Source organism: Brachionichthys hirsutus, chromosome 2 (assembly GCF_040956055.1).
Source record: "Brachionichthys hirsutus isolate HB-005 chromosome 2, CSIRO-AGI_Bhir_v1, whole genome shotgun sequence".
Taxonomy (NCBI): Eukaryota; Metazoa; Chordata; class Actinopteri; order Lophiiformes; family Brachionichthyidae; genus Brachionichthys; species Brachionichthys hirsutus.
The window spans coordinates 7,640,053-7,709,773 of NC_090898.1; the positions used below are offsets into that span (position 1 = coordinate 7,640,053).

Genomic DNA, 69,721 nt, shown 5'->3' on the forward strand with positions numbered 1-69,721 from the left:
GTAAAGAGAAAGTGCTCAGCTCTGTCTACCTCTATGGCGTTCTGATTCCCATCTGCAATAACTATAACCGGACAGAAAAACATGGAATTACAAACTCATTTTTGAGACTTCTCCCTTGGTGTCTGATTGATTCATTCTTGGTCTTGAAAAACAAAAGGCTTAAGAGTGAGCAATAAATCAGTGCAGACCTTGTCTCCCTTGGGCTATTCAGCCACTTGGGGTGTAAAACGCTCAAAGGCAATGAGCACTTGAAAGTCTGGAGCTGCTGACGTATTCTGGCCAGCAATTATCCTGTCTGCGTGCCTCCTAAACACTGCATACCAGATTTGTTTGGGCCTCTTCACCAGTAGCCCCAGTTATGGAGACACAGATGCTAATGACACCGTATTTTCAGAGCTGTAGAGACAGAGGGCCTCTGGCCATCAGCTCTCAAACACATGCCACACAGCCTGCACAACCCACACCACACAGACATGTTATTGATGAGCTCTCTCCTTCACTTGAGTCAGGGTGGACGCCATAGGCAACGGAGCAAAAAATACATCTTGTCTAGGTAATGTAACATACTCATAACTGTTTTTCCAGTTACCTTCACTTGTCTTGTTATTGACGACAGAAATCCCATGATGTCTCCATACGATGTTGACGTTTGTTCTCTTAGTGGGGCTGTTTAAGACTTTGCATTTCCTCTTTGGGTGCAGCGAGGAGCAGACTGACAAGCGCCTGTCACGTGGATTAATGTGTCCAGCTGGTGAGCAAGAGCAGGAGCAACGCACATCAAACCTGATGGCCAAAAACGAGAAGGGTGTGATGGAACCCCACGCAGAAGGTTTTTGAAGGTGATAGAACGATGAGGTAAGATGGAGGGGAGGAAGAGAAAGAGGGGTGGATCACTGAGGGAGAAGGTGACAGGAAGTGACTCTATAGCTTGGATACCTTCAAGGTGACTCAGCAAGACAGAACATTCCTAGGATGGATAGAGAGAAAGAGGCAGAGAGGGGGGGGGGGGAGAGAGAGAGAATTTCAAGGTGCAAAAGCTCTTTGCAGATGTGCAAATACACAGTAAATCACTCTGAGGACCTGAGGGTGCTTAAATGCTTTTTGACTGAATCTGTCTCCCAGCCCAGCGGCTGCAGAATGACTAAACCATTAACAGGAGTCTTAAGGGTGGTGGCAGCAGCCCACCCATCCCCCACTAGAGCCTGCACAACCCCAGGACTGTGCAAACATACAGCCAAACCAAAATGGCTTCCATTCAGACGGTATCCAAATGCATGTTTTGCTTGAAACCAAGCAAATGCTTGACCGGAGAATGGGTTTGTGTCACAAACTATCTATTTAGTTGTGTGTCCCCATTCCCATTGGTCATAAAGCTGCGAGTGGTATTTGAGCAGAGAGGAGTTACAGGTGTTCTTTTTAACACAGTCGCTTGAAGAAGGGAAAAAAAAGGTTTATGACTTTGCTTCTATGGCGGGTTGAGGAAACAGAAGCGACATCGGGCTTAAAAACAAGTTTAAACTTAGGATGTAATCACCTTTATAGTACAATGATAAACCAGAGACCTACACCAGCAAGCTATGCAAGCAGACTTCTGCAGACTTCAACATATCTTTCTCTAAACACCCACCGAGCAAAAGCAGCAAATCTTCAATTACAACGACAGCCAAAGTGCCGAAGAAGCAAATTGCTTGTCACTGAAAGCAAACAGCAATATTGAAATGCATCATTTTCTATCTGCAAATAGAAACATAAAAAAAAGTATTTCATTATAACAATATGTTGCACTATAAATATTAATAATGAATAAATTAAGATGCTTTTGAAACGTCATCATTGGTAGTCTGGTTTATGTTGTGATTTTAATCTCCCTGGTTTAGAATAACGTAAAAAATATATATATTTAGTGAATGTTAAGTAAGAGGTTTACTGCAGCACTATTATTCAAATGTGCAGTAATATTAATATATCCATTTCTTACCGCTCATAAATGGGCCGGGTAGTGAAATGAGAAGTAGTGAAATGAATGAAATTCTTGCAACAGTTTTATGGCTCCAAAATTACAACTCCACATTTGAATTAATTGAACTGTAACTGTTAAGCTTACTTTGGAGACTGAATAAATGTTCTTTTTATGTACGTTGTTTAAACTTTTTGAGCAGTTTAACATTAAAATGTTATAGTCTTAACATGTAGTGCTTTTTTTTCTCCTGAGACATTATCCTGAAGACAACACAATCTTCACTCCATCCCTCATTTTGCCTCCCCTGACCTTCAAATGGGAAACGACTAGCATGATTTAATGCAAATGAAGTGAACATTAATAGAGGATATAAACCAGTGGGTGCTTATAATTACGGCAGAACTTAAATCCGTGACTTTAAATGATTCATATGCATTTAGTAGTAATAATCCCAAAATGTATTCGGAAAACATTAAAAAGTTGCTTAATTTGCAACTTTTAATGTATTTTTCTGACAGAGGGGAAGAAACAGCAGGATCAGCTCAAAGGGAGACATGGAGGCTCTGCAGAGGCAGGACCGTCTGAGGCTTTCTGTTGCCTTGATTTGTGTGCTTGACTGCCCCCTGGCAGATGCAGCTGTCACTGCACTAATATTTCATCAGCTATAAGAACCACTCCCTACAACTGATACCACAGAAAATATCAGCAATATCTTTCGAATTTGTCTTATTCATCCACTAATCTTTACCGCCTGCAGAATTTGGTAGCTAATATGAAACCTTGTAAGAGGTTCTACAATTGTCAGTGAAGGATATGTGCCATCTAAAAACTCCTAGAGTCTTAGAACTTCTTCAAAAGTAGCCATAAGAATAAGCTCCTTTTCGTGCACTTTATAAAGCAAAGATCACAAATACCTACAGAACTGCTTCAGTCTGAACAAGGAACATTTGTGTTTAAATTGTGCACTGGGAAAAACATGTTCTTGAATAACTTCAGTATTAAAGCAACGGTCGGCCAGTACAAAGGATAAAGAATTACAAATGAAGGATCTAACTTGAACAATGATTTTAAGAAATACACTGCAGTATACGGGTATAAAGCAGAGTGCAGATTTTCCCGTTTCTTTCTGAATATTACCTCGCTCACAGCTGAACAGTATGTTGCATGGTATTTCTCTGTACCGGGTTGTTCTACATAAAGCCTTCCTGTTCACGTGGTATGCTAGCTGTAATTCAGCTGTGTGACTGAACTGCAGAGCAGCCCACAAAGCCCCAAGCTGCAGGGCAGGATACTGCATTACAGTACCTTGGTGTAACTAAGGGTGGCAGCAGAGCCCCTGACACAAGCCGCAGCTGACTGATCACTGCCAGACATCATCTTTAATATCCATACATAAACCAGGACCACAGAGAAGGATTTACTGGCTGACCAGCAACTTTAGCAAAGGAAGTGGGTGTGGTGGCAGACCTACGTGAACATTCTAACTTCATTAGAACCAGAATTGTTTGCTTTGTAAAAAATAAATCCATAGCCTGGCCTGCACATTTGTTGCCTTCTTTTAGGGGAAAATACACCTGTTTTCACTTTTCACTCTGTAAAAACAGTTTTGTGATCAGTAACACTTAACATTGACAAATGGATGCAGGGTAAAAAAGTACTGGCGGTGGAGGGGGGGGCAGTGCAGACGAACATGCATCATCCATTTTGCAGTGCTTAAAGTCTACTCCGTGCAGGATGACGTCACTCAACCGAGATCAGCGGTGCAGAATCAGAGCCTGTAAGGCTGTTCAAATTAATTAGCAAATGACCTTAGATTAAAAGGCGAGTCGCAGATCAGACAATGAAGTCATTCATCAATTCAATAGACAAGGGTGCCCTCGCATAATGCTGTTATGTCTATGTTCTGAGTCCACACTACCTACTATTGTACTACACTTGAGTTCATATACACAAAAGATCCTTGTGTTAATATGCATTTGGCATTAATCCATCAATGGGTATTTTTTTTTATTCATTTGGAGAGAAAATGTCCGCCATCAAGAAATCGTGTCCCAGAGATGTCTGACAGAGTGTGAGACATCCTGCATTTTAGAGGGCCTTTCTTTTTTATTTAAAAAACAAGCTATATCTGAACCATCTCAGAGAAACAAGTCAATCTCATGGTTCCACTAATATAGTCGCATGGACAGGGGATAAATCCCTGGCAGGCAACAAAAAGCAGATCAATACAGAAACCATGTAAACAAACCACAGTGGAAATGAAGTTGAGATGGACGAAGAGTAAGGTGGAGCTGGTGACCAGCGGTGTTTCAAATAAAGCACATGGCCAGGGACTGAAATAAGAATAAAGGGCAAAAAGACAGGGGGGGGCTGTAAGTGTGAGGAGCAGTGGGGGTGCAAATGAGGAGCGGGAGATGCATGACCATGAAGGAGAGAAACTAAGAGCATGTGAGGGGAAATGGGGGAAGTGAGAAAATGAGGGCGAGAGAAAAAAACGGTATAGTACAGAAGTGATTTATGCTAGTTGTATAATTTTCTACAACACTGCTCCCACCCCCTCTTCCTCTACAACTCTCAATTCCTCCTCAGTATCCAGCCCTCCCACTAGGGTGTGCTCCTCCTCACCATCACGCCAAGGAACAGTCCCTGGCCACACCAGCAAGTGATTAAGATTCCGCCGTGATGCGACTGCAGCACTTCGCAAATGGAAGACTGGGCATAATTTCCCTAAAATGCTGTTTTTTATCACCTATTTCCCCTTCATCAGCTTGCCGCACACGATTGATAGCTGATGGCACCTCTGACAACTTAACATTTTTATGGCTAGATTTATGGGCTATCTGCTCCTCTCCTTTTACAGCTCAAACTCTGTAAAAATGCTTATTTCTCAGATAAGGAGAGGGAGGGTATGTGTCTGCGTATGGAATGGGATCACACCCAGCTACATGTATGTGAGAGAAGGGCTCGTCCCACTGCATTGCAGTCCGGATCAGTGCTGCGCTTATAGGGCCTTAGGTTTACCTCTGCATAGCACCAAGTATCAAATGATGCGTCTCACTTCTTCGCATACTTCCAGGCTCTCGCCATGGCCTCATCCCTCCGATACATACAGTGCACTCAAGCATCATTAATTAGTTCCTCCTCTGGTACAATTTAAATGTCTGCTTTTCGATTCTGTCGAAAGCAGTAAATATCCTGCAGGATAACTAATTATCATTCTCAGGTGAAGACAAGTTGCTTTGGCGGTGAACACCTGAACGCCCGAGAACAAATTGCCTTGTTGAGTATTTGTCTGCACATGTTGATGCAAGTAGGATGCTTTCAGCACACTAGGGGGCTGTTGGGCTTACTGGGCTGCAGTGGAAGTGTGGCCACTGCAGGTTACCCCTCCCACCCTGCTCAGATTTACAGCCAGTCCCAGTTAGCATCTCCTCTCTGCTGCTGATGAGCCTGGCAGATCCCAGACAGATGCCCTGGGGGACTGGAGTGTGACAGAGGACGGGGGAGGGGAGCAATGAGAGGAAAAGAACAGGGGGGGAGAGAGAGATCTGATGAGATCAGTGATTCATATACACCCAGGAGGACACACCCTGGAAGGGGGTAATACTAAACATGTTTTAACTGGGCTGGCCCATAATTTATGAGGGTTGCCAAGGCTACAAGGAGCACCTTATCTCTGCATGTGGTTAGATCCAATCCATATATGAGAGGAGGGATTAATATTCAAGGCTACTGCGTGTTCACATTTAGTGGAGACCAATCTGTTGAGTAGTCAAAACCAGCACAGCGGATGCCTACATATTTCCACACTAATTCACAGGTTGCTCTAATTTTAACCACATGTAATTTTCCAAGGTGCCGTTTCTACGCTTCATGGTGTCAAAAGGAATTTATATGCAACTGGAAAACATGCCGTTCTAATGCACGTAAATGCTGCTGTCGTCCAGGCAATAAACCCAGTATGTACACAGCCTCTTCCAAAAAAAAAATCTTTCACATTCCAAGTTCCATTGTGCTTTGTTCCATCTGGAGTTTTTTTTTAATGCAACCACTGTGCCCTATAAGAGCAGATAGGTCCTTACCAGCATACAGAAGAGAATGAACATGTACTATATATGTGTATGGCCCTTCTGACAATTTTACCTTATTATTTCACCACACACATGCATTAACTGCCTCAACATGATATGTTCTTCATCCATTAATACAAAGCATTTCAAACTTGCTGTCTCATCCCAATGTGGTATTTTACACCTGATTTAATGTATTGTCTTTCCCTATGTTTTCCATCTTGAATCTGTTGATTTATGCTGTAGGCTGAAATGTTAGCATGTTTGCTGACTTGACAAAAATAAAAGTGGTAAAGTTGGTATTTGTTAATTGCCCTGATGTGTGTTACTTTTGTACCTTTTAACATTTAAGGTTGGAAGCTGTCATGTCTCTTGAGCCGATAAAAGTGAAGATTATACAGTTCTGCAAAACTAATAAATTAGGATTGAACAATGATGGGGGGGTGACACTTTGCAACATATAGTGTATTGTAGAATGAACGGAATATAGGAAACGCAAGCAGCATGAAATTCACGGTCAGATACAAAGTAAGTTTATCCTCTCCCGACAAAACAAATCCCTTCCTTCTATTTCTACTCCTGTTGGTTACCCCAGCAGCAAAGAAGTTGTATTTTTGAGTTAATTTGGTTTTAAAAAAAAGCTTGTTCTGCAATGTGACCATTGCACATTGTCAACTCTCTGACAATACTGTTTATATTGTGCAGCCCTTCCAATCTTTGTTAACACACATATTAAAACCTTGGATTTCCTGATCTAAGGTCACAATAACATTCATTGGAGGTCTTTTCCCTGGCACCCAAAACAGAACTCTGATTACTGTACATAATATGTGTTGCTTTCTTGTCTTGAGTTTAGCAGGGCTGCGTTTAACTGGCATGGTTTAAATTCTTCATCTGGAACGCAGGCACAGATCAGATTTGGAGCGCTTCTGCATCACACCATCTTTCATGTCTCATTTCAATTTTCTAAATACAAGCCCGTATTATTACAGGGGACCAGAGGATGATGACTGTGATAGAGGCCATTACAGCCTCTCAGCAACTGGGAGGCGCGCTATGATTATGGTGCGCAGAGGTTTTTCATTACCTTGTTCTCTTAAAAAGCCCCAGACTGTTGACATTAGACTGAGAAATGCTGGACGTATGTGAAGTATTCAAACAAATGTAGAGCTATCAAATTACAACATGGCCTCAGTGCAGTAGCAAAGTCCTCCTCATCTGAACACAGTTTAATAGAAGCCTATCAATCACATGATATAAAACATGGTCACTTCTAAAGAAAAAAAAGCCACAAACTGGGTTATCAATTGAAAAATGATCTCCATCTGATTAGGCGATTCCACTGGAAGCACAGGCAGCCCAATTTCAATAAATCACTTCAAACATACATGGCGTTTGATTAAAACCCATTAGCAATGAGCAACAGTGTGCATGCTGTGCATGTGGGTAGGCATGTATACATGTGGTGAGTATAAGCGTCTCCTCTCAGATTTTCCATGGTCGGCTCCGTAGGATGTTCTTCATTAGTGTGAATATTAATGTGACCAGAAAGGGGGGAAGAGGGGGGAAGAAAAATGTAGAAGGAATTTGGAAGAGCTTTTTAAAGGGGCCATTTCATCAGAATCGTTATTTTTTGCGGTTCTCTGAAGGCTCGTAACTGGCGCTCTATGAAGAGAGACATGCCGCAGTGGGGGCTTAATTTAAAACCCGAAAGGTCACTGTGCTAAGAAAGGTCTTCAGCTCAGCCAAAAATATAAAATGAGAAAGAGAAAGAGAAAGCAGTGGGGGAGGAGGAGTGGGCCAAGAAAGAAAGCAGAATGAACGGAGATCAGAGGATGCCGATTGGAAAGGGCCGACCCAGGCGGGACGAAACACGTTGAAGAAATTTAGAAAGACAGCATTATGGGAGGGGATAAAAAGCAACATGGAAAAATACTGATGGAATGAGCAGAACTGAGAGGGTAATGAACAGAATTACAATTGAACTGGAGCCGACCAAACATAAAAACAGATACAAGAGGATTTTTGTTTACTTTAATGAGGTTCTTGCAAGTCATTTGTTATACTGGCCGACATTTTCGGGGAAAAACTCTGCATCGAAACAGAGTGAAGGATAGCCAATCTGTCCGACAATCTGTGTTGGCAGAAGCACAGCCCTCCCTCCCCAAGCCCTTACTGAATTAAGCTTCCTGTGCTTGGTGCTGGACCAGAGTGCTAATGGTCAGATGGGAAATTAACTTTGCCATATGCAACTCGACACACACAATGTAGCCATTTGAGAGAAAAAACAACAACAATTTCTCCCCAGATCAGTTTTGTTTACAAGAGATGCTGACATTTGATTTGGCCGAAATGTCCATGTCATTTTGTTGGACGTTGGCCTTGTTAACAAAATTAAACTGTCAGGCAATGAATTCCCCCCCCCCCCCCCCCCACACACACACACACACACACACACACACACCCCAAAGTCTAGCAAACATTCCACAAACTAACATCCCAACGTTTCAATCACTTGTTTGTGTATCGACTCGCTTTAATTGTCCGCCGGGTTTTTGACTGCACCACATTACATAAAACGTGCACAGGAGCCTCATGACAATATCATGACAGCCTCTGATGTAAAGCTGCACGCTTTGCACAGATAAGACAAGTTCGATTTTAATGTTGCTAGCACACCAGGACGCACCAGGCGCACTTGTAAAAGAGAATGCCCTCTTTGCTTGTAAATGCAGCCGTCCAAAGGAAAGGAACGGGATGGGGGGTTGGGCCGCTGAATAAAAAGGAGAGGAATTCCACTTGTCCGTCTCTCGCAATCCATCTAGTGGATCAATTTCTTCTCCCATATTCCCAACCCATTCCCAATCTCTTCTGAAAACTAATACCTAATTCCAATCACAAGTGCAGTAAAGCATATCTTGTAAAAGGTCATCGTGTGACCTCGGAGTTCTCTAAATTGGATGCTGCTTGCCCCACTTTTCTTTGAAATACTGCGCAGCCTGGAATAAAAACAGCCCCTGTACACAATCACACCACCAGTGGGACCTGCACATCATTTTGATGTGCAGTATCACAACACAGAGTTTAACAGGATATTGGTTGTGTGTTGAGGGAAACAAACAGGAACCAGAATTCAACCCTAAAATAGAGTGTGGGTGCCCAGGAAGGCTTTTGAGATAGCTATATATACCCATTTGTGTGCGAATGTGCTTGCAATAATCAGCATGCCGGCATATAGTAGAGCATCTCTCCTGCAGCCAGACAAGGAAACTGATCAGATGGACGATCAAACACTAATCATTCCCTCACGGCCCATACCGAGTAAAGCTGTCATTAATTTTGTGGAATTACATCAAATCCGAGACATTCTTTATGTGGCCCACGGCCTGTAGACAGTTATACGACAAGGACTGCTGCGCTAAGCAGATGGGGCAGCTTGGCCGTGCATACTAAATACCCCCCCCCCCCCCCCAGTTCTCTATCTCCTCCCTCCTTCCAGGCTCTCTGTATCCGCTCCCCCTTTCTTTGTTTTCTACCCTTCTAATGCCTTTCCTTGAAGATGTGGTCAGACGACCGTCCATCATTACATCACTCAAACCACAGCTTTTCTTTCAATAAAAAAAAAATGCTTCTTATAATGCTTCAAGAAATTATTCATCCCCGAAAGAAAAATCATGCGTTGCATTTCTAAAAGCTTAAGTCTCTCGAGACACATCACGCCTTAATTTACTATGATGAGAAAATAAATTGTTTGCCGATATAAATCCTTAATGTTTGTATCTTAGATGTTGACAACGCTAACAGTTTATTTGCCTATACACAACAGCAGGTCATAATCTCATTTGAGGTTTCCTTGGCAACTGATTACAGCTGAAGGCAAGTTACAATTTATGACTAATGTGACACGTACCTGCCATTCCCTTTGAATGAGACATGTGGTACGCTATATTCAGACAGACCACCTCAGGTAATAAAACTGCAGCAGCACTCGGGGGGCTATACCATTTTCTTACATTGAGAGGAATTCCAAGCCAAGGCAGCTAGAATTTAGCAGACGACAGGGATTAAATTTGTGTGGAATAATACTACGAGGGTTTTCAGACAGAGCAGTTGGTCAATTTTTTCTATCTAATGCTCAAAAATATTGATGTTAGCAAAGTCAGTTGACACTTATCAAACGCATGAGATTAAATTAATATGATATGTATGTGTCGTGTTTAAGAGGGAGGGTTATTGACAAAATGGGTCAGCCATAATGGTTTCTGAAATAGCAGTGTCACCAAAGACAAAACAATTACTAAAACAGGTTGAAACCAATAAGAGTGCGAGTATACGATAAAATGTCTTTCCAAATCTTGCTTTTCATCCTGATCAGCTGAAACTCTTATCATAGCCCTCTGAGGTCAGACATGCAGGCACAATTTCACGATGGAAATCACCAAGTATAGGCAAAGTGGTTAGTGCTGTTATCTCACTGCAAGATGGTCACAGGTTCAAATCCAACGTGTGGCCTTTCTGTGAGGAGTTTGCATGTTCTCCCTGTGTCTTAAGTCCTTAGGTGTGAGTTTTTGCGTGAATGATTGCCTATGAACTGGCGGCTTGTCCAGGGTGTACCCCTCCCTCTCACAAGTAGACTGCTGGGATAGGCTCCAGTAGATCCCGTGATGCAGATTTTGGATTAAGTGGTTAAGAATGGATGAATTAAATCACCAAGTATTCACATTCACTGCAGTCTTTTATTGAGGCACATCAAATAGATTTAAACAATTAAAGTTTTAAAACAGCAGACATAAACCGCTTGACTAAACACGTCTGCTGTGCAGAATACAAATATTTGATTTTGCATATCAATGGTTATGAAGTTTCTTTGACACAATTGTCTGTGCATGAGTAAAGCTTCAGGGTATGTTAACAGTATTTGCCTAATAGTGAGGTTTACTTCCAAAGCCGGATCAATTTGAATGGATATGATTTGGCCTTTCACTATTTTGTCATAGTGTTCTGTAATTGTATGTATTCATGCGAGCATGATTTTCTACTGAACATATGATTGCTCTAAATCTCTGTACTAGTGTAGAGTTCTGAAATGGGAAAGATTTGGCGGTGAACAGGAAACAAGAGAAGCAGTCAGAGCCCGAGGCGTGAAGTGTTGAATGTGGGGGGTGCAACGGAAAGAGAGAGAAATGGAAAGAACATTTTTCTCTCAATGAATTTGGTCGTAATAATGTAGTTATTTCTTAAGTTTCAGTGTCCTAGCTTAAATGTCTCAGCTGCCAGGACCCGTCACAAACAGAACTTCTGCAGCAGCCGCTTTTTCTGTCTGCCAATAAACCTTTGGCTTGAAAGAGAAAATGCAGTGATGCTCTTTTTTCATTTGCACACACACACATTAGACATTCATGTCTAATATGGTGTCAGACCTATTTGTTTAAAATTTAAGAAAGAACAGTGGCAAACAATTTTAAACAAAAAGTCCAGAAAATATAATTTTAGATATCTCTTATAGATTCATGGACTATTTTATTTAACTGCATCTATGAACCCAAGACTTGGTCAAATTAATTTCAAGGACCAAAAGAATTGATGATGAACGTATGTCCAACTTTTCAGGGTTTTAAGGGAAATTACTGTCTATTTTAGCAAATACCTCTCGGACGAGCCGGGCTGTGAGTTTCCAGAGTGTTCAAATTATGCAGTAAAGTTTTATATAAAACATTTAATTGAGCATTATGGTGTAAGCAAATGCATAGAAAATGGGAATTTCAGAAAATGCACAAAGGGAAGACATGCATATATAAAATTCTCATCTTCATTAATTTTTAAAATGCAACAGTTGCACCAAATTAAAATTAAGGACTCTTTTTTGCACCTTAATTTCCCTGTCCTAAAACAAACATGTAAACAATGCCAACTGAATAAGCCAGTCATTGCAGTACAACCTATTTAATTATCCAACTGTATAGAGCCACTATTGCATGCAGCATCACTTTGCTCACACAAGCTCAGCACACTATTAATCCACTTAACACAATTTATAGGGTCTCAACATTGACTGTCTGTTGGCATAAAATTACATGAAGCATCCTTATAGTGTCTCCAACAAACTAAATTAGCCGAACTGGACTTACTAATTGAGGAGGAAGTAAAGCACTGTGTGACTGTACTGACTCGTCAATGAGCAGAGATAAATAAGCAGGCGATGGTTAGACCATCAATAACTATAATTACACAGTATGAGCATTATTGAGGCTGCAGTTGCTATGGAATGATAACCATAAATCGTAAACACTAACTTTAATTTACATGATTACACAATGATGCTTGTTTTTTTAACTCCTTAAATCAGTATAGTCGATTTAGAGCCGAACTGCCATTTAATTACAAAGTCAACATTCAAATTTATTTATTTTTAAAAGTCACAAACTGCTTTTTATGTCCAATCTAACACATTGCTCCCAGTCAATGACTGATATTTCCCTCATCCTAATGTTAACCCTTTAATTGGCCGGTCACATCCTGCGCTGTTCTGCTGTAATAACAATGAAAATCCTCACTGCACCAAGTTTAATTAATGCAAAGATAAGATGTCGGCGTTAAGCTTGTCCGAATTTCAATTTAGGCTCTCGTGCAGGACCTTAATAAAACAGTATTTTAATCTCATCTAATGCTTCTGCTGTTTTATGAAAAATGAACAACAATGTGGTCAAAAATGTATCGACTACGTAGATTCTGGTAAAATCTCAAGAGGAAGAAGGTGCATGCACTGTTTGTTACACAGGATATAAAAGAATAGTCCGCATTTGACAGGCAGTGTTTTCAGATGGTATACTGCCATCTGCTGTCCGGTTTAGGAACGTAATCATGTTGCGTCATTTGTAGACCACATATTTACTCATGTTTTGTACTTTGCATAATAAGGTACTTGTACTACATTTTACTCCATTATAAAGCTACTCAATCACACTTTCTAATTCAACATTGTATTTCCAATACATACCATTTGATTTGACAGCTTTAGTTACCGCTACTTTGCATTTATTATAGAAAATATAATGTAATCAATATATTATGCAAGGTTAATGATTATTACACTCCGTAATTTGTGTATTTCATACTTATCCATCTAAACTCTCGTGGGGGGTTTCCTCACCAACAACGGCATAGTTGGTAGCATTGTTGACTTGTTCAAAACAGGCACTGGTCTCAAATCCCAATCCGGGAGTGAGATGGAGCAGGAAGAGCAGGGCAGACCCGGGTAGGTGAGGCCCTAGGCCCGGCCCGCTACCCTGCTCCACGCAGCTCCCAGCTGGACTCGAACCCAGCGCCGCCGAACACAGTGAAGGCTATATTGCTACCGACTATACCAGCGTGTTGGTGAGGTATTACGGCAGCTGTATTGGATCAGCTGATTGAGCCAGCCGGTATAAGATGTGCACTCTCCAGTCGTTCTTCACCTCTGCTCTTTGTGATATTGAAGGAGAGAGACTGATTTTGGGTGTGAGAGGTATTGCGTGTGTGACACTGGATTTTGATTCATGGGTTAATGTGGCTGCCAGTTTGTGTGTGTTTCTAGTTCACTCGATTCATCTCACTGTGTGTAGTTTATGGTAAGAAGTAGTGATGGTGAGATGAAGCCTCAGGAGGCATTGAACCACTCGAGCCGGGTTCATTTCTCGAAGCTTCATGTGCTCACGAAACCACCTACTGGACAAGTGTATAATGGCAGGTAGCTGTATCTGCCATAATGTGCGATGCATTGAATTTTTGTGTCTTTTGGGAATGACTATGAATGACAAAAATCAGCACTGGACAGCTCCATATATAGCCGCCTACCTATGGAGCTGTCCAATGCTGAAGTTCACTTTCAGGATCAGCACTGGACAGCTCCATAGGTAGCTGACTACATATGGAGCTGTCCAGTGCTGATCCTGAGCGTCATATGTCTCCGGGGTCAACATGTCAGCACATGCTGGAAAAAACAAAAAGTTCAAATAACTTTCAATAGTCACCTCCAGCAGATTATTAACTTCCTGACTGCAGCGTGTTGCTATTGTTAGTGCCATGTTGCTGAATCTTTCCGTTTGATCAGTTCACTACTTAAGTTACAAACATTGCATATTCAATTGTATAGTTGTAGAAATATATGGATAGATTATTGGTTATTATAACATAAATCCTTTCAATTGATCAAAACCACACTACTCCATCGATCAATAATCAAACTTATTCAAGTAAATATGAAATAATAAAGAAAGAAAATTACCATCCAACACAAGTTATGGCATTAACTTTGTTCAAAACTAATATGAGTCACAAATGGTAAAACGTTCACATATATTTTACCGTTGTTTTGAGAAATCTAATTGAATAAATGACGTTTTTTGTACCATAATAATTCATCTTAATTATAATATTCTCTTACAAGCTTATCAAAACAATGCTATTTACTGCTTTCTTTCTTTTATAAATAAAGAAATACAATTAATATTATGCAGAATTGAGTTCAGCCTTTCGGCCCGGCCCTCCAGAATATTTTCTATTTCTCATGTGGCCCCATGGAATAAATAATTGCCCACCCATGATTTCGCCAGAGGTCTATCTAATCGTTGATTTTCTCCACGCACAACCAGATCTGCATTTCTATTGGTCAATCTCCACAGCTCGACCGGTCACAGCCAATGGCCTTCAAGTGCCGTCACACTCTCAGGGGGAAGATAACATCGGCAACAATGTAGCGTCAGATTTCCTCTTGTACCTAAACGTGGTGCTTTGGGGGTTGTAGTTTTCTCCGCCTTTGATCGGCGTTGTTACGTCGGCGCAATGAACTACAACCCCCATAATTCCGCTGCGGCTGCGAGACTGTCACATTTGTGTTTTGCTTTGTTTTGTTTTTTTTGTTACGGTTTTGTGTTTGTGTGGAGCAACTGATCCCGAGGAGGAGAAGATCTTAACGCGCGTGATTCTGTAGGGTTTTTTTTTTTACGCACGGACTTGTGACTGCGATCTGACAGAAACGCGAGGGCGATCAAGGTAGGACAGGACGACGGAGACGGAGGACAGACATTGTGTGCGCAGATGTCGTTTAGTATAGTTAACAAAGCCTGTTATTGTCTCCTCTGACGCGCACTGTCCACCGTCCACGTTAACTGCGTGGACGGATGATGAATAAGGAATTAAAAGGCTCGGATCTGCTTCTTAGAACTTTGAGAGAACGATTGCCTGCATCGACCTGCGCGGTTTTCTTAACGTGCGACTTTTGGGGCCTCCAGCCTTGAAGCGGTGTAACGTGAACCCGAAAGGCTTCGGTGCGCACTTTCCAGGATCCTCTGAGGAATCTGCACCATTTCTATTTTGTATTTACGCTTCAAACGTTTAACCCTTAATCTTAAGTTCCGAAGGGTGTTTCACAAAATAGAGAACTCCTCTTCCCAGCAATTACATTGGATAATACCGGTTCCATGGCGATTCATATTTAACTATTGCATGCTGTCGTGCTGGGAGAGTTCATTGGACTTGTGAATGTTCTAGCACTACAGGACACATCTGTCCTACAGTGTTGTCAGCAGCCAACCCGATGTTAAATAAATCATGCTTCCTGTAAGGCAGTGGTCCCCAAACACCGGGCCGTGGCCCGGTACCGGTCCGTGAGGCATTTGTTACCGGGCCGCACAGAATGTGCGAATTTTTTTATTTATTATTATTGATTATCAGTCTGAAGACGTTTTATTTTGAAAAGTGACTTCTGTGCGTAATGACGCAGAGACGGTCTCGGTCACGTGATAGGTTAGTTTGTGCAGATCGAAGAGTTTGAGCCGTACTTCCCGACCACCTAAGATCGACGGACTTCAAAGGAATGGATCCGCGACCCATTTGTGAACAAACCTGGTGAATCGAGCCTGTCCTGCTTCCATTTCTAACTTCCTGTCTTTATGAAGCGGGATTCCCTGCAGTGAACGTAACAACGTTCCCTCTAAGGTGCCCTCGTGCGTAATTACGCACAGCTGATACGGTCTTCACGCAGCGAAAATCTACGTTGCGCACACGAAAAAAAATCCAACCTAAATTGAAAATAACAAACACGTAAACATTCATTCCGTGCTATTTCCCACTGAGTCAGTGAGTGGCCGGTGACTGGCTGCTCCGGCTAATGATGAGATTCATGTTTTTACGCATCTAATAGACGCCATTGTGATCGGAGTTCCAGAACTCTCTCGGGACCACAGTACACACATCCTTTGTGTGTTCATTTTACCTGTTTTATTTGTTGATTTGTATCACTTGTTTTTATGTTATTTATTTTTATACTATTGTGCATATTAAGCAGAATTGAGTTCAGCCTTTTGGCCCGGCCCTCCAGAATATTTTCTGTTTCTCACGTTGCCCTGTGGAAAAAAAAATATTGCCCACCCCTGTATAAGAGAGTACATCTAAATGTGTCAAACCTGTCCAGTGGAGGGCCGAGACACTCCAGGTTTTCTTTCCAACCATCTCTCCAGCAGCTGATCTCGCTAATGAGTTCCTTCTCTCCAATCGGAGGCGTTGATAATTACAATCACCTGCTTTAATAGCCCGCTGGAAGGAAAACCTGGAGTGTCTCGGCCCTCCACTGGACAGGTTTGACACCAACCTGAGCCCAATGTCAATAAAAGATCATCATATTCTAATCTTAAAATATGGTTGGCAATGCCTGAAATAGCCCTGGGGACAAACGTGTGTCAGTGTTCATGTTGCTCAGAGGTCATGCCCCCCCCCCAAGGTTTAGTTCTGGTGTCTTCTCAGTGTTAATAATATAATGGACACACTCAAGTTTGAATGCTGTGATATTTTACCTGTAGGTGCAAATACAATAAAGAGAGGCTGCGTTCCTGAGTTCCTGCAGTGTTGGCCATGGAGAAGACTTGGACGGTGGAGTTTAGAAACGTGGGCTGCAACTACTTCCCTCAGAGCAGAGTCGATTGCCACTACACATTGAGCTCGCAGAACAACTGGGCCAGCAACGACTGGATAGGGCTCTTCAAGGTACCGTCGTTAACCCGATAACTGTTACAGAGATCAATACAGAGTATGCCACTGCAAAAATAACAGTTTGTGCACGTTGCCTTCCCCAGGAGGGATGGTCGTCGGTGAAGGACTACCACACGTTTGTCTGGGCACTAGCCCCAGCTGACTATCACCAGGGCGTGGATGTGAACTGCTGCGTGCACTTCCACGGTACTCATGTCATTGTGTTTGAACTCATTTATCCCCATCATTGGCCATAATCCACACGAGTAAAGTGATGAAATCTGCACACACACACACACACACACACACGGAAAAAAAACCTTCCCGAGGAGATCCCTGTTTCTGTCTAATAAAGTGCATTCCTGAATCCAAAGAGGTTTTTTTTTCAACCTGAAACAAGTAAAGGCTAATATTTATTCCTAAATTAAAAGTATAATTTACTCAGATTACTCTGCAGAAGATGTACAGTATATCTTAGCTTGGTTTCTGACTAGAACCCCCCCCCCCCCCAGTCTCTGCTGTCATGACAACACATTTATGTTGAGTGCAGGTGAGTCAGCGGCCCCAGAGCCTGCTCTGACTCCTCATTCGTTTCTAGCAATGTTTCATTTCATTTTGTCCTGTCAGCAGCAAGTATAAGGGTGATGCAGTGTGAGGGCTGCAGGTGTGGCACTGACCTCTAATGTAGTGACTTATTAGTGACTTAAACATGTTGTCAATGTCATTCTTTGTTTAGAGAAGAGCAAAGGAAGGAAAGTGTAAAGGAACCGCTGATGGGTTTTTGATTTAAAAAGAAGGTTGCCTGCTCGGTGACCCCAGCTGGTGCTGGAAGTTACAGTGCAGCTCATAAACTTTGCTGTATGTCATTCTTGCTCTGCCTGCCCCATCTGACCCCTTTAGTGTGTGTGTTGAGAAACAGGAATTCCAGGTAAATCATTCTTAACCTAAAGCTCTAGCCTGTGTGAGATAAGGATTATATTAGATTACCTTACTTTATGGGCCGGATGAAATCAGCAGCTGCAGCTGCTCTCTGGTAAAAATGAGAAGCAGGAGGCCAAACAGCATCAGGTCCTTTACTGTAGGTTTAAGGGTGGATAAAATGAAAAAAAAAAAAGAACATATGCATATATAGAATATGTTTAATTGAAATTAAATTTAAAGTAAAGTCACTTTAACGATCATTTTGTCACATTGTCCATGCTAATGAATGTAAGGAAACCATAATAGGATGCTGGTATTTGTATATAATGTAACATTTGAGAATTCATTTTTCATAAGTTTATTTAACGTTACCCTCTTAGCTATGTTGTGAGTTTAGCCCAGCAAAAAGCAGTTGAGGCAGCTGCAGAACAGTTTTATTAAGATATAGAATGTGTTTAACTTATACAGCAGGTTGCTAAAAGCTTAACACGCCTTTAGTTTGCTCTTGTCAGAGAAATGCAGATGATGTCCGTTAGCGATTCCCGATATAAAACAGCCCCCCCCACTCTACTCATCATTAATCGAGATGCAATGGATTGGTGGATAGATCACTTTTAAAGGAAGTAGTAAGTTCGAATGATGCACATTTTGAGCCTTCGGAAGATTAGATATTTAAACTTCAGTTTAATGCGACGGTGCACCTGCTTCTGATCCCACCCGAACAGACGGGACAGAACTCGATTTTTTTGTTCGTCCCAGAGTAAGACTTTATTTGTTTTGAGCATCACGGGAGCTCGTAAAGCTTCTGCATCATACAGGATGATTGTGATGGCCTTCCTTACCACGACTGCTAGACAGTATTACAATGTTAAATTCTATATGCAAATAAAATCCTGATTTAATTTTAACAGTGATGTACAAAGTAAAACAATATTTGAGCTCCAATTTAAATTCTTACTTTTGCCTGAATCCCGGCTGCAGGTGTAAACTGTTCATGTTTCATGTTCTTTGAGACAAATTCAGAAATATAACAAAAGTCCGTCTGTTTTCTGATCATTTGTAGCTTCCTACCTCCCTAAAACTGGTTCCCAAGAGTATGAGTTTGTCTACATTGATGCCAAAGGGGAAGTGCGCTCCCGGAGCTCCAAATTCACTTTCTGCACTTCAAGGCCACTCGAAGATCTTGTGACTCTTGAGGAGGAGCCTCATGGTGAGGAAGGTGGCAACGGCATGTTGGTGGTGGTGCCCAGGGCTGAACTGCTGCAGGTAAGTTTGACAGACACAGACCGACTGGATAAGGTAGTAGAGGGAAAAAAACACCAGGGACACCATGACACTTCCCCCTGTCTCGTCAGACTCGGCTGCAGGAATGCTTACAAGAGCGTGCTGAGCTACTGCAGATGCAGGAGGCGGCAAACAGGCAAAGACAGAAAGAAAAGTTGGAGTACAAGAAGGCAAGGGAGGCCTGGGACAGGCGAGCAAAACAGCTAGAAAGTGATATCGCCAGGCTGCAGGATGATCAGAAGCAGAGTCGGGAGAAGATCAAGATGATGGAGAGGAAGCAGAAGGTGATGTGTGGATCGAGGCTGTGGGCGGGGCATGACTTTGATTGAGGACCGTTTATTATCATTTCCATACTTTTCTCTGCTATATCTTTGTCCTCGTCGTGTCTTTTAAATAAAAAAAATCTGTGTAGTAATTCAATAAAACGTCTGGCTTGTTTTATTAAAATGTGAAATATTTATACGTGGGTAACCGTTTCTAATGTCATGATAAATCAGAAATCCTCTTAAAATTAAAAATGTATCTGGCCTCTTAGGAGGAGCAGGCGTTGGGAGAATTACTAGCCCAGGAGAAAAGCACTTTATTGGAGGCGAGAGCGGAGAGCAAAGAGCATATCCAGGAGCTGGAGGATGATATCAAAGCCCTGACTCTGAGAATTGTTGAAAAAGAGACAGAGTTGGAAAGGTATGACATTTTCCTCTTTTTTACTTTTATGCATCCATCGATTGCGAGTGACATTCTCTCTATGCAGGATGAAGGAAAGGGCAAAGAGGGCCGGTGCTCAGAGAAAAGACGACGAAGGCGACAGGAAGCACCTGCAGGTATAGTTATTACACAGAACGTGCCGGAGATCACATCCCGGTATCTCTGTTTCTCGTTCCTGCCACACGTCCTTCTGTCTCACGATCCGTGTCATTCGTTCACGGCTTTAAGACAAAGCTCGAACAGACGGAGCGCGAACTCCGAAGTCTGTCGAAGGAGTTCCAGGGCCTGAGGAACTCGCTGGCCCAGAGAGACACGAGTGTCCTGCTGCTCCAGAGCACCATCACCGCTCTCACGCAGAAACTCACCGCCGCCCACCGGAAAGAGGTCAGGAGTTTTGCTTAGAATATGCTACTCAAGCTAAATCCCGAGATGCAGCATGTTTGGGTTTTAAATACGTTTCAGCAAGACTTGCCTTACGAAATAACTTTGGCATTTCAAATTCAACGTCAATTACTTTTCAGGAGTGATATTTTGCACCAAAATCACAATTACATAAATGTAGCCAGCATGTGGGATTTTTACTCCCCCCCCCCCCCCCCCCCCTTGTATGATCAGGCGGAAGGCGAGGAAACTCTGAGGGAGATGCGTAGCCTGCGGGAGCGGCTGAACGCCAGTGAGCGCGCTGCAGAGGGCTTAAAGAGCGATCTCGGTGCCACGGTCACCCAGAGGGATCACCGGCAGGCCGAACTGCACCAGGCCCGTCTGCAGGCGGCTCAGCTCACCCTTCAGCTGGCAGACAGCAGCCTGACCCTGCGAGAGGGAAGAGCCCGGTGGGCCCAAGAGAGGCAGCGCCTGCAGCGTACTGCTGAGGTGACGTATCATCACAACTTGTACAAGCTGTAATGCATTTTGAAGTCTAATGTGCACCCCGCCTCTCGCGCAGTGTTTGCTGCGTTACGCTCCCACAGCTCTCCCGAGTCGATGCGTGAGGCACGTGTGTCAATGTCATTATGTGTGTGTCATCATCGTGGCAGAAGGACCACGAGCACCTGGAGACACTCGACGCAGAGATGCAGGGGATGGAGGACAGGCTGCAGGAAGAGACGACGGAGAGAGTGAAGCTGGAGGTGGAGCTTGGTAGAGAAAAGGATTGCAACCGGGTAAGAAGACTACCAGGGGATTACTACAGTCAGCGTTTCCTGTGATGAGGAATTTCAGCAGCTAAATATACATTTATATATATGTTCAAATACACATCATGTTAATGTTTTGCTCTAGATCTTCTTATGTACAAATGAGAATATTGGCATTACTCCAACATGCATTATGTACGTAGAAAAGGTACAACTATTCCTTTATGCTCCCCGTGACCTCCTCTGTGTTCGACCCAGTTGCCACGTTCTACTCACTGAGATGGTTCTGATGCAGGTTCAGCTGTGTGAAACCCGCCGGGAGCTGCAGGAGCTCAAGGCCAGTCTGAGGGTCGCGCAGAAGGAGAAGGAGCAGCTCCTCGCTGAGAAACAGGTTGGAACCACGTTTGAGTCGTCAGAGGGGACATTTAGTATCTGTGTTGAGGACGTGTGAAGGCTCCCGGAACGGCTTGCATGGATTAATTAAATTGCCACCGTTTAATCCTCATCAGCTCACAGCTACTTCAATTATCTTGTAAATTGTAGTAGAAATGTATTTTACGACCTCTTCCTCTCTGAAGCTCCTGATTGCCTGTGAGTGATGGTTGCTTTTCTAACTCTCTATACCACGGGTGTCAATCTCAAGGCCCAGGGGGCCAAATGTGGCCCTCCAAGTCATTTTTTGTGTGGCCCACGAGAGCTGTGTGCAGACATTTGTTTTTGTAAAATGCTGCATCTATCACATGTTCTTAACAGCCCACATTTGTTGGTTGTACTGCAGTTCTGCACCTCTCAACTGTGACAAAAGAGTTTTGAACAAAGTTAATGCCATAACTTGTGTTGGATGATATTTTTCTTTATTATTTAATATTATTTGATCAAACGGAAAAATTCAGCTGTCCAGTGCTGATCCTGAAGGCGAACGTCAGCACTGGACAGCTCCATATATTTCCGACTACCTACGGAGCTGTCCACTGCTGATCCTGAAAGTGACGTCTTTGTTCTTTATCTTGCCCACTTCGGTTGGTTTTTTTGGTTTGCGCATGTCCATGACAAGACAAGGTGGTGGCTTTTTGGTTTTACTTTGATTTTGTATCGATTATCTTTGTTCCTGCGTGATGTTTGCATTTGAATGGAACTTTTCCACATTATTGTGTTAATTTATTCCCATCACAAACTTTGGTTCGTACTTATGATTTTTCTCATTTACAGTATGGCTTTATCTCTAACAATTTTTAAGTTACAGCCTTTTAAAAAAAGTGATATCAAAACTGAATATTTTATTGTAATTACTGTGGCGGCTAAAGAATTAAATAAAACAAATAATAGTTATTTAACAGCATGTTAAGGAGTAGTTACATTTATTTTACATTAAATTACATTACATTCTTTTACTGTTACGGCTTACATTTGGCCTTTGGAGGGCAAACATGATGCTAATGTGGCCCTTGGAGAAAATGAGTTTAACACCCCTGCTCTATACTGATAAAGTACATTCATGGAAGCCTGCTGAGCAAACAAATACCCAAGTGCAACTTTGCGAGTGTTCCAGGTGTTGGAAATGTTCCCGTGTTGTCTTTTTTTTTTTAGTAGTAGTAGTTATTGTGCAATATAATTTGTTTATAGTGTAATATAAATCAGCGGATTTCAGGGCGGTCGGCGCTGCCGCTGTTAAACTGCCTGCAGAGCTTTTGTTGGCCAAACACTGGCGCATTCGCCCGGTGCTCGTTTGAGTAGATGATCGATGTTTTAAAAAGATCAGTGCGCGCCTTCATTTTAACATCTGCAATAGGAGATGCAGAGCAGCATGTCCGAGGCACATCATGAATTAGACAAATGCTTAAATGCTTACTGAGCAGCAATAACAATGCGCGTGGACTAGCAAACGGCGTGCATTTGCTTTATAACCACTTTCTGTGCTCTGAAGGAGTCTTGACGTTGCGAGGCGGTTGCTGCCCTGCCCTGACGTTTGACCTGATGGCTGTATTTTCCCCTGCAGGAGTTGGTGGAGTGCGTCTGTCAGCTGGAGCAGAACCTGGGAACAGTGTCCGGAGTCAAGTGGAGCTCTGCCCCTCTTGTCTCTACAGGTGAATGGAGACGCACATTAATCTGCTGTACGCCCCGGAGACGGGAACGATAAGACCCCCAACTATCAGCTAGCGGAAACACTAAATATTGTTCAGTGGCCTACGCCGCGGTGACGGGAGCAGTGCTCCGAGGAAAAGTGGCCGCTTCTCCTTTGCTTAATGTCGCTGTCTGACAGGGCTGTCTGGCAACACGTCATCCGACTCCGAGGATGAAAGTCCAGAGGCTCTGCAGGCATTCCGTCAACCAAGACCTCTGGGACACTACAGCCTGTGTGAGCAGGGCGAGCCTGATTCCTCGCTCCTCGTCACTCCTCCTCCCTCCCCAAGGGAGGTGGAAAGGGGCACGGTGGTCATTAACCAGCCAGCCCCGCTCTGTTCGCCACGCCAAGCTGGCACCGACGCTCAGTCGCACAGCTCCGATTCGGTGAGACTTGCCGTTTATCTCTCAGCATCGCCGTTAAAGTGACAATGAGCTGGTCGCCGCACAGACCAGATAGACACAAGCAGAGGGTCGTTTGATACAGACAGTATCTCCCAGAAGCAATTAGGCTGCTAATCGGCAAGTTATTAGACTATAATGGCTGCTGGACAGTGGGTTAATTGTGTGTGTGTGTGTGTGCGTGTCTTTAGGAGGAGGAATCTGATTCACTTCAGTGTGGAAGGCAAAGCTTTGAAGAGGAAATGGCACTTCTGCTTCCAGAGAACATGGATACTGTTCTCAGGTAGAAACCTCCTCCACATACACACATGATCAGACACGGAACATGTAAACACGCATGATCAGACACGGAACATGTAAACACGCATGAACAGATACGGAACATGTAAACACGCATGATCAGACACGGAACATGTAAACACGCATGATCAGACACGGAACATGTAAACACACTTTCACTTTGGAAAAACATTTTACATTTTCCCTCCGTTTCTATTCATGGAGGCATTTCAGATCAGGATTTCTACAAACTTCAAGGTGGTATTCTATTCACTCCGCAGAAGGCTAAGGATGAGGAGATTTCGCCCTGGCCCGTTCTAAACTCCAGCAACGTGTCACATTTTAAGAGCTTGCCATGACTTCATACTCGGAGCAATGTGAGAATCATCTGAAAATAGAAGAATGAAGTATTTTCTCTCGTACTGAAGTGCAGTACTTGGAGGAGTCTACTTTCTGGTGTCACTTGGAAAATGTTTTCAAAGTGTACAGCAAGAATTAAAAGGTTGCTAATGCTGCACAGACACATGCAGCCAGTTATTTATGGTGACAGGGTGAGTATGGCTGGAAGATTGAAGTTTTGAATAGGTGCTCATAAAAGAAGTTGAGCCAGGGTGAGGCGGCAGGAAGGGGGGGGTGGGTGGGGTCTGTGTGAGACAGAGCCGGGGCAAGATGGGAGGACAAGAGGACAGATAAGTTGACAGCAGGCTGTAGCAATGATTTACCTGAGGGGTGTACCACAGTCACGGGCCAATTTTCAGCATCATTAAAGCCCCCCTCTCTCTCCCACTCATCTACTCCCTCAGTCTAACCTCTTCTGTCAGCCAGAATGTGTGTTTCTTCCACTTTTACACACACACACACACACACACACACACTCTTCTTTGTGTCCTCCAGTGATCTGACAGACACCTCATTGTGGTAGCGGTGGACGTCCAGCCATGGAGCGCGATCCAAAGGAAAGGAGAAGGAGGAGGGTGGGGACGTCCTCGGAGTTAATATGGCTCCACGTTACAGCTCACTCACTACAATGGCAAAATGTTAATATGCAATTTACATCCTTTCAGGCGGTTTTTGTTGTTAGCACTGTCAAAAGTTCTTCGGGTGGCAGGTCAACAGCGTCTTTAAGACTTGTTGCACAGTCGACATTTGAGGGTTTGCAGACAGGCGGGAGGATTCCTGTTGAATCGCAGTTTTATTTCACGATGCTTTACGACGGAGGCTTTCTTGTTTTTTACGACATTAGTGATTAGGATTCACGGCAGGCATTGTAATTATGATTTATTTATTGCATTTGGGGGTTTTTTTGCAGTCGGCCCACCTCTGTTGGAAATCACAGCAAAACAACCTTCCAGCATTAAATTCTCCAGACCGTCTTCAAACATCTACTCATGACAGCGTGGAGTAATGATAGAGCGCCACGCTGAAATTACACTGCAGCAGTGGAGGGAACACGGCGGGGATGTTTCTCCTCCATTTGCTCTGAGCTAAGATTTGATGTGCACTTTCTCGCACGCATTAGCGGCCGATTGTTGTCATGCGGCTGCTGTTAAGGAGATTTAGCGATGCAGATACGCTTTGAGACAGGCAGGCATTTAAGTAGAACTTTTATTGAACGGCTTGTGCATAAAGTCTATTAAGATAGATGCCAGGTGTAAACGTTCTACCTTAATAACTTCACATCATCGTTATTGTTGAATTAATGCTTGTAGCCTTTTCCCACTGTAGATCAGCTGCAGTTTGTGGCTGGCTAATGATCCTGGATTTTACTTTTCATAGCTGGTGAGATGAAATTTACCAGCAATTCTATTTCACATCCATGCATTTCTAAATTTGTGTATAAAGTAATGAAACGCTTTAGGATCCTGACATTATGACACCAAACCCACGACACTATACTGCTGAGTAAAACTCGCTTCATACCTTTTCACCATTACTGTGTGCGTTTTTCATTTAGAATTAACTTGAGTTACGTTGCGATGAAACGGTATTGAGGTTTAGTTTGAAAAAATATATATATTTTTTTTTTTGCACAACTGCTTATTGCAACGAGTGACAAAACTTCCCAGGCTTGGCTAAGATTTGCGAGACGCTTTTCGAAGCTTGATTTCATCTGACGTTTCTGCACCCTATTTTTTTTTTTTTTGCCGAAAATGTTGGAACTATGAATACGTAGCAATATGTAATTTATGTCCTTTCATCTTAATTATCATCCGAGTGTCGTGTTTATTCGTTTTGTATTTGTTTATCTGCTTTCAAATACTCAGTTTGACGTTTGACTTGTATTGCTGCAAGACTTTATTACTAAGAAATGGTAATTATACCAGTGTGTTGAGTTTAAGCCAGAGCTGGAAATCTACAAATAAACCGATTTTAATGAATGAAAGGAGTAAATGTCCATCCCGTCTTCCGCCTCGTGTCCGCCGGTATTCAGGTGGGATACGTGTTGATGCTATGTACTAGAATGAATGTTTTTGTGGAGCCTGGCATTCTTTCCCAGAAGACAGACAGACAGACAGATTCTGGTCTCCGTCGTCTTGGTTTGTGCTTGTAAACTGACTTTAATGTCTTTGGATGTTGCAGTTGTTCCACAGAGAGCTTGAATACGAGTTACTCCTCGTCAGGACAGTCTCCCATTGCAATAAAGCTCTGGTGGTTATGGTTTGTTTTGAAGTTTTGTGTGTGATAGTTATGCGCACCCTGATGTATTTTCTTATCAGTCATGTAACAGGGTTCGGGGTGGGGTTCTGCACAATAAAAACGCTTTATGTATCCATTATTGAGTCTGGTGTGTGTTTTTCTGGCCAAAGATCACAGTAATATTTTGATCCTCGCATGACATTTCACTGGTAATTAACTACACCGTTTCTTTTTCACACGGCTGTATAAGCTATATTCCCTCTTGGCTCATTGCCTACTTCAGATACGTTTGGATTTTCTCTCCAGCCACCTTTGCCTCTCGCAGTCTGCTCAGGTCTCACCCTCTCATCATCATCATCCTCCTCATCCTCGTGCCCCCCCCCCCCCCCCACGCCTCCAGGCGCTCTGCCCTTCCCTCTTCTAAGCACTCCCTCCATCTTGAAAGTCTGGGGTGACGATAGCTAATTATAAAATCAATGATGCTGGGCTGCCTAGTTTACAGCCCCCTCTAAAACCTTAACTGGGAAATCACTGAGGGATTGATGACTCCCTCACTCTTTATCTCTTTTAATTAGAAATGTAAAAGATATGAAGACCCACAGGCCAGAACACATCTCCTAGTTTTTATGACTCGGACGCCCGCCTTTCCCCAGCTCTCTCTCTCCCCTTCTTCTTGTTTATTTCATCTGCCTCCCTGCTGGCACACCTTCCATTCTTACTCTTGTCACAGATACCTTTAGTCGTTTCTGCATCACTTTCTCTATTACCCACGTCCCTCCCTCCCCCCTCGCACAGGGGCAAGGTGTTAAATTTATGGTCTTTGCCCTTAAAAACATTTCTCGCCTTCCTCTCACCTCTCTCCTCTTCTCTTGACTGATTCCCAGCACTCCGTGGATTTGAGTTTTATCCTCCTGCACCCTCAGAGGAGCCGGCGTCTCTTCCTGCATGATGAAAAGAATAAGGTGCTGCTGCAGTTTGATTACGTTCAACCCAGAAGATGCGCCACTCCGGCATTTCCAAATATTCAAATGGTTTTCTCTTGCATTCCGCACTCATGACCTACTTTTATGGCTTCGTTCCTATCTGTTATGAATAATTTATTCTTTGCAGCAAGAATATTAAAAAGGAGATTTTAGCTCTTTATTAATTCAGTGTAAAGTTATGCACCCCCCCCAGCGGCTGTGCATTGCAGAGCTCTATCATTTCTTGCTTCACATTCCAAGTAATGGTCTAATCAAGCACTGCTGATGTGGAAGGATGAGTACCGTATATAGAAAAGTTGCCTGGCTCCTTTAAATTCCCCCCCAAGCACACCCAAACCCTCCCACATGTTTCCATGGTAACATCTTCCCAGGATCGGTATATGAGGCCATTTAATTGTAGCTTGTAAAATAGTGTATAATGTATGGGTCTTATTTCAAATCCAGTCTGGTTCTATTGATCTGTCTTTAATGATTAAAGCAATCCTATAATTGATAGAATCTCATCTCTGTTTATCACCCACTCCTGATTTGTCTTTCCCAAGGTTAATCATTAGTATCACTAAAAAAAAAGAGGTGCTTACAATGAGTAGGCCCTTTACTAAGAGAATTCCCCTTTATCGGGAGATCAAGAGTGATCAGTGACAGCGATGCTGCTCGATGTCTGTGATCGACGCATAACTCTTAATTCTATGATGTGACAAATCTGAACAAGTTCAAGGCTATCACAGGCTTTCATTTCACTCTTCTCTAATGTCGTTCCCAGTGCACTCGTCGAGTTTGTGAGAAGTTCTGACAGTGTTTACGTTTCAGTTTTCAAAGACCATTTAATAAAACTAAGGATCAAAGATGGGCTCATCAACATCTTTCTGTTCCCTTGGGCTAAAACAAGAAAAGAGTAAAAAATTCAATGCTTAATTGTTCTATTTATGAAAACATGAAAAGCATTTTAGAAAATCACAACTTTGCAGAGACAAATTAGATTTAGATGTTTTGATGAACATCACTTACTATGTTTAATGTAATGTATTAAAATGATAAAAACATTTAACTAAACAATTCATAAAACAGATTTTCAATCACTCTAGTCTGACTGATTTTTCTGCACATTATCACAGACACCAGAGTGAAAAATGCTTTGCAGAGCTTTACCTGGTGTCCTTATTCGCCACGTGGCTGTGATTTATTAGCCCCTGCAGACCCCACGCAGGGGCAACGCTTCTGCTGTTGCGGCTCACGAGCTCCCTCTGCTGACACGTGCCGTGAAAAGAAAGAACCGTCCAATCCTCTCACAAAAGTACTTTATTGTGCCTCTTATTGTTTATATGGCTTTTCTTTGTATGACAACATTAAACATAAACAGAGGGTGGACAAAACCCTGGCCTTGTTGACAAACAAAACATAAAACAACATAATCTCAATGGTCTGGCTGCGCTGCCGTCATTTACATCGTGACAGCCCTGCAGATAAAGGGGACCAGGTCACCACACAAGCGTTTTTGTATGATAGCACCATGCCAAGTACATTCACCCAATGACTGAAAATATGTTAAAGAACACACACGTGACTGTGCACGTAAACAGACAACGCAAAATGAGAAGGCCTGCCCATCCTCAGAAGATGGGACCTCTACACCGCTACAGAGTGTTCATATTGCTTCAACGACAGACCGTAGAAAAACCTCTGTCCCGTAGAACGCCAACAGAGACATTTTGGCAATGAAGAATCGATACATGAAAACATCCCCCCCCCCCCATGGCCCCTTTAAGGAGATGTGGGGATATACACAAAGACAAAATGATATAACGATTTTTGGATGAAAAGGCAGTTTGCTGCATGGATGCCAGCACAAGGGCAGGGCAGCGAGGACGATGGGTATGGTGATGAAGATGAACTGCCCCCCCCTCTTTAGGAGTCAAACTGGCATCCACGCTGTTTTTCAGACTTGTCACCCTATATGTACACTCAGAGGGGCTGAGCTCATCAAAACGGAGTAAAGAATACACACATAAATATTGCCTGTTTCTAGCTTGCCTGAGAGCAGCTAGGATTTGGTCCTTACTGAAAAGCCCTGAGTCTGATTCAAAATGTCTTCCATGAGGATTCCTGCTTTTGATTTGCATATGTCTTTGATCCTTCCGTTGATGCGTAGCGTTGCTACTGGGCGTGGATGTTTTTGTGCCTGCTGAAGGAGTGTTTGTCTGCTGACATCATTGGAGTGCTCTCGTGACTGATGATTGGATTCTGATGTCATGCCGTTTGAACACGCCAACAAAGATACAAGCTCAGACGGTAAACTCGACTCTCAGAGGCCGGATGTGCCGTTCTTGATTTAAGTGCTACATATACAGTGGAAAGTGTAAAATGTCGGCCCGGGCACTTAATGCCAGGTTGGCACATCCGCTACAGCTGAGGTTAAACTGAATGGCGTGTGTGTGTGTGTGTGTGTGTGTGTATACTGTGTTTAGGATTAGCTGTGCGAGCACTCTGCTGTGAGGTCCGCTGGAGCTCGACTGGCGTCCCTGCCAGTTGAACTCAAACTCCAAACATGACTTCTCCTACCTTTGGCACAAAGATACTTATTTTCCACATTGACAGCATTAGTTGGCTGCAACAAGAACAAAATAGGATAATGCCAATCCCTGATAACAGAAACGGATTAAGTCACTGCAACGTAATAGTCTTCTGGGTTGATTATCATTGACATCCACAGTGAGCCAAAGTGCCCAGAAAGCCCCAGCTACGTAGCTGCTAAGGAAGACCCCGCCAGTTCTGAATACCCTCCTCTCCCTCTGAATATCTTCTCAGGAAAGCTCTTCAAAAAAAGAAAAAGAAAGCAACACACACATCTACAGAATTCATATATAAAACCAGAATAACAAATAAAAGAAAAAAATATAATCGTATATATAGATATGTATGGACTTAATAAAATGGAAAAAAAAGTTACATTGAAAACAATACTCAAAAGCAACAACGACAACAACAAAAGATAAGCATACTCGATTTGGTTTTGACCTGTTTGTTTCTTTTTGTGATGCATCAGAATCATCTACTCGGTTCTGGTGTCTGGTTTGGCCGATCCGCTATTTTGATACAATAAAAAAAAAAAAAAAACAGTAGGGGGGGGGGGGGGGGGGGAAGACATTTTGCTTTCTCAAAGAGGTTATATTCTTTTTTGTCGTGTGAACTGTCCCCTTGGCGGTGCCGCGTATGTTTTTACCGTCATCTCTCCTTTATTTTTCTGTAATTCGCTTTTCATGGACCTTTTGGCCTGAGATAGAAAGTGTCTGTACACATAAGGCTCCGCTGTGGAGGACACAGCCATTCGCAGGAAGGAGAGAGGGAGGGATGGCCAGCATTTTCTTGAAGAGGAGGTGATTTTTGGTTGTGTGTCTGTGTGTGTCTGTGTGTGCTTGTGTAGTTATGAAATGCTGTGTTCACTGTGCCCTCCCCGCAAGGCCTTTCCTCGACCCATCTACACCATCCAGAGCCCCCCAGGGCTCCCCTTCGCTGTCCGAACCCCTGTCTCGCTCTTCATCCCCTCCATCGTCGTCGTCGTCTTCGTCCTCCTCCTCCGGCGATGGCTCACTGCCGTTTTCCGCGGCCCAACTGTCCTCCTCATCCTCAGCCTCCTGCTTCACAACCAGGGTCGGTGGTGGGGGTGGGGGTGGTGGAGGAGGCGGCGGGCTGTCATTGCTTTCTGTTTGATCCTCGAAGGCCTCTGGGTTCTCCAGCATCTCCCTGATCAATGGAGGCATTGGCCCTGGGATTTCCAGCTTCAGAGTTATGGCTCTCTCTGCACCTGGAGACAAGAAAAATTGTGATTTATATAATTAGTACTTATGGATTATAAGACATTGTCTAAATCCAGGGTATCAAAAAAAAAGAGCTTATTTTAGGACAGGATATTTGTGACAGCAGTCAGGCTTTTAAAGAAAAAAAAGAAATGAATCCAAATCCTAACCTTTAGTGCTGATGCCCCTGAGGTCAGTGATCTTCATCAGCATGCGGGGGAACATGTGAGGCTTGTTGGGGCGACGGCGGCGGGCATATATCTTCAGAGCCTCAAGTAGAGGCTCTTGCAGCTTATCCACTTTCTGGGGCTCCTCCAGATCCATACGATCTAACAAAGAAAGCAGGTAGTAAATAATTAACTTTATTATTCAGCAGAAGTTTTATTGCTTAAAATCAATGTCCTTATCAAAACTCAGTATCTAGCTCTTTCACTTTGTATCACTAAGAAGTTACACAGTTGCTAAGATGTGAAAGCTGCAGTACCTCCACAGATGAGGCAGATGGCGCTGAGGAGACCAGTTTCTGTGTCGTCCATCTCCAGGGGCAGAAGCTGACCGGCAAATGCGAACACCAGGTCTGTGAGTGGTCCGAAGCCGGCGTTATGCATCTGAGTCCGGTTCAAAGTTAAGCCATCTGAGAATGTCATAGTGTCCTGTTCTGGGGTGTAGCGCGTGCAGATCCTCAGCATCTGTGAGCAAAAAAAGAGGTGGAAATATTGTAAATACTGAGTAACATATTGTGCAAATGTGATAAGGCAAAACTTTCTACATCACCAACATAACCGCAGTGACTTATTATACCTGCTCAAAGGGCTATTTTACTTTTTTAGTATAATTTGAACAAATCCAAACGTATTACCACCTTTCACCAACAGATGTCAGTATTCCCTCATGCGTCATTTGCATTATTTGTAAGAAAATGGCTCTGCTGTGAGGAGAAGCGAACAAAATCATTGGTTTCCTCACCAGTATGTCCAGGCAGGCTGACTTCAGTAGAGTGATCTGGTCAGCGATGGTGAGGGTGGTGAAACCTGGCAGCCGCTTGGCAAACTCCACAATCTTGATGATACATTTGGTAGAGAGCTCACTGAACTTGTCCCATAAGCCCAAATCCAGCTGGACGCGGTGGTCTGAGCTGGAGTTCTGAGGACACAAAGAAATACGCAATCAGTGTGTTTTTACAGAAGTGGTGTAAGATCCTGTTTGCGTCAATGGTGAGCACGTCGGAGCCTCGCAACGCATTTACATTTTACATCCATCAAGAGGGGGGAAAAAAAAATCTATTTACATGTTGCATCAATCATTCTCAGAGGCCACACAGAGGCCTTAATGGGGAACTGAATTAGTTAAACCACCCCAATGTTGAGAAAGCTACGGTGAATTTACGTCTTCACGCAATTTGAGCCCTCAGTGATGACATAGGCTGTTGCCATGCATAGTATGAATGAACCGTATTGTAGGTTGTGTGTGTGTGCGCGCGCGTCTTACGGTGGTGTATTTGCCCAATTGGCAAAGTGACGGGAACGTTTCTTGATGGGCTTTGCTGACTTTGTTGACCAACTCCTCGAGCTCCCCACTGAGCTCGTAGTTCTCTGGAAGCACCACCTCCTCCTTCACATCCTTCTTTTTCTTGTTTCGGTCATTACGCACAGCTACGTGGAGAAAGATGAGAAAACAACACCGTTAGAAAAGGGATTTCTGCACGCAAAATCTGTGTTCATGCTGTGTGAGAAGTCAGGCAGTGAATGTTCTACTTCTGTCTGTGAATTATCTTTATCCATCACGTGCAGAAACATTGCTAGCACCCACGCTCCAAGTCTATCACCAACAAGGAAATCCATGCTTGAAAACTTTTGAGGTACTTCTACGCAGTACTTCTTTTATCATGGCACAGACATCGACTGTCACTGTCTTATCACCTGCTCTCTCCCTTGCCCATCTCTCTATCCAATTGACCCAGTGTGCATAAGCCAGTCCTCCACTCTTTCCCTCTGCATCTCCTCTCCCTCCTCCTCCTCCCTTACTTTCCTTCCTCTCAGGATATCCAGTAATAGCAGAGGCACAATGCGATCCCGGTCTTAAAACACATCCTATACAAACATTATACTCGCATACATATCCCACAGCCTCTTTGACAAGCAGGGGCACCAAACTGTGTCTTTGATTCAGCTAACAGCGTAAATTACTGCAATTACAGATTTTTTTGTTAACACTCAAAATGTAATTTTACGCTGAGCTGCTTGATGAATGAAAGCAGTGTCTGTACAGGCCAGAGGGTTGAGCATTTTGCGGTGAAACAGGAAGTCAGGACCATTTTATAAAGCTGTTAGTCATATGATTGGTCCAGTTCCCAGCCTCACCCTGATCACCATCCCTGGTATGCTCATCTACACTCTCTCTGCTGCACAGTTTCCCAGAGTCTCTGAGTGAGGTTTGAACAATCAATAAGTACGTACTGTGTGATGCAGGTCAGATACTAGGCATCAACTCTTATCAACTGATTCTCAAGGTCTTTAAACCAGGTTATATCATGCAGTGCGCCTTGATCCATGGTGCAGTCTTGCATTTGTGTGTTGATATATGTATTAGTAAGCGTATGAGAGTTAATCTCCTTCCTCTGGAACGGTCCAGGCCCGGGACGCTCACCTTCCTTGGACATGCCGACCTCAAAGCACTTCTGCAGCCTGCAGTACTGACATCGGTTGCGTGTGACCTTGTTAATCTGGCAGTTCTTGTCTCTGTGGCAGGTGTACACCATATTCTTCTGGATACTACGTCGGAAGAAACCCTGAAGCAACAACATGAGAATAGTAAGACACAAAATGAAGAGGCGAAGAGAGGGAGATGATTCAGTGTCAAAACACAAAATCAATGACGGTTTTTTTTTGTTTTGCTTGAGAAAGGAATTCTTGCATTTTTTTTAGGCCCCCTCCTCTAATTTAATCAAAATAATTTTAATATGCATGCTAACATTATCTGATCTTCATGGAAGGGCAATTCGCAAACAATTCCTGGAACTGAAAGTCTGTCATAAATCCAGACAAACCACAGCTCAAAAGCATCTGGCAGGTTCTCCTCACCTTGCAGCCCTCACATGAACTGACACCATAGTGGTATCCTGAGGACTTGTCCTGGCACACAAAGCATGGTTTGTAGACACGAGGCGGGGGTGGTGGAGATGGAGAACTGGGTACCATCTCCTCTGAGCTGGTGCTCTGAGTCTCCACCGCTATAGACAACAAAAAAACAAAACAAAAAAAACAGCACATGAGCAGATGCTTTGTTATAGATCATGGTACAACAGCTACTTTGAGTCTAATGCGACAGATGTAGATGGTGGAGTGCGTTTCGTCCAGTACAGCGTAGTGTGCCGACAGTACTTCTGTTACCATTTGACTTGCAACGATGTGTGACGGTTCAGTTAGGTAGCATTTCAACTGCAGGTGGACTGAGATATATTTTCATGTATTTTTTTTTTAGTATGACTTTCTGTGGGATTAAGTGGGTAAGGTAAGTTGACAGGAAGAAACACAACCCTCTCAACTTACCCACCCTAAGGGACAACACTTGAAAGTTGTAATTGTTTCATGTGAACACTCAGAAATGACAAAAGGACAAATACCTGACTGCAGTCGGAACCTTTTTTTTTTTTTTTTTTTACAGTTGGTAAGAAAGCACATTGTTGAATGACAGCTTCTCTGATAAAGCCAGGCAACGGTAAGCTGTTGCAGCGTCAAGGCTGGCTCTTCCTCATTCCACAGACTGTCAACAGCCCATGATGACAAACAGAATAGATGCATCTCAAACTCGCATGCACGTAATCTTGATGTGAAGTTCTCTTTGTTTGTTTGTTTGCATTAAATATTCCAGAACAGATTTGGGCTTTTGTTTTGTTCGCATCATATGGATTCTGTACTCAGAAACAAAGGCTGCTGCCACACATGGTAGCCTGCAGAAACTCAGACACACATGCTGATAAGGTGAAGTATGGAATCCATATGCTGCGCATACACTTAGCCAACAGAATCATAACTTTCACCCTTGGTTACCCTCAAACTTCAAACCCCCAACTCTGCATCCCACAACCCCCCCCAACAAAAAACCCTATTTTCTCTTGTTTCCTGGCCCTAAATTCCACAGCACAGCCCTGCCAGGTTTTAATAGAGGCCTAGGCTCGTAAGGCGGCCTATAAAGGCGGTCCCATGGCTGGATGGAGGCCCCAGCTCGGCTGGCCGAAACTTTATTGGGACTCGGTCACCTTGGGCAGCTATTCACACCACCAGCTGTAGCTCCCAGCCCATAAAAAAAGCCAATCATAAAATAAAAAACAGGGAGGCTCTAAAATTCAAACTTTTACTGCCCCCAGCACCTTCAATGGAAAGCATAGAGGCCAGGCCTAAACTTAACCTACAGGCCCCCCTCCCCTTCTCTCACACCCAGGGCTGGGGGGGGGGGTACCCCACCAGCTTGGCTTTTTACAAGAGAAGGGAGACTTCAAAAAGAAGAAAAAAAAGAGCATAAAAAAAGGAATTTGAGAACGGGGCAGATGGGGGGAGAGGGGAGAGTTGCTCCTGAGGGCAAGTCTTGTTCAAGACCAAGCTGACCATTACTGCCTGCTACAGCTGACTGGCCAGCTACTACCTCATTAATGATAGTACCAGAAATATGCCAGACATTTTCATTTGCTTCCTGCTGCTCAGACATCTGCTTTTCATGTGTGTGTTTTTTATATTTGGTAATTCAGAATCCACATTCAAAGTTTTCGTTTTGGCCTTGTACTTTTGCTGGATGAAAGTATGTTTTCCGTTTGTTTTTAGAGTGAACCCCAAGCCAAATGTGCAAATCCATCTAAGACCCGAAGTTTATTCCTGCTTGAATGTTTCTACAGCAGTTCACGCATCTCCGTGGCCAGACTGTAACAAAGCAGCAGGGTGAGTGAATGGGAGAACAGAAACCCTCTGGACGTGCCATGAACCTCTGTGTTTATGCCATAATAACAACCAGCAAATGAGGCTTCAGACCAAGCGCTGACAACCCTTCAGAAAAGGACAAACCATATGTGGCGTCAAGTAACGAGCACTGACTGACGCCGTCTAAAGAAAGCGAGCCAAACAGGAAAAGGCCATCCTGGAGAAACCTCAAACAGCGGTGAGAGGGAAGATACACCAGCCTCCGTCGTCACGTTGAACCTGGTCCCTGCTGGAGAACATGATCCCCCCCCCCCCCCCCCCCCGCGCCTTGTTCAAATCTACTGCACCACTTACCCTAGGGTGCCACCGTGGGAGAGGGTCCATTCAGACAGCCACCCTGAGCCCCCTTTACCCAACTCAGCTCATCACTGTTTAGAAAACAAAGCCCTGTGAAATGAGAGGCCCTCCTTATCAGTGCTCCGAGGCCTGGGGGCCATTTGCATGACAATCGCCACGCAAAAGCCTGCGAGCTGATGACGGACGTTTGAGATGAGATGAGCAGGATAGGTGGCTGGCTGCTGTTGTTGGGGGAGGAGAGGAGGGTAAAGAGAAGCAAGATGGAGGGATAGTTAAATTAGTGGAGGCCACTGTTAGTTTCCTGGTCAATATCAGTTTACACCCTAATCCCCTCTCTCCACGCACAAGTGGCCCCAGCTGCACTGACGAGGCCTAATCCCCAGGTCACGCACAGAAGAGACTATTCCAATGGCTACAATATACGCGTAGGGACACAGGAGGATAATATTCACTACCTAAAAGCAACATACAATAATCCGCACTCCCACCACATTTCACTGAAGTGCTTCAGCCGGAGAGGAAAGCAGTGTTCATCATTCTCCACAACCTCATTTTGATGTGAAATGTAACAACGCATGACAGAAGAAATAGCTGAGGTTTTCTTCAACTAGGTCAATTATATTTGAATTCTAGGTCAAGTCAGTTGGGCCAGCCTTACGCCCCTTTAGATGTGGCAGATTATGACTGAAAAAGTGATTTGATCATGTTATACCAGTAAGGAAACTGGTAACCGAAGACGCCCGTTGCTCACTTAAGTGGAATGGGGAAAGTTTCTAACGTATGTGAGCAACGGCATGACTGTGCTGCTTGTGTGTTATGTTGCAACACACTTCTTTTAGAGGAGCAGCATATGACATTCTGGCAGCGTAACAACTGCTCTTTCACAATCGGCCTGCAGATTTGGTCTACGTGACTTGTTGGTATGATTGAATCTCAAATAAGACGCTGTTCCAGAAGTCTAGAATTTGCGTGCTGCATTTACTCGAATGCTTCTTCACCATGGGTGGTGCCCACTACTATACACACACACACAGTATATTTTCCACTGTTCCCCTGTCATATAATGTCATGTGTCTTTTATTGTACTTGTACTAACTGCAAGCACAGAGTTCTAGGATCTCTAACTTCACAATATATCCTGCAAAGTTTGTTCTTGTCAAAGATATTCAGAGCGTGTAAGACTCTGATGCAGGGTGTGAGAGGGTGATCACAGTATGGCCCACTGTGAAAAGACGGGGCAGATAGCGGTGGCAGAAGGGGAGCAGATTGAGAGAGGATGGTGAGCAGTGGGCTAGAAGACTTGTTGGCACCCTCTGTGTGTGCCATTGAGGGCATCCATTGGCCTTCTATCCAAAAGCACCACAGAGTGCTCACTGAAGATTTCCATGGAGAACTGGTCTTTATGAAAGAGGAAAAGAAAGTACCACACCCTTGTCATTGGTGCCAGCGTGTTTCACTCTCCTTCTCTGTTTCTCTGCCCACATCTTCCCGCCATCCCTCGGAGGCTTCTGCTACAAGGTCCCACACAGCAGGCCTGTTTCCTTCCTCTTGTCAGTATCGGTCTTTCCAGAGGATCTCCGTCACTGCTTTTGGAGCCACTTCTGTGTCCCTTTTTGTTTTACCCTCTTACATGTGCTCTCGTTTTCCCACAGATTGAAATATACTGCTGCTGTGTTCAAGCTCTGCTGCACACAGTTGAGTCGCCTGCGAGCTCTTAGGTGGGAGGTCTATCAAGTCTCCATTGTGTGAGTTACACAAGCGCCACCTGACTGTAATTGAGAAAGAAACTGTATATTGTAGAGAAGTCAAAAGCTGGGGGGAGGGAGGGGCCCAGGAATGCGCATGTGTTGACAAGGAAGGGGAGGGGGGTACACCTTCATTAAGGGTCTTGAGCGGTGGCAAAGTCTTTCAACAGCTGTCAGAAAGCTCATTACCTGGGCTCCACAGACAAACACATTCACACACACACATGCCTGTAAAGAGGCCCCGCTGGCACTTTTAAATCAGGATCTACGATAAAACTAGGCTGCCGACCAGGAGACGACTCAGGTATGAGCGGTGAAAAAGCACCAAGCTGGCGGGAAATTGTACGAAACCAGACTTTAACACACAAACGCCACCCTCCAGGAATTTACACCCTTCTGTCAGAAACAGCAGAAACTCCTGACGCACAGAGAGACGGACACATGTGAGTGCACATTATGAATATTCATAATCTGAGAACAGATGTACCATATATATGTGGACTAAAAGCTTTGGGCATGTCTTTATAGATTCCAGTGTGTTTTAATGCCACATCCTGGACTTCTGAGTGGGACGCAATGTCTCCCCCGCACGTACTCTTCACACCCCTTTACATAGAGCGTAGAAGCAGAGCAGAACAGGAAAGGCAGCAGGTGGGATATATGCCTGTATCCTCGGGGCACATTTTAAAAAGTGGAATTACCCTTGCAGTCTGGTGCTGCTCTCAAAACACCCTTTCTTCTTTACAGCACCTCATAAAGGGCCTTTTGATATTTTCTTGATGGAGTCGGCCAAGCCAACATTTGGCAGGCAGCCCCCCCCCCCCCTTCCTGCACAACACAACCTTGTCGAGAAACACACAATTTGCTTCAAACAAACTTGCCCACTAAGCTGTCTGTCCTCCATGAACCCAGCAAAGAAGTTTCCTCCAAATATGCATTTACAAAAGCTGATGACAGAGGCATTAAAGAGGGAGGGTAAACTCAAGGAAACATATTTTCAATGAAAGGATTCTAGTCAGTGAGCTTTAACGGTTTGAGCAGGAAAAGGCGAACAGTCAAGTCCAAATCTGCGGAAAAAATGTGCGCCTTATCCCCGTGGCGAGCTCCAACAGACTCTTCATCTGTCCACCATGACTGGAGAGTGAACCCAAACCTGGCAACCTGGCGCAGTCTTGGACCATTGATCGTGTAGAGAAGACATGACAACTTATAGGCAGTCAACCAAGGAAGCAGACAGACGGGCGAGGTGAGGTGAGGAGAGAGGAGCGTTATCGAGGCAAACCTCGAGTCTTTGATCCTCATGTTGTTTCTCGTCCTCCCAGACTTCCTCTCACCATCTGTAGCCCTGACTCTCTCACCTGTCCGTCTCTGGCAAAGCCACCAGCGCTTGTTCAATTGCTATTGCTTCCTCTCAACAACAATAGAAACCTACAAAAGTAGAAGTAGCCCAGCTGTAGCTCCCACCTCGCTCAGTCAGAGGAAGTAGGAGAAAGGAGGATAATGTAAACAACAACGGTCCCATTCATTGTTAATCGTCGGGGGGAAGCACAGCAGACCAAAGTGTGCACTCGGAATCATATCAGATTAAGAAGAAACTCCTGCATCGAGTAGCTCAGGGGAGCAGTGATACATATCACAGTTTTTACTTTTACTTGGCAACCAACCGCTGACAGGTTACCCAACTCTGTCTCTAGGCGGAGGCTGTCGAAGCGCTGACAGGACATTCAGACTGGGCCACACAGTGATTCATTTCCTCCTCTCGCTGCCTCACCATGGGTGGGAGGTTTCGTGTGAAATCAATGTAGGGCATTGACATTTCACTTTTCAGAGAACACAAATGTGCCAATGAGAAAGAAAGCAATGTCCATTCAGTCAGTTCCCATAAGCAGCAGTGCACACTGAACTTTTTCAGCATTCCTGAACAAGGCATAAATCAGCCCGAGCTGCCCTTAACTCCTTTGCTGGATCGCTTCCTGTCTCGCTGGCTGTCTGGCTGGCTGGTTTTCGCTCAATATTTTCTGGCAAATACGAGGTTGCTCAGAGGCACTGGGGATGATAAATTCAGGCCAACTGAGAATGTCTACAGCTGGTTCTCCTTCAGTCACAGGTCACACGACAATGAAGACATACTGCAGATTCAGGTCATAGCTAGTCGAAGAACAGCATGTGCTTTCACCCGCAGCAATGCATGCCTGTGTGCATGCCTGTGTGCATGCTTGCGACTCCCTCGTAAAAAAGGTGGTAAATAAGATATGGAGAAGCCTGATTTTGTTGCCTTATTGACAGGTTGCAGCAGGGACTTCACACACAAAGAGCCAGTATGTGAACGGCAACCTTCTGAATGCAAACCAGGGTATGAAAGGAAAGATCATTGCCACCCTATTCAAAAGACATAAAACCAAGAGCCAACTAAAACTATTAGAAGAAATCATAAAAGCACTGTATAACGTTTTATCTGAAAAGACCGGTCTCAACACACACATCACATCTGTATCCCCACTGGCATTCATGTTTTCTCCGTAGTACCAACGTATCAGACAAGAAAAGAATGCACAGTATTAACTGGTAAAGACAGAAGCCATGTCTGCCCCCCCTGATGATTAGAACAAACATACCCACACACAGATGAAAGCATACACAAATGAGGCCATGGTCCATTTCTAGAATATTGGCCACGGCAGTTGCGCCTACACATTGACAGAATTTGACTAAGCTCCAGGTGAAAACACAGCAAACTCCTTTCCATCACCCTCCAAACGCTGAGCCCAGATAACGGCCGTACTACACCAGTCACACAACTCTCCCTGCCAAACACTGTGGGCCGCATAAATATAGCCCATTCACACAGACAGGCAGCCAGGCTCATCTGGACTTCTAGCCCCGACTTGGCTCTCAGAGCCCCTCGCTTCTCATAATAGAAAGCCCCTAGCAACGCTCCAGCCAAACTTTCAATAACACTCGGCTCTCACATGGCTCCGACCTGACATACACACAAACACGTATACTCAACAGTACATTGCGTGCCCACCAGTGAAAAACTCTCACGTGGTTGCTCGCACAAGTACAACTCGCACAGACAAGCGCCAAGGTGCATACTCATATACAAACCGCCTGCCAACTACTCCTCCCTTTGTACAGGGGGAAATGTGCCTGTCAGGCAAAACACTGTTCTCAGTAAACAGCTACAATAGCAGCAGCCAGACAGGGGGTGTTAGGGTGGGCAACCACAATACCTCCATGACAGTAAACTATTGTGAAAGAACTTTCACAAGTTGACATTTTGTACTCGGCTCATACAAATAGGCAAACTGCTGGCACAATTGCCAGCAGTTTGTGTAGTGACTTACGCCTTAAATGATTCACCTAGACAGATATGTAAATGCATAGGGTCCAAGGTGACAGTTGATGGGTTTCATTTACAGCGGTGTGACTGACACCACTGAGGGAGCCATAAGATGCTATTAGAACAGAGCTGGATTCCAACACAGGCCTGTGGAATCCAGCCTGCCATATTGTCTGTCTCTAGATTTGACAGCAGTCTGAGTGCCAGCCAAAAAGGCATACATCCATTTGACACATAGCCATTCACATAGACTGCTGACACACAAAATGTGACAGAAGCTCATATTTAAGCAACAACACGTGAAATGGGCTTGTGGAAAAACTCTAAAGCCACTACAGGAATTGCAACGTGGTGGTGTGCTATTGCAACACGAGCAATCCTCACACTGGATATGGTTTAGTGCCAACTAAATGTTTTCATTTTGTAATGTAATATTGTGGAGTAAAATATGAAAGTATCATTTGATTAGATCCATTTGCATTAGCGTAGCCGTACGGGGAGGCGGCGGCTCACTGGGTTGGGCCTTGGGCTGGGAAGCTGGAGAAGTCCACCGGTTCGAGTCCCGGCTCAGACGAAATGTGGAGTGTGGCAAGTTGGCTGGAGAGGGGCCAGCCTACCTCCAGAGCACTGCTGAGGTGCCCTTGAGCAAGCCCCCCCCCCCCCCCCAACTGCAACCCATTCTCTCTCCGCATAATAGGGCCCCTATGCATGTGTGTGTTTCAAGGGGCACGTTGTACTAGGGTGTAAATGTCATTTTGTTGTATGCATTGTTACAACGACAATAATAACAGTTTTCAGAGACAGGTGAAGGTATGTCTATTTGGCCTATCAATTACAATCCGGTGACCTTGGACCAGTTGAGTGCTTAAGCTGCTTTAACTTCGCCACATTCATTTGACATTATCATGAAAGGATCAACCAGGTTTATGCATATATAACAGCACTGACAAGTCCTCATTAGAGCTGAAACCAGGGTATTATAAGTGTCATTCATTCCCCCCCCCCCCCCCCCCCCTCTCTCTCTCTCTCTCTCCATCTCACACACACACACACACACACACCCCACCCCCTAACCGAGATACCTCTATCTATTACAAGTCCTGCCCCTTTGGGCATTCTAATCTTTTAATTGAATCTTTTGTAATTGTAATGAAATAACTGCGGACCTTCATCAGGGAGAAGATGATTGGGGCCAGAATGTGCCAGCGGTCACAGAAAGCTCTTATTTCTCCACCACTGCTGCCAGGATATACCCCGATTTCAATTAGCTTCTAAATTCACATTTTAAAAACACATTAAGGGAAAACAAAGAGGCCTGTTACTGTGCACACGTGTTTGTGAGAGAGACTGCACACACAGTGACGGATTACTGTAGCAAATCTACTACCGCCGTGTCACTCTTTTTTATGCATTGACTGTAATCATCACAATGGGTGTCCGAACAAGGTTCTAAAAGATCGAACTACCAGTTTGTTTTGGTGGGAAGAACACACACTTCCACTGCCTCTGACCCTTGAGAACTGCTAAGTGTAATTGCCTCATTCTTCCACACAAATGAACATTGACACAGAGGGGATTGGTCTGTACAGGCTCCCTCTCAAATGGCTTCCCCAGCAGTGGACTAATTCAGTTCACATTGACGTACGACTGAATCTGTGTCCATTATCATGATGCGCAAGGCAGCTCAGATGTAGTAGTCGCTCCACGGTAGGAGGCACTTAGGAGCACGACACCAGGGCAAGACGGTTGAAAGGGTCTCCTTTTCAGCAAATTGACAAGGCCACCACACATGATGTCGATCTGACATTGGCCAGGCCATAGCCTCTGACTAACCTCTGACATTGAGGTCTTCCACTTCTGAACAAAAAAAAAAAAAAAAAAATGGAAAACTGACCACACTCTCTTTAGTCCTTTGACTGTCCCGGGGTAACGGCCAACAACAGTGACACTAATCACCACAGGGGATTTATTGCCACAGCAACTGATTCTGTGCGGGACTGAGAAGGCGGGGGGGGTGATTTGAATTGTGTTTTCCACAGGTTGTCAAAGAAAGCAGATGTTTCCTGACAACATTTTCATGAAATTCTTTTTTGTTGAATTTGTTGTTTGACAGCAGTTAATGTAACTCTCTTCACAAGCCCAGACACTGGAAGCCAGGCCGGTCCCTCTGTCGCGCAGCTGGTCCAGACTAAAACATCCATTCATTAGCCTCATTTATGAGGACAGTGAAGGGCAACCGCTTCAGCAAAGAGAAGCATTATGGGCAGCCTTGTTTACAAAGGTTATTGAGCACAGAGGGCTTGAAACAGTACACCTCACCAGCCTCCACTGCTCCGCTCTGCTGGTCTCAGCTCCCTCACCCTCAAGGCAGTTTTTTTTTTATCTCTTTGATTATCTGGAACAAGAGATCCAAAAGAAAAATGTACTAATGGAATCTGGAGGCCTAATTTACATGAGCATGTGTGTGAACTGGTTTAAAAGGAGAGGCCATGGAGACCTGATTGATTAAATAAACAAATCTCATCTTGTTATCATCAAGGCTCCCCTTTCTAAGCAGAGCAGGCTGGGTTGGCTGGAGACCCCCCTGGCCTCGGCCTCCTCTGACAGGGCATCTGTCTTCATTAAAGCTCAGCCAGTGTGCATGACAGCCACTGAAATGCTGGTGTCTTCACGATTAATGAAGACAGATCACACCCCCACCCCCAAGAGGCAGTAAAAGGGAACAAAAAGCAGGAGGATGAACAAACAGAAAACTACAAAAAAAAATTAAAAGCATCAAAAAAGAAAGAAAACAGTTTAGCTGTGTCCCTCTGCTCTGTCGCTTCTTGGATTCTTTGGTTGTTTTCCCACTGTCATATATGGTTTGTGCTCTCCACACCTACCTCCTACTATATTGCGTTGCATTACACCCCCCCCCCCCCCCCCCACACACACACACACACACACACACACATTTCCACTCTGACATACTCTCTCACAGCGGTAGCAGCCCCCTGGAAGTGCATGGAAATGGACCACAGTTTTGTTTGTCCAGACACAGGTCTGTTGTTGGAGTCCAAGCCTTGTCTAAAGTCAGAGGCGGAAGGAGGAGAGAGGAAAAATGAGAGTCTGACAGAGGGGGAGAAAGAAAGAAAAGAAAGCCAGCTATAATGCAAGCTCTTCAAAGGCTGCGTATGCATTCCACATTTTAATTTATTCATATCCACTTTCCCACTAAATAATTAATCTACTTATTAATTCATGTCTATTTGGCTCAAATAGCATTATGCATCTAGTATCCAGGAACCTAAACAAACTAATCACCGATGAGAACTTTGAACATCTGAAATGTTAACACACATTTATCAATAACTTTGCATGAGACATATATTGAAAACTAAACCTGGGGATTCAAACCCACACTATGAATGAGGGACAAACCACGCATGCATTAGTATCCAAAGCATGAGGGATGTATCTTCCTCTAGCAACACCTTTCCTCTGTTTCCGCCCATCTGTGTATACTAACAGCTTTGTTTTTTTTGTATACAACATGCAAGGTCAAACCTTGGTTGGCTAACACTGTCACTGAAACTCGACTCCATGTGTACAGACTCACAGCTCCATCATGGACAGACGTGCCATTTCACAGAAATGAAAACAGACACACGTTTAATATCATAAGAGTTTCTTTCAGATGGCTGAGCAGCTCAAACTGGCTGTGGGCTATGCATGTGTGTGTGTGTGGGGGGTGGGGGGGGACGGGATGGGACAAGAGGAGACTGTCCTGGTCTCTTCCTGTGTTGTCCTGAAGCCACTGACAATAGCCCTCTAGCTGTTGTATCATAGTCAAAAATCAGACAGCGAGAGAGAGAGAGCAAAAACAGAGCAGCCATTATTGTGTCATACAAGAAAATGCAAACAGGATGCCACTTACACTGAACGCTGGCACTGCCCGTCCAAGCGAAGGGGTCCAGCCCCGCAAAGAAGGGGCTCGCCTTCCGCAGCATGCACGCACCACGACTGGTGACATCATAGAGCTGACGGGGGCCCATTCCCAGAGCCTCCATACAGTCAAACATGGTAACCACCCCCCCACCCTCAGCAGAAATCACTATGAGCCCTCAGTCCTTCCTACGTCCTGCCCTGCTTCCAGAGCTCACGTCCCTCGCCGAGGCAGTGACAACAAACTGTAGCAACAGCTAGCTGGATCTGCTGCGTCCCTTCCTTCACCCTCTCTGCTATTCTTTCCTGCCGATGCTGAAGTTTCCCTCGTGCCCCATCAGCTGGAATTCTGATCTGGTTCCTGCCTGGCTGAGATGGCTCTCTACTCTCTCTCTCCCCCCCCCACCCCCCCTGGCTCTTGGGTGAGCTGCACACCGTCTGCTGTAACAGACCTAAATAACAGCGGCTCTTGCTGAGCCCCAGACACGGCGGAGTGAACTAACTGCCTCGGCATGACGCTCTGAGAAGGGGCGGAGAGAGAGAGAGAGAGAGAGACAGAGAGAGAGAGAGAGATCCAAGCAGTGGGGGGGGAGAAGGGAGAAAGAGGGAGGCGTGGGAGGGGGGGGCGTCCAGCACTGGAGGAAGAACTGGTCTGGTTAAGGGACGAAACTCTTGCGTTCGTCTCTTGTTTTTCTGTCTGTGCTGCTTTTTGTGTTTCATATTTCAGTTGAGAATGCGAACAAACAGCCCCCCCCCCCCCCCCCCTCCCATTCATGTCCCATTCAGATCTGGTCCCTGTCCCTGCCTGTCTTTACATCGCACCTCCCCGCCCCCCCAATTCCGCTGCAGTAAATACGAGCCCCTTCCCCTCCCTCCTCTGAGCCCCGTCTCTAATCATAACCATATTAAAGTCCAGCCCGGCCGAGTGAATATTTCTCTGCGAGTAAGAGAGCCAGAAAAGGGGGGGGAAGAGAGAAAGAACATTGTGCTGTGGTTGAATCCAGAAACCAGATGCCAGGGTAAATCCCTCCCTCCTCTCGGTCGGTTTGAGGGAACAGAAGATGGGCAGTTCTTTCTGTCTCTCCCTCTGGAAGTGTTTAACAGTGATGAATGAGGGCTGCTTTGCTCAATCCTCGCCTTGCTCTTACAAAGACAAATGCCCCCAATATGCAAACACGCCATGTGCTGGACACACTTCGCACCGGTTCACTTGACCCTTGTTTGTGATTTATCTCCGATCAATAAGAGAATTGCGCGGAAATAAACATAGATGCAGATGTGGACTAAAATGATATCCATAACAAGAAACATAAGTAAAAATCTGCCTTCCACATGGAGCCTTTTTTTTTATCACATGATGTTCTGTATAAAGCTAAAGCAATTATATTTAAAAGATAACACTGCCCTCACAGTGACAGTAAATTTCAAAAATAATAATAAATCAAAATGATCAAAAAAAACAGCCTGTCAATGGTATGACTGTTGCTCAGCAGACTGGGATAAAGCAAACAGGCTCACATAATAGAAGATATATGATAATAGAATGGCTTTCGTCTGTGTGCCCCACACATTCATTTCATCCCCCCCCTCTCAGACCAATACAAGTGGTACAGCCCAGCAGGCAAAAAAGACAACATTTCCTGTCAATCTGTGCTGCTGGCTACGGTCTCCATAAACACACAGTGCCCTCCTCCTCCTCCTCCTCCTCTTCCTCCCCCTCCGCCTCCTCGACTCCCGTCTAACACGTCAGTCTCTTTCCTGTCTCGTGAAAGAAGCCATGCTTTCACATTTTGGGCCCTTCTGAATGATTTTGATGAAAATGTTTATTGATCTAAAAGCTATTGGTTCAGATGAGGCCTTTTGTTTATTTTCTGAGGCTGGAAAAATTCACACAAAGTCATACGAACATGTGTGCTGTTATTCCTCAGACACACGCTTCTGGTGCTTTAAAATTGAGCATCGGTGGTTTTTTATGTTTCTGCTGTCAGGTCATAAAAAGGAAGTTTTATGACAACATGGAAAAAACAATGAGGCTTGATAAGAAACTTTTAGCTCAAAGTTAACCTCATTAACCTCTTGTTGTTATTTGTCCCTACCCATTTACAAAGGAATGGGGGGGGGGGGGCATCTGATCTGGATGCATTGTAGATTAAATCATCACTGCCTCGAGTCACATTTTTGTGATTCACAACACTCGTCCGTCGCCTCCTTCCTGTCCTTATTTTCCTCGCGGCTAGTTTTATACGACGTTCTGGAAACTGTTCTAATCCCCTTGCGTTCGCATGCTCTATGTAATAACAGTGTTGTTTGCCAGAGCTGCTCTCTAGACCAGCAAGCCATCCAATAATCAATTCATAATATCATGTGCTCATACTTGCAGCTCTTTTGATTGTAAAGATTTATGGCCCCCATCCGACTCTCTCCCAGTTCTGATATTTCTCTTCACTGTGCTTGAGACTATAATTCAGACCTCTAACCTCAGGTTCTCCACTTACTGGCACACCGACGCCGTGACTGAGGCTTCCAGAGCTTCACAGGGCTCGCGGAGTGAGTTTAGACATCTTATCTACACATACTCCATACGATGCATACTGCTGCTGACCCAGGCCATTCCCTGCCTCCCCTCCCTCCCCCCCGTCCTTCCCCAGCCAGAGAGGTTGAACTCCAGAAGAAACCCCCACTGGGCCACTAACTTTCCCCCCCCCCCCCAAACTTATCCTGCCCTCCCTCCTCTCCTTCAGTCTCCGGCTCACAAGCCTCTCCATCTCTTTCCTCACCTCCGCCCCTCTACCACAAACTCTGTTTCTGCAAATACTCTCTCCATTTCATCAAGTTCCCCATGGCCATTTCTTCCTGACTGCATGATTTGTTTTAGTTGACAAAGTTCTCTGCTTTTGTTTCTGGCTCCAAGTATTTCAGTTTCCATGTCCGCCAACTCACTGGTGATTTTGTGCGACTGCCGTTTTCCATCATGTCTAATTGTCTAACTGGTTAGACTTTTAGACACATAACGGATAAAAATAATATTTAAATGCATGTTTTGAGATAAGATTTTATGTCTTATGTTCTACCTATTTATCTGCACATCAGATAGGTAAAAGCAGAGCGGGACGCTCAGTCAGCTTATAGCGCCACGTGGGCTGGAGCCCAGGAAAATCAGGCTTTCCTACTGTCTGACACTCTGATGCCAATTACAGATAAGACATATACAACACATTGTTGCCACTTCCTCTGTGTACAGGCGTTCAGGTTCCAGCCAAGCAGTCAACAACACTGGTTTGTGAGGCAATAAATACCAGCTTTTTAAAAAATGCCTATGTTCTAAACACAGCATGGCGATTTTGGAAGGAATGTGGAGCTTTTCCATAGCTGATGTGAGACTGTGTGCAGCGTGTGGACGTGCTGAAACAGATTGCCAATGATGATAGAGACACTGAACACAAGTTCACAACGCCCTCCCAGTAAGAAAACCACAGAGATCCTGCATGTAGATGCAGGTTTTTTAATTATTATTATAAATTAGCATAATGAAGCACATTGAAAACATAATCGGAGCACATAAACATTTCCTGTCCTTTTCGTGTATGTGTACATTACATTAAAATGTCTTCTTATAAGTACCGACGTGTTTCTTGGTTTACTTCAGTGAACACGAAGTGTTATCACACCCATCAATAGCTCACTAGCAAGTTTTACATGTTCTGCTCTGACAAGACATGTAATATTATCCAATCCTCTACCTCACTACCTCACAATATATCTCTGCACAATACCTCAAATGTCACTTAGAAGGGAAGCAGGAAAATGGGGTAAGTTTTCATAGTAAGCCTGCTTTACCAATAGTGGCCATATTAGTCATATGCTCGTCTCAGCAAAGTCCTAGAAGAGCAAATGTTCTGATCATTATCACTCTTGGCAATCTTTCAGACTTTTTTTGCTCTTTGTCTTTTTCCTCCCGTTCTCTGAACTGTGACGGCATTTTACTAACCGTGTTTTGCAGTCGGGGGGAAAAAAAGAAAGATCTTTTAGTTGTGCAGCCAAAATTAAAAACCTCCCCTGTCTTGCTCTCATAGGTGCCAGTGTGCCCCTCCCATGCCTTCAGATGGACCGTCCTGCCTTTCTTGCCATTGCAACTCTTTGCCTTGCATGTGTTCCATAAAAATAAAATTTAATAGCAGCCTCTTTATCCTGATCTGTCATCACATCAGAGCTGTAGTAAAATCTGCGGCCTCTCCCTTACCACTGACCTTTACAGACTTGCTATACATGCAGGCATCTGATCACTCACAAACACACACATATTTAAAACATAAACACACAAAGCTTCCAGGACTTTAAGAAAAATTGGTTCCAACCTGCCAAGAGGGATAAATCAGTGGAAATCCAAGGTGAAAGCTGAGAGGAAAGAGAGCAAAGAGTGAGCAAATTAAAGCGTGGATGAGATGAGAGGTGGTGCTCATTGAAGGAGCTGATATGCAACTCTGGCCATGTACACATGTAGCTTTTTTTTTTATTATTATTTTTTATTACTAAATATACTTCCACCTCCGTTTCAAAAAAATGTCATCCACACGACCTCGTAAAAAAATAAAAAAAACCTCCATCCACACGTAACCGCATAAGCGCGTTGTTAAACACATTCATAAACATGCCAAACCAATTGGCGGCGTAGTTCGCCAAATCCTATCCAATCAGAACGCTCCGTCTCTTGTCGTCCCTTTCACAAAACATGAAACATGGCGTCAGGCTCGTTCATGTGGACCGACAATGAGGCAGAATTGATCCTAAATGTAGTTTTGGAATATAAAGTCAAGCAACAAGCGATATCTTTTGAAGGCATCCGTGCTGTTTCTGAAAGTAAACGCAGGTCGCACACATATGACGTCACAGCAGTTTTGGTCGTGGCAGTGAAGTTTCGAAAATGAAAGCTCCGTTTACAGGCGTCCAGGCACAGACGCGTAACTAGAGTTTTCAAAAACCATTGTTTTTAGTGACAGAAATATTCGGTTTCTTGTGGATCACAGGCCAAAGCATAGAAAAATATCTTAACTTTTAGACAGATAATGTGTGTGGACATGTGTGGACATAGCCTCAGTTTCACACAAACATATTCAGTCTGGTGGATAAATTGTCAAAATGGACCTTTCTCTCGACTTTACCTGTCATCTCGACAGTCTTGAATAGATTTTGACAAATAAAAGTAACACTGAGTAAAAGCCAATTTCCAGAAAGGTGTGGAGCATCTCAGAAACACTTGAGGCTGGTGGTCGCCCATGAGAAAGCAGAGCGGGTATAATTTAAGCAAAAGAGGCTCCGGTCTCACTGGTGGATCAAGGGCACAGCCCAGCAGCACTGCACATGCTGTCATCACATACACAGATGTTTGCCCTGGTATTGCTAATTTGCTATGTATATTATGGCAACAGGAGTAGAGGTGCCAGCAGGCAGATGACTCTATTAAAAGGGCTTTTCTCTGGTTAGGTGTTGACACAAGCCACTTTCAGAGAGACATTGAGCAACGGCTCCAAAACAAATTCCCTTCTCTGTGACCTCTTTGGTGTGTTCAAACTGGACCAGTCCGAGGCGTCACAATGTCACCTCAGTGTGTGTTCAGTGTATGCCAGCGTTTCGCACCGCCGGTGCACTCCATTCATACAGACGGCAGTTATGGCGCTGGTACTACCCCCCGAGGCGTCATAGAGGTGCAACAAACTGATCCCGTTTTTACGCCTGCATTGAGTTCACACAAACATCAGGGTGGAATAAAGGTGCAACAGACCTGGAATGAAAATGCTATCTGATTGGGACTGTGAATACTACTACTATAAATAAAAATGAATAGTGTCTTCAGCACGACCTGAATACCACTGCTGGACAGAGGTAATGGGATGCATTAAAAAAATAAAAATGGGAGTTTTGTTTTAGTGTCTGCAGGGCAGCTTCTGCTTGAAAGGAGGTAGAAGCTCATCATTTCCATATCCATACATAGCCTCCGTTTCTCTTTTCAGCTCCCTCCCACCCCTCACTCCAATAAATAATATACCCATATCAGTCACGGTCAGCAACGTGCCTGCACACCTCCACCTAAGCTGGAAACCCTGCACTTCAACCTTTATGAAAATAAATAAAGTCGTCAAATGCGCCGTTTGTGCTCTGCTTCTCTTGCATGGGGAAGGCTTCACTGTACCAACAAACATATTTCCTGCTGTCCCTCTTCCCCATTTAAAGATCTGCATTAACATTCCCTCTCATACCATACTTTCCAACAAAATGGCTCTTTTACACAACTCCCTAAGCTCCCTGACCTCCTTGTGTGTGTATGTGTGAGTGTTTTTAAGAATGCAATGACTGTTTTTAATTATTTTTTTTCTGCTGGAACATTTGGATCCTCTCACAATCCGCCTGACTTAATGGTTTGTGTGTGTGCGTGTGTGTGTGTCCCCGCAAAACATGCATATGTCCCTCTTCACATACACACACAAACAGTCGCAAGCATATATGCAGGGCAGCCAATATGCTAATGTTAATTTAATTGTACATGGATGGATAAATGCATTTTGCATTTGTGAGCAACCTAAACACACTTGACTTAATTTCATCTTGTGTCCACTGGAGGCGCAACTGTGCAGTTTCTCGCCGTTTTTAAATTCTGTTCAATTCAACGGAAACAAGACCGCAAGGGCTTTTTTGAAATGTTCCTCTTAGACAGGATGTTTGACTTTATTTGTACTGTAGTACATGCTACTGTGTGACTGTACTTGTACGCTAACATTCTATCTAATAAATATAAATATACTCAATGTTTCATTTTCATCCAACTGTGATAAGGCTGAAAATGCTAACAACTGAGCTTTCGCGCCAAACATAAATTTAAGAATTATGGTCCGAGTTAAAAGTCTGAGGCCGGAAGAGGACTTCAGCTTTTTCTCTGAGCCATGTGGCCTGAAGGAAATGACCTGCTAGCTTTTCAAAACATCCCTGTGGCTGGCTTTGGGGTCTGCAGGGCTCTAGCCCTGATTGGTGAATGCTTACAGAGGTGTTTCAGGGCTCAGTGGCGATGTTATCACATAGTAAGTGGCCTTAATGGGCTTCCAACTGTTTGTTCGAGGGATCCCATAATGACAGGGATCAACTGATAATGGCCTCTACAACACAAACACTGCTGTCAGATCCTTCTCATGGATGAACAAACGTCTTTGCGCCTTTATAAAGACACGGTTGGTGAAGAAGGGAGTCTCGTAGCACACTTGTATGGACAGTTAACCTCATTCACACATGCTTCATTGGTGGGGGTGAAGCACTAAGGGTTTGTGGGTCCACTGACTTCATGCGTACTGTTTTAAGAAGAGCCACCTACTATCACTACATGTGCAAACAAAGTCCATGTATCCTGTCCCTGCCCTCTTCAGACTCTTCCCACATCCGTGCAAAACAGGTATTTCCAAAGACAAGCTGGTGCCAAAACCGAGTGCCGCCATGGGAGGTGCTCCAACCTGTCAGCACGGCATGCACATCCAACAAAGGTAGGTGTCACCCCAGCTGGGCAAGAATGCAGTGCTATTTATTGCACACAAAACACACACAGAATTGTCTGCAGTGCTGCTCCCTTCGTCTTGAAGGCATTTTCGCAGTCTTACTTACAGAAACCCTGACAACAATGAACAGGCCTGTTGAGTCAACTCCTGTAGAAGGAGAAGGGGAAAAACTAGGTCTGGGGAATGTCCTAACCAAGGCCTTTTGTCTGAGACTGGGGAATGAGACCGCTGTCAGTAAAATGACTTGTAACATTCTTTATCAAGGAAGGCAATAAAGAGGTTTAAAAGTTGGTTCCAACAGCTGAAGGTTTTCCTTTCACTGAACTGAACTGATACTTTTTGTATGTGTTTTAGCACCAGGAAGTTATAGACATGTCAGCGGTGGAAAAGGATGGAAAATAAATGAATGACAAAAATGTATCTGGTTTTTATGTCCAAAAAAAAAATAAGCTGAACATTTCAGTCGTTGGGTTTTCTGATTTGAGTCTCAGAAAACAATTAAAATACTGGTGATCCTAATAATCATAGTAAACAATATCAGGCTAATACTGATACTGATTTGTCAGGATAAAACCTTTAAAAAAATAAGGTAGAATGAAAAAAGTAAATCTCTTCACATAAAGCTGAGTCGAGGCTATAGCTGTCACCATGATCCTGACTTAATCTCTGACCCCGTCCTTGTTGTCGCTCTGACAGAGAGCTTAAACCAAGTAACTGCAGTCCTTAACCCTTGTGAATGATACTAGTGCCAGAGAGGATGTGTCGGTACAAGCAGTCATGTATGAAGACCGGTGCATGTGGTAGCCTGTATGCGCTTTGATACTTGTTTTTTTTTTTACTCATGCCAGTGTAAAAAAACAGAAATGATCCATCTGTCAGTGCTGTAGGATTTCAGTCTGCGTCAGGGTTATGCTTCCAGTTTTCAGATGAAAGAAGTGCTCTGTGTGTCAGAGACAGATTGTGGGATGAGTGTCTCTGGTGGTGGGTTTGGATACGTGTATCTGTGTGTTTTCCTAGAAGGGTGTGTTCTTGGATTCCACCACACTAGGACATTCCCCCCAGGTGTTCTCTCTATCTTTCTCGCTTGCTCTCGTTCTGTGAAAATACCTTGAGGATTATGTGGGCAGCAGTGGCTAAGAGGAAGAGAGGGGGTGAAGTAGTGATTGACGGCTGAAAGGCTGGAGGGGCGCTCAGGCATGCTGTGGTAGGGGAAAGAGGGGGGACTGCACACACAGGCAGGGGGCTCTCAGACTCTGCACTCAGCTGTTGCCACCCACACCCATTATAGCCCCTCCACCACCTACGACCCACCACCACCACCTGCTGCCCCCAGATAAGATTTCAAATAACCTCTGCTTACCTTTACTTCATGCCCTAACCCCAGAGAAAGTGTTCCTTTTCTCTGTATGTCTATTATTTTTTCCATTTACACTGGTGTCCTCAGCAAATTATAGCAAGTTATTTTAAACAAAGATAATCTCTGACCTGGAATCCTTATGTTGAAAAGTCTGTGTTTGGAAATAAGCAGACATGAGTCTGCATCATATGTATAAGCTGTTAATTGTTTCATGTCGGAGAAGAACTCTGGTTTGCCTATTTTCCTCCTTTGTGCTCTGTGTGCCACGCATCATTTAGTCCTTGTGCTTTCAGCATACAACAGTGCCCCCAGTGGTCACGTATAAAACTACAACTCTAACACAACTGATGAGTCTGTTAGTAGTCAGTCCGGTTGCTTGAATGTCCCCTTCAGCTCACCTTCCTTTCTACAAAAACAAGGTGTGAGGTAAGTTCATTCTGAATAAACATTTGTCTTTGAATAACAATTGTGTGTGCATTTTCAAATATTTGTTGATGCTCCGAGCTCTCACCACCTCACACTTAAAGAATGTTGTTTTGTCTCTAATTGTGGACTTGTGGGTTTGCCTGCCTCACAAAAGCTCTGTGAGAGGCCGAGACACCCCCCCCCCCAAACACACAGATACCCACACACCCACCCACACAAAAGTAGTGAAGCTTGAGCTGGAGTTTGTAGTTACAACCACACCATCTGCAAGCATCTGTAAGGAAGCCACAAGACCAGAGTAATCATTGTATTGATGAAAGCAGCTTTCTTTGGGGCGATTTTCTTTTTTTTTTTAACCGCTCCTCCTATATCATAAACAGATCCTAAAGTTTTCCATCTCCATGAAATTGTACATAATGAAGTGCAATTTAAATAGCCATGTTTTTCCACGTTCCTGTGCGCAATAAAATTATTTCATGGGACTTTATTAAAATGAAGCCATCTATGGGTCATATATAGCGCTGGAGCTGAAATGGAAAACAGTCTGTGAAGAGGTGGAAAATTTAAACACACAGAATTGAAAATGACTTACAGAGAGCCGCCATCTCTTTGGGCAGGTCAGCACCAAATCTCCCAAAGAGGCTACTGTTGGCCAGCAGGTCAAACGGGGAGTGGTTTCTCATAGAGTTGAAGGCAAAGGGGTAGACAGCAGGTGGGAAGCCAGTCATGTGACCCACCTGCTGTTCCCTGTTGGTAGCCATGGGTGGAATACACCCAGGAGTCTGCAACAGGATGCTGGGTGACGGCTTTGGAGGCAAGAAAATGTTAAATCCGTTCTCTCTTTTTGCAGAGACTCTTTATGCAGGGGACGGATGAGCAATGATGAGGCCTCTGGTTTACTGACGGAACATGGACTTCAGCTCCAATGAGTCATCCAATGCAAACTTCTGTGGAAGAGAAGGCAGAGAAATATGTTAGTTCCTATGAATGCATTAAGTATATACCCAGCTTGAGATTTTATGTTCTTGGAAGGCATGAATATGTTGATATACTGCCAATTAGATGTATTAAGAGTCCCTCTGGAATCCACAAACATGACAACCCTCACATCAACACAGAGACTGTCACACATCAGCACTATATGTTAGAGAATAGTTTACCCACATTTCTAACGTAAAAAGAATGTGCAAACTTCCTACCAACAGGTTTGAGAGAATCGGAAGGAAATATGAGGAAAGGAAGGCCAGCAAGAGCCAAAACAGATAAAGACGCGAGAGAAAAAGAATGAGTGAGCTGTGAGGAAAAGCCAGAAAAACTGGGACTGGGTGAGGGGGAAAAGAAAATAAGAAAGAAGTTTGGAAAAAGTTATAACAGGGAAGAGCGGGAGGAAAGGAGAGGGGAGGGGGGGAGAGAAAGAGAGAGAGTTCTTGTTCCTCCAGTTTTGAAGAGCTTCCAGACTTCTCCAGTGATTCCAGGCTATGCCATATGATTTAAATCAGCAGAACTCTACTATAAAGAGCTCCTCTGTTCCTGCTGCCAGCCTAGCACAGCAGCCTGCCTCCTTCCCCCAGGACCAGAGGCCCAGACACGGGGTCCAAAGCATGGCGGCGGCGGGGTGGGGGTGGGGGTGGGGGGTAGAGGGTAAGGAAAATGAGATCCCCTGATTGCTAACTGCTGCTGTCACTTCCAACTATCTTCTCTTGAGGTCAGGCTCTCATCCCACTGAGTCATTTTGGCTCTTACCTCCTGCAGCCTGCTGGTCACTTTGACTCTACACAGAAGGCACAAACGAGTCGGGCTCAGACGTAGACTAGGCTGCATTTGTGACGGTCAATATAATTCCACACAAAAAAACAACAACTGTAAAAGTCTCTTATTTTCTTTTATGTGTTTTCTTTATTTTTCACTTCCCTAGCATGAATTCATGAGTGGGTGGTGTGATCAACTTGTTTTTTTTATGTTGCTCTGATAAAGGAAATTCCAAGGAATTCGGAACTGCTGTGGCTTGTGACTCCAGGAGAAAAGACTGGAGAGAGAAAAAAAACATTTGTAATGAATTTGGAATAAACAAAGAATTGGGAGTGTGTGTGTGTGTGTGTGTGGGGGGGGGGGGGGTGTCTGAGGCTGAACTGCTGAACTGGATGAAAATGCACACAGGAACAGTGATGGTTTTGGGCATTGGGGGCACTAAAAGATGACAGTGCCCAGGAAAAAGAGGGAGAACTTTCCAAGATGCACAAAAATGAGCCACACAGTCTCAACTTAATGGATGGAATCAACCCCGCAAAAGAAAAAACATAAAATACAATCTACACATGTGTGAGAGCACCCACTAACACACACACTTCTCACCCCTTGCCTTACCCAGTGCTCTGGCTCCCTCCCTGCCTCTTTCTCTTTCAACAGAGCCAGTTAATTACACCCTACTGCTGCAGGCAGCTTCAAACCACCACTAATTTAGAGTTCCATTACAGTAAACTGTTCCACATGTGCTTCCAGGACCCAGGCAGGCTCGGGTGGCCACGTTTCAGGAAGGAGCAGCCGCCAATAGGCAGCCACCTCCATCCTGCCAACACAACCATACTGCCATCTTTCTCTTTACTCCTTTCTCACCATTTCTTGCTTTCCCTTATTCTCTTTTTTCACTCCATCCCTCAACCATTCCACCTTAGACTTTTTTCCCCCTTTTCTGACTCACCTATGATCTCTCTATAATCATCCCTTTAGATCCAATCCTCTGCCCCGTTTCCGCCACTTGAACCCCATCACCTTCTCCACTATACTTGTACAACTTGTACCGACCCTGTGCAGCAGTTCTCCTGTGTGGCTGACACAAAAACATCAATAAAGATTTCAACGCAGGCCTAATGAGAGAAGAGGTAGAGCCTAGAAAAACATAGCTGCCAGTCACACACACACGCACGATATGCGAGTCTGTGTGTATTATGAGTATGTCCTTGGTCAGTGTTTAGCCTGTTTGGGTATCTGCATATTGAACTCAACCCAGAGCCCATAAAAGCAGCACAAATTGTCTGTACGAGCTGGGAGAAGAGGAGAAAAAAGAAAAGCTATGAGAAAAAAGGAAGATAGGACACTTTTATTCCCTCGGGAGGAAACAACAGAACGATAAACCAAAAGTCACAAAAGCCTCGCAGACAATCCCACCTAAGAATAACGAACTGCACTCACGCACCGACGGCATAAAGCAACAACACTACTCTGAGAAAGAACACTGAGACACAAAGGAAACTAAAAAGGACAGCACCTAAGACAACGGAGAGACACGCAGCCTTTTAAAATAGAAGCCCGCAGCTCTACTCTACCCAAACACAGTAATGAATTAATGAAAGAGTTGGTGCCAGGGTTTTTTAATGAGTCACATCAGCCCAGCAGCTTTTTACAGAGCCATTTATGTTTTATGTCGGGTCCTGTGGTACGCTCACTTTGCCAGGCCGTCTGGGGCTATAAGGGGCTAAGGGGAATTTAGAGTGACCTCATCCCCTGTTAGCAAGGGCCAAATGGGCATGGAGGGCCTCCCCACTTCCCCTGAGCCTGGGGGGGGGGGGGGGGGGGGGCACACAGGAGGCAGCGGGCGGCCAGGCAGGCGAGGAGCACCAGACCCAGCTAAGGGTGGGTTCACGGCTGCTGCTGGGACTTTCCATCATTCCGAAAGAGGTGCACTGTAGCAGTTTAAATTTACTTTGGTTGTTTCTGTAAATAGTGGAGTGTCAGACCTCACAGTATTTCATCATGTTTGGGCAGACTCGTTGGCTAGACTTGAGACAATCCATTGATTTTAATCAGGATAGAACACCAGTTTGAGAATTAAATAAAAGACAGGGAAAGAGGGCGACAGAGACAGAAGAGTTCCAACAGATTGAATGCCAGTCAGACAAAAGACTGCATGCAAACATAAATAAACATTGCACGCCAGGAAGCTCTGCAGCACACAAGCTATACAGACAGTGTTTAATTTTGGTCAGGACTACAAACCACGGTAATTAATTGGACTTTCTGAACTGGATACAAAGTTCAATTGCTGCCTCGGGGAACTGACTAGTCATCATTTCTTTCTAATCTCAGAAAATGATTTTATAAATCTATGTGTCTTTTTGTGTCCTCTCAACGACTCTGCTGGGAAAGTATTTTCTTTTCTTTTACTGTATTTCTGCGATTGAATGACTTTCCATGTCTTTGGGTTGTGTGAACTTCACTAAAGGCCATAATGTGTAATTTTGTGAAATTTCCTACGAGCTAACATGACATTTTACAATCACTCGAGGTAAAGCAGTAAGTCAAAACCTCTCTCAGAATGACTGAATTGTAAATTCACAGGCTCAAGAAATGAACTGTACCATGTAACCTTGGCACAATTTGAATTGCCCAATCCTTTGAATTTTCGTCTAACTCCGACTATTTTTTGACAGAAATCTGTGGAAGTTTCTCAGATGCCATTCTGGAATTTTTCGACATTACAGGAAAGGAAACGGTTGTGTTTAGGTTCTTGGGACGTGGTGAAGTCATTCTGTGCTACCGCAGCAGTTAAACAATGACTTTATCATCTGTGTCCTGAGTTGGCAAGACTGGTGTTTCCAAAATGATTGAAGCAAAGCACTATTTAGTCTAATCGGCACTGCGATACATGCTGCCAGAATAACACAGCAATTCTTGAAGGATCTAGAGCTGTGACAAATTAATGGAACTGGATCCTGAGGGGCGTTATCTGATCGTTAGTATTTTGGCAGTAAAACAATAGCTTCAGCGCCATCACCTGATGGTAAAAGCTGACCGCTTCCAGTCTTTCAACAAGTGGCTCACTAATGGTGCAGAAAGAAACAACTGTTGACAGACAGCTCGGTGTCTCCAGACACGGCTGCATTGAAACAACTCAAACTTGTTTGACATCTATGCGCTCTGGGCATCAGACAAACAAGTATTTGCTTACAGCGATAAAGCGAAGTAGCACATCTGTGTTTTCATACATTACTTAGAGAAGTACAGTTTTCACCAATCCCCACTGGGTCGTGTTACTATTAAATTCTTGCTCCTTTTTTCTTGCGGGACCATTACAAATTATTTCCTTAATCTTTTTATAGGACTTTTCATTTTGTCAAATTTGAACGTAATATGACAAAACAGGTTGTTTGGACTTGCAGTGGTGGAAAGAAGTATGGAAAGAGTGAGAAGTCAGTAAGCCATAAAACACTTTGTGACACGATGAAGTCATCCTGACAACTTGCTGTTTCCATGGTGCGGTACAGCTCTTTGGAGGACTCGATGTGAAGACTCCAAGCAGCAGGTCCAGCCAAACAAGAAAACTACAGGAAACTATTGAATCCTGAGAAATTCTGACTAGAGAATCAAAGAGATGAGAAAAGAAGTTCCACAGCGGCTTCTCCAATAGATCTGATTGATAAGGTTGGTGATTTTAATTCATAGATCTTTTTTTGTACTTGCTAAAAGTAGACTCACACAAATGGCAACGGACAGGTTTCTTTCCTTCCTCTTGCAGAAAGAACAAATCTGTCTCTGCAAGGGATGTGTGATGGATGTGTGATTGCTTTTCGCCTCAGGAGCCAAAGAAACACACACAAATAGACCCAAACGCATGCACGCACGCACGCTCGCCCACACACACACACACAGCATTAGAAACTGTTTACGTTTTAGAACAAGGGTATGGCAACAGCCTGAAAATGCAAATACTGAAAATCAGACCAGCACACCTGCAAAAATAGACAAATGAAATGTTGTTGGGATAGTTTCCCTCTTAATTACAGAGTGTTGGAGGAGAGCCCCATGATTCCCATAAAACCACCTGCTATACCCCTCCCAATTACGTTGCCGTAATGGTTACAGAAATTCCAGAAGACAGGTATCAACAACTCCCAGATTTACTGCTTCAAGACATGTCAAAAAGAAGGACTGTTTTAAATACTGAAGCTGGTACAGAGCAACAGTTGCTTCAGCATTACTCACAAATCTTTAGGTGTATCTACACAGGAGAAGTATTACCACATATCACACCAGGTTTTGTCATTTGGATTTACAAATCAATGTAAAAAACATTTTATTCATTTTTAAATACGTTTCAGCTTTAACATTTTCATTGTACGTTGGCTTTCGCTTATTAACTCATTGAGTGCCAGCCATTTTCACTCATATGCTGAGTGCCCCAGTTTTTGCGCATTTTTCCTAATATTCCAAGCCCCACAGAATATTCTTTACTATGACTATGCAAACTGACCAAATGAAAGATTAAAGTCTGCTTCTTACATCGGAAAAAAAGGCTGTTCCTACCATTTTTAGTTCCGGAGTTATTGGCCGTTGAAGAGAGGCAGATTTCAATGTCAGGGTCTTTAGACGTGAACGGCACTCAAAGAGATAAATTGTCATTTTTCAATGTTTCTCCCATTCTTTATTGTTTTGGATGATATTTAATCTCTGAATACACGCCATTCATGTCTCCGATTAAAGCACACATGCAATAGTCAAAAAAAAGATTCAAAAGAATTCTAATTAACTCTTTTGTACTTTTGTCCCACATTAGCCATTTGCATGGAAATAGTATATTTGACCAGTACAGCATCAATCATCTAAAGTAACTGATAGAAAAGTTGGCATAGACTTTTTGAAGCGTGTCAGATTGTGTGTAAATATTCAAAATAATGAAAAGGGAAAAATATTTTGATGAGGCCGTCACAGCTGGCACACAGAGAACAAGAATGCTGACACTTAGCCATCTGGAGCAAATGCAACCAGCAGAAAAAATAATTGATTGAACAATATGAAGTTACAGCTGTTTTTCATGGACAGCTTCTCCTCAAAGGAGACTCGTGTGGCGGGGGAAATGTAGTGATGTTTCCCTGCCTCCGAGATCAGCTCGATTTCTTCTGCTCCAGATGTGATCAGCTCCAAATAATCGGCCAGATGACAAGGGAGGGCGACACAGATATCACTGGCCTTCAAGCAGGGATTCCTCACTCAACCGTTAAGTGTTTTATTTTTTCTTTACTTCAATCAAACTATCCCTCACACTTATGTCAGGCCCACCAGGGAATATAAAGCAGGTGCAAAGCCAAGACAGTCCAGCTGCAGCGGTTTGCCTACTGACCAATCGCTGCTGGAGCAATAGACCAAAGACTACGATCGCCCTGGTCTCCATCTGATATCCAATTCACACAACACTAAATACGCCATGCTATGCATGGCCGTAAGCGTACATATGCAATACATTTACTGACATTCAAACACACAACCCAGCACAGAAACTAGCATCTGCAGTTTAAAAAAGGGGGAAACAATTCGTCTCTTTTCCAAGCGCTCATATGTTGGTTATAAAAAACATCTAAAAACCGGCCAAGGGGTGGTGGGTCCTGTGGTGAATGTACAGTCATTCACATCAAGCACATGCACACACTAACGCACACATGCTAATAATAAAGAGGTCCACAGGCACCGGGTAACACTTGAAACAGTTGCTAATAAGCACATATGTGAGCACAGGCGCTTGCAGGAACCGGCACAAACACTTCAGCATGTTTTCATATAAACTCAGTGTCACACTCGCAGTAATAAAGCAGAAAGAAACAAACAGACTCAGCCCGGGCATGCAAACAAACAAGCGATAGGATGTTTTAGAGTTTACACAAGAAAATCCGGTCAGATTTGGGGAAAACGAGGATGAATTGGTCCGAAGCCTCTCAAGTGCACATTCGGTCTCTGTGTTCAATTAAAATGTTGACCCGTCCTCCAACAAATGCAGTCGCTCGCTCTTTCTCAATGTCAACAGAGAAAGAACGAGCGAAAGAAAGCAAACACTGATGACAATGACTAGAACATGAAAGTAAAGTTTTTAAGAATACCATTTGGGTACTTACCAGCTCTGACGTGGACGAGATACCGAGGGAGATGAAGCAGGTGACGGAATGGACTGATGAGTGGAGTAAGTCTGGGAGAAGGAGAAAAGACGTGTGTACGTTCATCAGATACTTCTGACAGCAAAGAGAGAGTAGCAGTGAGCCTCCCTCTCTCTCTCCCTCTCTCACTCGCCCGCTTCCACTCAGTCCTCCTCCTCCTCCTCCTCTCTCCCAATCTCTAAACAGGCAAACACTCACTCGTTCCCTCACTAAGAAATAATTATACTCCATGATTCATAAAGCCTTCCTTTGTCACATGACCCAACACTTCAAATATACTGCACATTTTTTAACAAGCCACAAAATGCCTGGAGGGAAGAAAAAGGCCTAAAAAGCTAAAGTTTCCATTTTAATTCACTATACTTTCGTTGAATTCTTTTTGTCTCCTTTTTTCTCTCTTCTTGACCAAACAGTCGGTTTACCTACAAACTGTTTTCGCATGTGGAAATGCAGAGATGATTACATTACATCACCCGTCACCAATTAGCCGACTGCGGGCCAGTCCAAACCAGACGAGGCTTTCGATGCCCACAGCAAAGCTTTTTAACATAGCGGGACAAAATGGAGCCGAGTCTTAACTTTAATCAAACAGATTTCAAATAGGCCTAACACGGCCAGTCTAGCAAAGATACATGGGCGAACATATGCTGCTACATCGTATTCTACAGTTGGTCAAACGGGTTACGGACGCACGTAACATGCATGAAAGAAGGCATTGTCAAAAAATGTAGACAGTGACAGTGAAAACAGAAAAGCAGGCGTTTATTCATCCTGCACAGAATCCAAGGCAATGGCCTCAAATGATTGATTTAGACTGCCTGAACTGTTTAATAATAATAATAACAAAAATGATGTTAGAAACAAAACAAAAATTATTAGCACTGTGGTGAAACTAAAAGGTTTTGGTGACAAAGAGGAAAGATTATTGCACACCTAAAGTTCAGGAAAGCCTTCATTTGATATTCAAATACAACGTTAAATATTTTTGTGGTTAAACTGAGATAATTGAGGAGAAAATGCTAATCTTGTTTGTGTGCATAATTCACTTCAGTTCCTAAAATGAAAATAGTAAGAAGTCCCTTGTAAGATGGCAAAACTGAGCAGCAGCTGCAGCGACAGATTTGGGTGTGCCCGAGAACGTGCCCCTCTCTCCATATGAGATCATGTGCTTCAGATCTGTGTTTATGTGTTTGTGGTTCTGGGTGTGTGCCCTGTTTTTCTGAATGCAATGTCTCTCGAGTTGTTTTGCTTGTGAGGAGGACCTCAAACCTCAGGGCTGGGAGGAGAAGGCACACCTTAACTGGCACCTCAACGGATAAATTCACCTCTGCAGAAGAGGGTAAATAAACTGCACAGCACACAGAGAACACAAGTCAGTTCAAATGCATGGATGCTCTCTTTTTTATTCAATGAGACATGTATAGAATGTCAAAAGAGCCAAATGAATTTTTTTATTTTCTTATCTTATACTTGATGCCCTTCAAGGATTTTGTTGCTGGCCATGCATCACTTCACAAATCTCACCATTCAATGCAACATTTCCAACCTGCTTTAACTGCGGCCTAATTTGTTCGTAAATCACAGCAACCGGTCTGACTCTGACACAAGTGGAGATCTTATCCTCAGATAAAATGTCTGCAGGATAAAGTCAAGCCGTCATAATAGGAAAAACTCTTGTACCCAGCCTCGCTCTCATTATGCTTCCAAACTTTATAGCCACATATGGTCTACAGATGCCAAGTGATAAGTTCTTTCATTCATTTTCCAGTGCGGATTTTCTTGTACATAATCGGGGCGACTGGATGGATAAGCAGTGAGAGGCACTGTTGCCTACGGACACCTTATATTCAGGAAGTGCAGATCTAAGCCATACCGCAAAAAGGCACTTTGGCTGATCCTTATCTTGCCTACATTTGATTTATGTGCTGCTTTTGAGGCCACAGAGTCTTTCAAAAATCTGTCAACATAGCAGTGCTAATTCAGCAATTGTGCAAAATGAAGGTAAGAAGATAAATATAGCGGTAAGATGCTACAAAAACGCTTTATTAGCTTTTAGAGTGACATTGAACTACAGTGTTAACTTCAAATCAGTGCGACTCCATCGGGCTGACCCTGCATGTGTCAGAATGTTTGTGGGTGTACTCCTTCGGCATCCACGAATAACTGTGAATGGGCTTGTGTCTGTGTGCATGGATGAGATGAGTATGCATAGGCAGTAGCAGCAAGAAGGTCAGAGGTCACCAGTGTTTGTGTTTCAGTGTCAGTGAAGTGTGCTCCAGGCAGAGATTTATGATCATTGTGTCTGGGAGGCTGAGGAGTGGGGGATAATGAAGATAGATCAGGGTGCTATCTCTCTCTCTCTCGCTCTCCCTCTCTCTCAGGGCACCGCTGGAAACATGGCCTATGGCCCCCTCCGTTCTTGTATCATTAACTTCAGCCTGTGACATCATAACACACTGCCCTGACATCAATCCTATCACAGTGTGCTCTGACAAAAAGTCGACGGCAGAGAGACCATTTCTCACAGGAAGCCATCCGGCAAACAGGCGCATTGTTCAGTACGACGCTCTGCAGCTCGTCTGGGTCTGTTTATGAAGGTATGAAACATTCATAGAGAGATTGAACTCAATCGCGTTTCCACTTTGGATCCAAACTTTGCCTTCGCAAGAGGCCTGGTCCTCTCTGGAGAAGGAAAGCAGCAAATTTAAATTTTTAAATGTATTTATTTTTATATTTTGAACATTGTTTTATTATTTTATGATTATTGCTGGGTACCTAGTCTCATCACTTGTGCCCTGACGCCACTGTTGCTTTTATACACGCGTTTAACATCAATGAATGTTTGTTTAATATGTATTTTTTGTTTATATGATTCATGTTGATTTGTCATCTATTTCTAAAAAAGTGCTATGTAAATAAAGCTTATTATTATTATTATTATTAAAAGCATAAAATGAAGAGGAAAGGGGGATGATGGAGGGCGCAAGAGAGGGAGGAAGTGGGGTTATAGGGGTTGCAGAGCATCGGGGTGAGGGGGGGGGGGGGAATGACCATTGGTATAGGGAATGTGAGAGAAAGGGGTGCGAAATGGAAAGGAAAGGAAAACTGCAGGTTGAGATGGAAGAAGAAATGGCATTAGCGGTGGGGAAATGAGAAGCGACGCGGGGACTTGGTGCCTGTGCATGGCGGCGGGTTTTAATCAGCAACAAGATGCCTGTAATGAGATCACTATTTCCCAACATTTAGATTGATGTCATGTAAAGTTTGGTGCCACATGGAGACAGGCAGGGGACGCAGGGCAAACACACACACACTCCACTCGGCAGTCATTTGCAGAAACACATTCATGCACACACACACACACACACACATAGCTGCACTTTTTTGGTTCCCGACTTAAGCACACATCCTGAGAAATAAGGAGCTCATTCATCCAGCCTGGCAAAGCGTGCTCATTTAGAGTCCAACCGCCTTGAAGTAAAAACATACACAGAGGAATACTTCTTGCAGGAAAACGAGTTACTCATGGCATGTATGTGTGTGTATGGGACTGAAGGGCACATGCCACTATGCACTCCTCTAACAAAAACAAACGAGCACAACGCTTGAAACGGGGAGAGGGTGAGCCAAACGCTTTCTTTTTTTTTTTACTGCCGAAGAAAATAAGGGATAGAGCGTAGAGGAAAAGAGAAAATAAAAGAAAGCAGCGTACGCCTTCTGTGCACATTTCGGGGTGCATTCAGAGGATGATGACACGGTTAGCGCAGAGTGTGCCAGCATATGAGCCCCCTGCCTGCTCCCCGACATGTGTGTCCAATGAAAGGTGAACAGCTCTCCGGTCCATACGTTCCTCAGAAATCAGCCATGATGTCACCCATGAACCCATCTTGAACCCACCTCTGTCAAAAAGCATTACTGCAGCCCTCCCTCGCGCTGCCTCATTTTCTGTTCCACCTCTCCATCCTTCACGCTCCATTCTTAAGCTCTCCTCTTTTTCATATTTCTGTTTCCTTCAACATTTCCCCTCTGCCATCCATGCCCATCCTTCTCACTGAAGCAACTCTTTTTTTTTTTGGGGGGGGGGGGGGGGGGGTAGTCTAAGTGAATCACCAAAAAGTGCAGTCCTTTGCCAAAAATGCCAGAACAGAATGTTCTGATTACTATAAACTTTTTTTAAGCTGTGGTTTTTAAAAAGAAAATGCGGGAGTGCATGTGGGAAAGCCAAAACAAAAAATAAAAAAGAGGAATAGAAGAGAATGCAAATGAAAGAGGGGAAAGGGAAATAAAGAGAACACTGGGAAAGCGAGAGGTGGTGGGGGGCAGCAAGAAGGCAGCCAGAGAACCACATATGGAAGTGATTCTGTAATTACTGCAAATCTGTGAGCGCAAAAGGAAAGGTCTTCTTTTCCATACCTCCTTTCCCGGCACATAAAACTGCCCTTGTGAGAGAGTTGGCCACTAAACACTGAGCAGGAAACTTAAAAAAAAAAAAAAAAAAAGTGTTCAGCATTAGGGGGGGGTTGTACATATAGTTTTTATATGCTTAATATGTTGCGTTTTCTCCTCACAGAAAAACCCCAAACCCCACAATGAATTCCACACGCTCTACTCTTGGAAAATTCTGGCTGTTATTTAATTAGCAATATTTCCCGAATTTATTTCAATCCACCTGGAAACCAAAAGCAGTCTGACAGATTCAGAACTGGAGCCTCTAATCAGGAAGACGCCTTACTGGCACCACCCACGCACAGCGACTCCTAAAACAAGGTGTGCGTGCGTGCGTGCGTGTGAGGGAGGGGGCGGGGCGCACAGGTGAGGTGACAGACATACAGGCAGCCAGCGATGAAGACCGTCTTTTCCCTTCAGCCTCAAGCACAACAGTGTTTTGCAGGTGTGCGTGTTGGCAGCGACTTGCGTTCGGTTTCAACAGCCCGTAATTATCTCGTGCTCTGCCGCGGCGTGTTTTCATGATGAGACGCATACAGAGACACTGACGCAGCTCCAGCGACGTTCGCCCGTGCGTTAATGGGGGGGCGGGTGATGCGCTGCGTAAAGTACAATCTCCCCTTCCCCGTTCGCGTAGAAAAGCTTCGGCTTCATAAAACAAGCGCGTTTGCACCTAAACTTTTGCATTTGAGGTTCCGTGGTGGATGACGAACCGAAGTCACGGGACAGGCTTCTGAGGAAACCCTCCGTATTTACAGCACGGCAGAGTAAAGATAACGTCATTTGATACGTCGCTTTAAATGACGTTTAATTTACTTATCGTGTTACCTTGGTTCGTTGCCAATCCGTGTCTGATGAAGGGATGGGACGAACAACGCTGGCGCGTCAGCACCGTGTCGAGTGCGCAAGCGTGAAAGCCCGGATTGGTGCGCGTGTCGCTTTAACAACAACCCACGTGACCGGATACAGGATTTGTGTCGTTCGGATGTTCCGCGCCAAAAAGGAAACAAAATGTATCGACTTGTTGCGGGTTCGTTGATGGAGATCACGTTGTTTGCTGTCCCTACTGGAGTTCCGCTTTGCTCCCGTTCATGGATCGTTCTCGGAAATGTGTGAATGAATCCATTTTTAGTGTTATTTCATATGATTGAACACTTTGGTTAATAAAATCCCATATAAACATTTTAACTCTGAATTTTATTACACAAATTTGCTATACTTTACATGCCAACTTGAGCATTTATGTCAGTTTATGTCTCAGAAATGGGTAGGTGTATGTAACAATACATTAATACTTCAAATTAGCTTCAAACTATTTTGTACTTATGATGACTTGATTTACAATATAGAATAAAGTACTGCATGTTATAGTAGATTAATCGATGTTATGGGCTTATTACAAATACTTACATAGTGAAAGCTGCATTATGCCGTCGTTTCTATATTGGATGGATTTGAGTTTGATTAATCAGAACTGTTTTCGATTGTAAATGACATGCTTCAGTGCGGTGTATTAATAATAACAATCGTTTTGTAGTATTCGTAAGATCGACAACCACAAAACTAGTTTAGTGATTTCTTTTTTTACTTGCCCCCTAAAATGAAAGATATTTCTATTCCAATTAAAACGGTTTCTATTACAATAACACACAAATGAACACAAGTATAATTTAAAAATCACTCTGCCGAATGAAAGTGATTAAAGCAAAGTCAAAAAGTCTCCTTCCTCGTTAGTTTATTATGGTGCCTTATAAGCCACGCCTACGAAACATCAGTCTCACGCACGCAAGTACAAAGGCATCGTGAGTGGCTCTGATGGGGCGACGGTGCGTGCTGATTTCTGTTACTGTGTCTCCCTCTAGTGACCGCAGAGGACTGCAGCACACATCCCTTTAAATTAATGAGAGAAAAGCAACAAACGAACTAAAATAAATCTATATTTGAAAAAAGATGCCGACATTCATGTGTTCACAATTCGAGTTTATGATCACAAGAAGTGACATAGATAGATAGATAGATAGAGATAGACAGATAGATAGATAGATAGATAGATAGATAGATAGATAGATAGATAGATAGATAGATAGATAGATAGAGATAGACAGATAGATAGATAGATAGATAGATAGATAGATAGATAGATAGATAGATAGATAGATAGATAGATAGAGATAGACAGATAGATAGATAGATAGATAGATAGAGATAGACAGATAGATAGATAGATAGAGATAGATGGATAGATAGATAGATCGATAGATAGATAGATAGATAGATAGATAGATCGATCGATCGATCGATAGATAGATAGATAGATAGATAGATAGATAGATAGATCGATAGATAGATAGATAACTGTGTTAATGTCATGAATAACCCTTGACAGAACGACTTTGACACAAAACATGACACAATTCTTTTTTTAATCGTGTGTATTTGCATACGACTCGCTCCTACAGCATGGCG

The 69,721-nt window shown here is 43.9% G+C and overlaps 2 protein-coding genes across 3 annotated transcripts; one reads left to right on the forward strand and one right to left on the reverse strand.

Annotated features, from left to right (window-relative positions):
- The first annotated feature begins 14,948 nt into the window (after nt 1–14,948).
- calcoco1a (calcium binding and coiled-coil domain 1a) lies at nt 14,949–24,809 on the forward strand. Its single transcript, XM_068749998.1, has 15 exons — nt 14,949–15,060; nt 16,866–17,049; nt 17,139–17,241; nt 19,019–19,221; nt 19,311–19,523; nt 19,775–19,923; nt 19,991–20,060; nt 20,173–20,328; nt 20,560–20,814; nt 20,979–21,104; nt 21,373–21,468; nt 23,074–23,161; nt 23,338–23,585; nt 23,792–23,883; nt 24,774–24,809. The coding sequence occupies exons 2-15, from the start codon at nt 16,918–16,920 to the stop codon at nt 24,799–24,801; spliced, it is 1,959 nt and encodes a 652-aa protein (XP_068606099.1). The 5' UTR covers nt 14,949–15,060; nt 16,866–16,917; the 3' UTR covers nt 24,802–24,809.
- A 3,973-nt stretch (nt 24,810–28,782) lies between these two features.
- On the reverse strand, nt 28,783–55,651 carry rarga (retinoic acid receptor gamma a). 2 transcript variants are annotated; one of them, XM_068750495.1, is made up of 8 exons: nt 55,483–55,651; nt 34,374–34,522; nt 33,940–34,081; nt 32,782–32,945; nt 32,260–32,436; nt 31,778–31,982; nt 31,464–31,622; nt 28,783–31,301 (listed from the first exon to the last, which is right to left on the reverse strand). In XM_068750495.1, exons 1-8 carry the CDS (start codon nt 55,649–55,651, stop codon nt 30,937–30,939), a joined length of 1,530 nt encoding a protein of 509 aa, XP_068606596.1. In that variant the 3' UTR covers nt 28,783–30,936. The 2 variants fall into 2 exon arrangements, with proteins under 2 accessions (XP_068606596.1, XP_068606597.1); XM_068750496.1 differs by lacking the exon at nt 55,483–55,651 and adding an exon at nt 45,565–45,982.
- Nucleotides 55,652–69,721: the final 14,070 nt, after the last annotated feature.

Coding starts and splice junctions, on each gene's coding strand:
- calcoco1a (XM_068749998.1), top strand. CDS start 16,918: ATGGAGAAGACTTGGACGGTGGAGTTTAGAAACGTGGGCTGCAACTAC. Junction 19,524..19,774: donor TGATGGAGAGGAAGCAGAAG/GTGATGTGTGGA, acceptor CTGGCCTCTTAG/GAGGAGCAGGCGTTGGGAGA. Junction 20,329..20,559: donor CCGCCGCCCACCGGAAAGAG/GTCAGGAGTTTT, acceptor TTGTATGATCAG/GCGGAAGGCGAGGAAACTCT.
- rarga (XM_068750495.1), bottom strand. CDS start 55,651: ATGGCTACCAACAGGGAACAGCAGGTGGGTCACATGACTGGCTTCCCA. Junction 32,437..32,781: donor AATTGGGCAAATACACCACC/GTAAGACGCGCG, acceptor TTGTGTCCTCAG/AACTCCAGCTCAGACCACCG. Junction 31,623..31,777: donor CATCTGCCTCATCTGTGGAG/GTACTGCAGCTT, acceptor TTTCTTTGTTAG/ATCGTATGGATCTGGAGGAG.